Genomic DNA, 72,089 nt, shown 5'->3' with positions numbered 1-72,089 from the left:
CAGCTACACCTCTTACATCCCAGCACCAGTACAACTACTGCCACCTATCTCCCAAATAAAATACAGCTACACCTCTTAGATCCCAGCACCAGTACAACTACTGCCCCCTATCTCCCAGATGAAGTACAGCTACATCTCTTACACCCCAGTACCAGTACAACTACTGCCCCCTATCTCCCAGATGAAGTACAGCTACACCTCTTACATCCCAGCACCAGTACAACTACTGCCCCCTATCTCCCAGATGAAGTACAGTTACACCTCTTACATCCCAGCACCAGTATAACTACTGCCCCCTATCTCCCAGATGAAGTACAGCTACAACTCTTACATCCCAGCACCAGTATAACTACTGTCCCCTATCTCCCAGATGAAGTACAGCTACACCTCTTACATCCCAGCACCAGTACAAATACTGCCCCCTATCTCCCAGATGAAGTACAGCTATACCGCTCACATCCCAGCACCAGTACAACTACTGCCCCCTATCTCCCAGATGAAGTAGTTACACCACTTACATCCCAGCATCAGTACAACTACTGCCCCCTATCTCCCAGATGAAGTACAGCTACACCTCTTATATCCCAGCACCAGTACAACTACTGCCCCCTATCTCCCAGATGAAGTACAGCTACACCTCTTACATCCCAGCATCAGTACAACTACTGCCCCCTATCTTCTAGATGAAGTACAGCTACACCTCTTACATAACAGCACCAGTATAACTACTGCTCCTATCTCCCAGATGAAGTACAGCTACACCTCTTACATCCCAGCACCATTACAACTACTGCCCCCTATCTCCAGATGAAGTACAGCTACACCTCTTACATCCCAGCACCAGTGCCACTACTGCCCCCAATCTCCAGATGAAGGAAGTACAACTACACCTCTTACATCCCAGCACCAGTACAACTACTGCCCCCTATCTCCCAGATGAAGTACAGCTACATCTCTTACACCCCAGTACCAGTACAACTACTGCCCCCTATCTCCCAGATGAAGTACAGCTACACCTCTTACATTCCAGCACCAGTACAACTACTGCCCCCTATCTCCAAGATGAAGTACAGTTACACCTCTTACATCCCAGCACCAGTATAACTACTGCCCCCTATCTCCCAGATGAAGTACAGCTACACCTCTTACATCCCAGCACCAGTATAACTACTGTCCCCTATCTCCCAGATGAAGTACAGCTACACCTCTTACATCCCAGCACCAGTACAACTACTGCCCCCTATCTCCCAGATGAAGTACAGCTACACCGCTCACATCCCAGCACCAGTATAACTACTGCCCCCTATCTCCCAGATGAAGTAGTTACACCGCTTACATCCCAGCATCAGTACAACTACTGCCCCCTATCTCCCAGATGAAGTACAGCTACACCTCTTACATCCCAGCACCAGTACAACTACTGCCCCCTATCTCCCAGATGAAGTACAGATACACCTCTTACATCCCAGCATCAGTACAACTACTGCCCCCTATCTTCTAGATGAAGTACAGCTACACCTCTTACATCCCAGCACCAGTATAACTACTGCCCCTATCTCCCAGATGAAGTACAGCTACACTTCTTACATCCCAGCACCAGTACAACTACTGCCACCTATCTCCCAAATAAAATACAGCTACACCTCTTACATCCCAGCACCAGTACAACTACTGCCCCCTATCTCCCAGATGAAGTACAGCTACATCTCTTACACCCCAGTACCAGTACAACTACTGCCCCCTATCTCCCAGATGAAGTACAACTACACCTCTTACATCCCAGCACCAGTACCACTACTGCCCCCTATCTCCCAGATGAAGTACAGTTACACCTCTTACATCCCAGCACCAGTATAACTACTGCCCCCTATCTCCCAGATGAAGTACAGCTACACCTCTTACATCCCAGCACCAGTATAACTACTGTCCCCTATCTCCCAGATGAAGTACAGCTACACCTCTTACATCCCAGCACCAGTACAACTACTGCCCCCTATCTCCCAGATGAAGTACAGCTACACCGCTCACATCCCAGCACCAGTACAACTACTGCCCCTTATCTCCCAGATGAAGTAGTTACACCGCTTACATCCCAGCATCAGTACAACTACTGCCCCCTATCTTCCAGATGAAGTACAGCTACACCTCTTACATCCCAGCACCAGTACAACTACTGCCCCCTATCTCCCAGATGAAGTACAGCTACACCTCTTACATCCCAGCATCAGTACAACTACTGCCCCCTATCTTCTAGATGAAGTACAGCTACACCTCTTACATAACAGCACCAGTATAACTACTGCCCCTATCTCCCAGATGAAGTACAGCTACACCTCTTACATCCCAGCACCAGTACAAATACTGCCCCCTATCTCCCAGATGAAGTACAGCTATACCGCTCACATCCCAGCACCAGTACAACTACTGCCCCCTATCTCCCAGATGAAGTAGTTACACCACTTACATCCCAGCATCAGTACAACTACTGCCCCCTATCTCCCAGATGAAGTACAGCTACACCTCTTATATCCCAGCACCAGTACAACTACTGCCCCCTATCTCCCAGATGAAGTACAGCTACACCTCTTACATCCCAGCATCAGTACAACTACTGCCCCCTATCTTCTAGATGAAGTACAGCTACACCTCTTACATAACAGCACCAGTATAACTACTGCTCCTATCTCCCAGATGAAGTACAGCTACACCTCTTACATCCCAGCACCATTACAACTACTGCCCCCTATCTCCAGATGAAGTACAGCTACACCTCTTACATCCCAGCACCAGTGCCACTACTGCCCCCAATCTCCAGATGAAGGAAGTACAACTACACCTCTTACATCCCAGCACCAGTACAACTACTGCCCCCTATCTCCCAGATGAAGTACAGCTACATCTCTTACACCCCAGTACCAGTACAACTACTGCCCCCTATCTCCCAGATGAAGTACAGCTACACCTCTTACATCCCAGCACCAGTACAACTACTGCCCCCTATCTCCAAGATGAAGTACAGCTACACCTCTTACATCCCAGCACCAGTATAACTACTGCCCCCTATCTCCCAGATGAAGTACAGCTACACCTCTTACATCCCAGCACCAGTATAACTACTGTCCCCTATCTCCCAGATGAAGTACAGCTACACCTCTTACATCCCAGCACCAGTACAACTACTGCCCCCTATCTCCCAGATGAAGTACAGCTACACCGCTCACATCCCAGCACCAGTATAACTACTGCCCCCTATCTCCCAGATGAAGTAGTTACACCGCTTACATCCCAGCATCAGTACAACTACTGCCCCCTATCTCCCAGATGAAGTACAGCTACACCTCTTACATCCCAGCACCAGTACAACTACTGCCCCCTATCTCCCAGATGAAGTACAGATACACCTCTTACATCCCAGCATCAGTACAACTACTGCCCCCTATCTTCTAGATGAAGTACAGCTACACCTCTTACATCCCAGCACCAGTATAACTACTGCCCCTATCTCCCAGATGAAGTACAGCTACACTTCTTACATCCCAGCACCAGTACAACTACTGCCACCTATCTCCCAAATAAAATACAGCTACACCTCTTACATCCCAGCACCAGTACAACTACTGCCCCCTATCTCCCAGATGAAGTACAGCTACATCTCTTACACCCCAGTACCAGTACAACTACTGCCCCCTATCTCCCAGATGAAGTACAGCTACACCTCTTACATCCCAGCACCAGTACAACTACTGCCCCCTATCTCCCAGATGAAGTACAGTTACACCTCTTACATCCCAGCACCAGTATAACTACTGCCCCCTATCTCCCAGATGAAGTACAGCTACACCTCTTACATCCCAGCACCAGTATAACTACTGCCCCCTATCTCCCAGATGAAGTACAGCTACACCTCTTACATCCCAGCACCAGTACAACTACTGCCCCCTATCTCCCAGATGAAGTACAGCTACACCGCTCACATCCCAGCACCAGTACAACTACTGCCCCTTATCTCCCAGATGAAGTAGTTACACCGCTTACATCCCAGCATCAGTACAACTACTGCCCCCTATCTCCCAGATGAAGTACAGCTACACCTCTTACATCCCAGCACCAGTACAACTACTGCCCCCTATCTCCCAGATGAAGTACAGCTACACCTCTTACATCCCAGCATCAGTACAACTACTGCCCCCTATCTTCTAGATGAAGTACAGCTACACCTCTTACATAACAGCACCAGTATAACTACTGCCCCTATCTCCCAGATGAAGTACAGCTACACCTCTTACATCCCAGCACCATTACAACTACTGCCCCCTATCTCCCAGATGAAGTACAGCTACACCTCTTACATCCCAGCACCATTACAACTACTGCCCCCTATCTCCCAGATGAAGTAAGGCTACACCTCTTACGTCCCAGCACCAGTACAACTACTGCCCCCTATCTCCCAAATGAAGTACAGCTACATCGCTTACATCCCAGCACCAGTATAACTACTGCCCCCTATCTCCCAGATGAAGTACAGCTACACCTCTTACATCCCAGCACCAGTGCCACTATTGTCCCCTATCTCCAAGATGAAGTACAGCTACACCTCTTACATCCCAGCACCAGTACAACTACTGCCCCCTATCTCCCAGATGAAGTACAGTTACACCTCTTACATCCCAACACCAGTATAACTACTGCCCCCATCTCCCAGATGAAGTACAGCTACACCTCTTACATCCCAGCACCAGTACAACTACTGCCCCCTATCTCCCAGATGAAGTACAGTTACACCTCTTACATCCCAGCATCAGTGCCACTACTGCCCCCTATCTCCCAGATGAAGTACAGCTACACCTCTTACATCCCAGCACCAGTGCCACTACTGTCCCCTATCTCCAATATGAAGTACAGCTACACCTCTTACACCCCAGCATCAGTGCCACTACTGCCCCCTATCTCCCAGATGAAGTACAGCTACACCTCTTACATCCCAGCACTAGTGCCACTACTGCCCCCTATCTTCCAGATGAAGTACAACTACACCTCTTACATCCCAGCACCAGTGCCACTACTGCCCCCTATCTCCCAGATGAAGTACAGCTACACCTCTTACATCCCAGCACCAGTATAACTACTGCCCCCTATCTCCCAGATGAAGTACAGCTACACCTCTTACATCCCAGCACCAGTACAACTACTGCCCCCTATCTCCCAGATGAAGTACAGCTACACCTCTTACATCCCAGCACCAGTGCCACTACTGCCCCCTATCTCCCAGATGAAGTACAACTACACCTCTTACATCCCAGCACCAGTGCCACTACTGCCCCCTATCTCCCAGATGAAGTACAGCTACACCTCTTACATCCCAGCACCAGTATAACTACTGCCCCCTATCTCCCAGATGAAGTACAGCTACACCTCTTACATCCCAGCACCAGTACAACTACTGCCCCCTATCTCCCAGATGAAGTACAGTTACACCTCTTACATCCCAGCATCAGTACAACTACTGCCCCCTATCTCCCAGATGAAGTACAGCTACACCTCTTACATCCCAGCACCAGTACAACTATTGCCCCCTATCTCCCAGATGAAATACAGCTACACCTCTTACATAACAGCACCAGTATAACTACTGCCCCTATCTCCCAGATGAAGTACAACTACACCTCTTACATCCCAGCATCAGTACAACTACTGCCCCCTATCTCCCAGATGAAGTACAGCTACACCTGTTACATCCCAGCACCAGTACAACTATTGCCCCCTATCTCCCAGATGAAGTACAGCTACACCTCTTACATAACAGCACCAGTATAACTACTGCCCCCTATCTCCCAGATGAAGTACAACTACACCTCTTACATCCCAGCATCCGTACAACTACTGCCCTCTATCTCCCAGATGAAGTACAGCTACACCTCTTACATCCCAGCACCAGTGCCACTACTGTCCCCTATCTCCAAGATGAAGTACAGCTACACCTCTTACATCCCAGCACCAGTACAACTACTGCCCCCTATCTCCCAGATGAAGTACAGTTACAACTCTTACATCCCAGCACCAGTATAACTACTGCCCCCTATCTCCCAGATGAAGTACAGTTACAACTCTTACATCCCAGCACCAGTATAACTACTGTCCCCTATCTCCCAGATGAAGTACAGCTACACCTCTTACATCCCAGCACCAGTACAACTACTGCCCCCTATCTCCCAGATGAAGTACAGTTACACCTCTAACATAACAGCACCAGTGCAACTACTGCCCCACACATCCTCAACATCCCAGCAGTTCTATGGGGGTGAAGCTGTGAAGTGCTCCATATATTATGTGTCCTGTTTACTTCAACTTTTTTACCACCTTTGTTAGTCCCCAATTAGTTCTCTCCCAAATATTAAGTTCAAGAACCACCACTGCCAGCAGCTGGACAAGAGTTGCTCTATGCCAGTAAAACTAACCATTCCCTACATAAAAACCCTTCCCTACATTACAGTGGCAGTCACTCTATATTACAGATGCAGTGTAGCTACTGTACAAACACACACACATCCCACCAGCAGTGCAACAATTGTCAGTAATAGTATATGTTCTGCACCCTGTTTCATGGCTGCTTATGAGAGATATTGCTCCTGCTTTTCACTGATATGAGCACTAATTACTCCTGCTCTGTAGTGTCAATGCAGATGTTGCTCATAGTTCCCAATCAGTGTGTAACAGTGCATAACAATAATATATGTATCCTGCATATAAATCACAGTATAGCTATTGCCCCCTGCTGTCCAGTTGTGACACAGCTATTACCTCAAATTTTGTAACAGCACAGCTAATAGCCTGACTTCCTATTAATTCAAACTGACCCCCCCCCCCTCCGTTCCCCAGTCATAACAGAGATATCCCTTCTTTCTTCTCTTTATGTTCACTATCTACTCTCCACAGACTAGATACACTCAACATATCACAGACCATCAGTGCAATACTGGTAATATCTGTTCACCATCTTTGGTCTTCAGCATTTTATTTTATGTTAATGCCTTTTTCATTATATCCCTTCCCCTTAATCTCAGTTAAACTTCTGGTCCATTTTAAAGAAAACTGGCTCACATTGTCATAACTGCCAACCATTCTGCAGAGTGCAATGTTGATATATCCTCTTGTAACTTAATATATCCATTGCCCCCTACACAGTGTAAATTACTGTATTACCCTGGGGAGCACTCAAATCAGCAAGCACTACCCAGGTGCTGAACCAAATATGGGCCGGCTCCTAAGCTTAGATTCCTGATTTTCAAATGAAGATACAAAGAGAGCGAAGAAAAATTGATAATCGGAGTGAATTTGAAAGTTGCTTAAAATTACATGCTCTATCTGAATCATGAAAGAAAAAATGTGGGTTTAGTATCCCTTAAAGTCCATTGTCACAAGTATATTTTGGTCTCATTACTAGTATAGTATGGGTCCAGCATGTTATTGTTTTTGATATCCAGGGTACAATAGCTCTCTTCTAACATATACATTTGGGAAGCTTTTTTCCAGTATACTATAACACTTATGTTTCATCTATGTTATTCTATTATCACATGATTATTTGCATAAATTGTTAATCTATATATTAACAGGTATATTATTTTGAAGTTCATATAATTGCCCTTCATTTACCAGTATATATCCCCCCCCCCCCCAGTATATAATTGTCATTTTGTTAAATCTATTTTGCTCCATCCACATATTACTGCCCTTTAATACTGCCCTTTAATAACCATTTAAATGGATAGGAAGTTTTTATGAATTGTACATGGGTGCATTTCTATTTGAAATACAAACATTTTTGCAATATACTTCCATTAGCAAAAATGCTTTAAGTAAAGGTTATTACAAGTTTCGAGCAGCATATGCACATATCCTGTGAGGCCATATACAGAGTGTCTGCCGCACATTTTGTTAAATAAATCCTTTATTGGAACAGATTAATATACATACAATGTTTCGGACTCGAAATGTTGCATGTACTTTAATCTGTTCCGATAAAGGAGTTATTTAAAGAAAAGGTGCTGTGGACACTCTGTATATGATCTTATCAGTGTAGTTTCTTGCAGAAAACCACAATCTTCATTGGCACGTCTCCTACACTATTTCTGGGAGATACTCAGGGGTCAAGTGCTACAAAAATGTGTGGGAACTCACCAAGACTTCCACCACCCTCACAATTAATATTGTTTTATATATGAACGGTTGAATGGTTGCCTTTGGGCCAGAGAATCCTCCTCTGTAATAGAGTCTCACCCACTTACGGTGCAATAGTCCTATTTCTGCTAAGGGGAGCTAAATAACCCCAGAGCAAGCCACACAGCACCATGTGTTACACACATTGTGGGCTGATCACATAGCAGGACCGCTGACGGGTTTGCATTTAGTGTATTGTAAGAAATGTTACTGCCCATTACTAGAGAATCTCACTATCCCTCTAACCAGACTGTGCTCCAGCTCCTCCCACCAGCAGTGTTTTTGTTCTTTGTCCAGAGGGAACTTAGTTCCACCTGCAAAAATAGTGCAGGAACTCCATTCCGATGCGTTCCTGCTCGACTTGACCCCTGGAGATACTTTGTATATCCTGTGAGGGCCGTGAACCAGTATAGGTATACCGCGCTCATACTGCGGGTTAGGGACCGGAGCCCCGCTGTGAAGTGAAAACCGCATTAAATCGAAACAAGGCGGTTCTAGCTTTCTTTTCACTTGCCAATCTGTTTAAAAACTTGAAAACATGTTTGAATTAACATATATTAGGGGTGCAATAATGCTACGTTTAGTTTAACACTGGCACAGCACAGTATTTATTTAGTATTCAATAAATACTATACCTGTAAAATAGTGACAATTACTATAGTAAAATTTGCCAGACTATAACACTGAGACACAGAAAGCACTCTAATGCTGTAAACAGAGTGAACTGCACATAACAAAATAGTGCCAGTCACTTTTCTCGCAATCTCAAGAAGATTACAGCACTGTTTCAAAATCCTTGGAGGTTGAACTTCAGCTCCACAAAGCGCTGTATTAGCGAAGCGCTGTAAAATGAGGTCTACCTGTATTTAAACACCATGCTTGCTCACAGAGCTGGCTGTTGTGTGTATTGCTGCTGAAGACATAATTTGTGTTATACAAGCTACTGCTTGTAGGGGTGGTGTATGAATACTGGTACATGGGCACTCCCAGAATATGTGCGTATGCTGCTGGAAGACAGTAATAACTTTACTAGAAGCATTTTTGCTAATAAGTATATTACAAAAATGCGTATATTTCACAAAGAAATGCTCCCATGCAAGTTTTATTTTTGACTTTTCTATCCTTTTAAGCAAAATATTTTTGCTCTTTTCACAAGTTTATTATTATACCCTCCTTTGCAGTACATTATTGTCCCTACCCAAAAAAACAATGCCAATAGATGAATATTTACAACCCCATGATTCCAGGGCAAACAAACATTTATTTGCGTTGTCCTCTAAACTCAGAATATTATTTCGCTGGCACACTAGAATATTTACTGTACCTTCATTTTCGGTAAATTATTTTTTGGTATACCTGAATATTTTTACCTTTTAATTCACAGTATATTATTAACATAGCCAAATAAAATATGTGTAGCCCCCTTATCCCCAGCACATTATAGCCCTGGAACTAATGTCCCAATATCATTTATATAATAGTATAGCCCATCACACCAAGAGGCATTCTCTTTGAGTTTATATATATTACTATTCTGGCACATATAATATACATACATACAGGAGAAATGTAAGCAATTATTTAGTGAAGGTCACAGGGCATAAATAAATTGGAATATATTGGTGGTATATAATATACCACCAATAAATGTGAATTTATTTATGCTGTTTGACCTACAATAAATAATTGCTTACAATTCTCCTGTATGTATGTATATTATTCCTGTATATATGTTTATTATTTCCCCTTATTTCTATAATAGTATTTCACTCTGATTTTGAGTATATATTACTATAATTTGCTCACTGTATGATAATGTATTGTTATTCAGTATATTACTGAACTTGCCCTTCAGTATATTAAAGGGATACTGAACCCAAATTTTTTTCATGATTCAGATAAAGCATGCAATTGTAAGCAACTTTCTAATTTACTCATATTATAATTTTTTCTTTGTTGTCCTGGTATCTTTATTTGAATAAGCAGGAATGTAAGCTTAGGAGCCAGACCACTTTTGTTTCCACACCATGGGTAGCACTTGCTGATTGGTGGTTACATTTAGCCAACAATCAGCAAGCGCTACCCAGGTGCTTAACCAAAGATGGGCCGTCTCGTAAGCTTACATTCCTGCTTTTTCAAATAAAGATACCAAGAGAATGAAGAAAAATTGATAATAGGAGTAAATTAGAAAGTTGCTTAAAATCGGAATGCTCTATCTCAATTATGAAATAAAAAAATTGGGTTCAGTATCCCTTTAATTGTTTCGACTCTCAGCAAATTTCTCAGCCCTCAGGAAATGTTTGCCCTCTGTTCACAATTAAATAATTGTATCTTGTTTCAAGTGATATTACTGTCCCTAAACCCCACTATATTTTCACCCTCCAATTTAGTTAATTTTTGTCCTATGCTCATCAACAGTGCCCTCAAAAGCCACCACTGCACCACCCCAATTATTATCACACAGACCAATTAATAATCAAAACCCAACTGTAGTCCACATAATCATAACACTAATCCCCCACAGACAATACACATCGATGGCACAATCACTGTGCAACAACACTTAGAACCCCAATAATCAGCACACAGTAGCCCATAATGTTCAGGAGTCCCTGCTGTTAACACACAATGGCGTCTGCACATGCTGCAAACCTGTAATAAAAATAGCAATCCCAAAATGAGTGTCTGTAATAATTGCAATAAAGTACATTGGTAGCAAACCATTGTTACAATAATATCAGAATATTTGTGTACAAGGATCCCTGAACATTAGTATTGCCCCTGTTTAACATCAGTATATTATTTTCCATCTGTGGTGTATATTATTGCTTAAAAGGAATATGAAACCCAATTTTTTTCTTTCATGATTCAGATAGAACATGTGATTTTAAACAACTTTCTGATTTAATTCTTTTATCAATTTTTTGTTGTTCTCTTGGTATCTTTTGTTAAAAAGCAGGGATGTATGCTTATAAGTCGGCCCATTTCTGGAGCACTATATCGCAGTAGTTTTGCATGAATGTTATTCATTTGCAAGAGCACTTGATGGCAATCTATTTCCTGCCATGTAGCGCTCCAGATGCCTATCTAGGTATCTCTTCAACACACAATATCATAGGAAGTATAGAAGTAAATTGAAAACTTTTATAAAATGGTAAGCTCTGTCTAAATCACAAAATAAAGTTTTTGGGTTTCATTTCCCTTTAAGCCCCCTGGTCACCGATATTGACCATTACTCTCTAGTGAATAAACACCAACGCTCCTCAATATACACTTCCCACACTACTCGGGATGTAAAACTATTCCTCAAGTAGATTGCTATCCATGTCCCAAGTACACAATATCCTTTTGCATCTCCTCCCCTAGTGTATAATTACTTAACATGCACAAGAATACAATTGCCCTAACTCACCTGTATAATATGCACCTGACTTGACTGCCTAAAATATTGTTCATAGCCCCCAATGTACATTCACCTCACAACCCAGTGTATAATTCCTCAGAGTTCTTTATATAAATAATACCTACACATATTATACAATTTATAAATGCACTTAGCACCAAATATGTCATTGTGCCCAACCTGCAACATGCTATTGTTCCAGGAAGAAGTTACAATACATCTGATTGTGCAATATACCATTGTATATACTTGTCTATACTACTAGCTAATTAATTAATATTAAGCTTGGTTTCTAGTATAAAATTACTATGGAGCATATAAATATTCTGGATACTTTCAGCTACTCTACAATATAAAACTGCACTTACCCTCATACTTATATAAATATTCTGGGTACACATTTCTTTCAGCTACTCTACAGTATAAAATGGCACTCACCCCCATACTTATATAAATATTCTGGGTACTTATTGCTTTCAGCTACGCTACAGTATAAATTGCACTTACCTCCATAGCTATATACATATTCTGGTTACATATTGCTTTCAGTTACTCTACAGTATAAAATTGCACTCACCCCCATACTTATATAAATATGCAGGGTATTTATTGCTTTCAGCTACTTTACAGTATAAAATTGCACTTACCTCCATACTTATATAAATATTATGGGTACTTATTGCATTCAGATACTCTGCAGTATAAAATTGCACTTACCTCTATACTTATATAAATATTATGGGTACTTTCAGCAACTCTACAGTATACAATTGCACTTACCTCTATACTTATATAAATATTATGGGTACTTATTGCATTCAGCTACTCTACAGTATAAAACTGCACTTACCTCTATACTTATATAAATATTATGGGTACTTATTGCATTCAGCTACTCTACAGTATACAATTGCACTTACCTCTATACTTATATAAATATTATGGGTATTTATTGCATTCAGCTACTCTACAGTATAAAATTGCACTTACCTCTATACTTATATAAATATTATGGGTATTTATTGCATTCAGCTACTCTACAGTATAAAATTGCACTTACCTCTATACTTATATAAATATTATGGGTACTTTCAGCTACTCTACAGTATACAATTGCACTTACCTCTATACTTATATAAATATTATGGGTATTTATTGCATTCAGCTACTCTACAGTATAAAACTGCACTTACCTCTATACTTATATAAATATTATGGGTACTTATTGCATTCAGCTACTCTACAGTATAAAATTGCACTTACCTCTATACTTATATAAATATTATGGGTACTTATTGCATTCAGCTACTCTACAGTATACAATTGCACTTACCTCTATACTTATATAAATATTATGAGTACTTTCAGCTACTCTACAGTATACAATTGCACTTACCTCTATACTTATATAAATATTATGGGTACTTTCAGCTACTCTACAGTATATAATTGCACTCACCTCTATATTTATATAAATATTATGGGTACTTATTGCATTCAGCTCTCTACAGTATAAAATTGCACTTACCTCTATACTTAAATAAATATTATGGAACTTATTGCATTCAGCTACTCTACAGTATACAATTGCACTTACCTCTATACTTATATAAATATTATGGGTACTTTCAGCTACTCTACAGTATACAATTGCACTTACCTCTATACTTATATAAATATTATGGTACTTATTGCATTCAGCTACTCTACAGTATACAATTGCACTTACCTCTATACTTATATAAATATTATGGTACTTATTGCATTCAGCTACTCTACAGTATAAAATTGCACTTACCTCTATACTTATATAAATATTATGGGTACTTTCAGCTACTCTACAGTATAAAATTGCACTTACCTCTATACTTATATAAATATTATGGGTACGTATTGCATTCAGCTACTCTACAGTATAAAATTGCACTTACCTCTATATTTATATAAATATTATGGGTACGTATTGCATTCAGCTACTATACAGTATAAAATTGCACTTACCTTTATACTTATATAAATATTATGGGTACTTTCAGCTACTCTACAGTATAAAATTGCACTTACCTCTATACTTATATCAATATTATGGGTATTTATTGCATACAGCTACTCTACAGTATACAATTGCACTTACCTCTATACTTATATAAATATTATGGGTACTTTCAGCTACTCTACAGTATAAAATTGCACTTACCTCTATACTTATATAAATATTATGGGTACTTACTGCATTCAGCTACTCTACAGTATACAATTGCACTTACCTCTATACTTATATAAATATTATAGGTACTTTCAGCTACTCTACAGTATAAAATTGCACTTACCTCTATACTTATATAAATATTATGGGTACTTTCAGCTACTCTACAGTATAAAATTGCACTTACCTCTATACAGGTGGCCCTCGTTTTACAACGGTTCAATTTACACCGTTTCAGAATAACAACCTTTTTTTCCAGTCATGTGACTGCTATTGAAAAGCATTGAGAAGCAGTGCATTTATTAAAATAGCCAGTAGGTGGAGCTGTCTGCTTGTTTTGCAGCAAAGCCAAGCAAGCTGAAATTAATCAGTTTAACCAGACCTGAGCTATCAAGCAGATTTCAAAGGAACAAGATCTTCCTGTCTATAAATCAGTCCAGATTGGAATGCATAGAAAGAACTGTTTGCAGAAAAATGCAAGTGAAGTCTGTGTTGTGTGATTATTTTATTAGGTTTATAATGCTTTTTAGCAAATGTTTTTGTTCATTTAACTTAGTTTAATTATATATTCTGTGTTGTGTGATTATTTTATTAGGTTTATAATGCTGTTTAGCATTTAACGTCTTCATTTCAAAGCTTTAAAAATAATGAATTAGGTGTTACTTATGACAATTTTGAGAGGGGCCTGGAACCTAACTCCCTCACTTCCCATTGACTTACATTATAAACTGGGTTTCAATTTACAACAGTTTCGATTTACAACCATTCCTTCTGGAACCTAACCCTGGCGTAAACTGAGGGCTACCTGTACTTATATAAATATTATGGGTACTTTCAGCTACTCTACAGTATAAAATTGCACTTACCTCTATACTTATATAAATATTATGGGTACTTATTGCATTCAGCTACTCTACAGTATAAAACTGCACTTACCTCTATACTTATATAAATATTATGGGTACTTATTGCATTCAGCTACTCTACAGTATAAAATTGCACTTACCTCTATACTTATATAAATATTATGGGTACTTATTGCATTCAGCTACTCTACAGTATACAATTGCACTTACCTCTATACGTATATAAATATTATGGGTACTTATTGCATTCAGCTACTCTACAGTATACAATTGCACTTACCTCTATATTTATATAAATATTATGGGTACTTATTGCATTCAGCTACTCTACAGTATAAAATTGCACTTACCTCTATACTTATATAAATATTATGGGTACTTATTGCATTCAGCTACTCTACAGTATACAATTGCACATACCTCTATACATATATAAATATTATGGGTACTTATTGCATTCAGCTACTCTACAGTATACAATTGCACTTACCTCTATACTTATATAAATATTATGGGTACTTATTGCATTCAGCTACTCTACAGTATACAATTGCACATACCTCTATACTTATATAAATATTATGGGTACTTATTGCATTCAGCTACTCTACAGTATACAATTGTACTTACCTCTATACTTATATAAATATTATGGGTATTTATTGCATTCAGCTACTTTACAGTATAAAATTCCACCCCTATACTTATATAAATATTATGGGTACTTACTGCATTCAGCTACTCTACAGTATACAATTGCACTTACCTCTATACTTATATAAATATTATGGGTACTTTCAGCTACTCTACAGTATAAAATTGCACTTACCTCTATACTTATATAAATATTATGGGTACTTTCAGCTACTCTACAGTATAAAATTGCACTTACCTCTATACAGGTGGCCCTCGTTTTACAACGGTTCAATTTACACCGTTTCAGAATAACAACCTTTTTTTCCAGTCATGTGACTGCTATTGAAAAGCATTGAGAAGCAGTGCATTTATTAAAATAGCCAGTAGGTGGAGCTGTCTGCTTGTTTTGCAGCAAAGCCAAGCAAGCTGAAATTAATCAGTTTAACCAGACCTGAGCTATCAAGCAGATTTCAAAGGAACAAGATCTTCCTGTCTATAAATCAGTCCAGATTGGAATGCATAGAAAGAACTGTTTGCAGAAAAATGCAAGTGAAGTCTGTGTTGTGTGATTATTTTATTAGGTTTATAATGCTGTTTAGCAAATGTTTTTGTTCATTTAACTTAGTTTAATTATATATTCTGTGTTGTGTGATTATTTTATTAGGTTTATAATGCTGTTTAGCATTTAAAGTCTTCATTTCAAAGCTTTAAAAATAATGAATTAGGTGTTACTTATGACAATTTTGAGAGGGGCCTGGAACCTAACTCCCTCACTTCCCATTGACTTACATTATAAACTGGGTTTCAATTTACAACAGTTTCGATTTACAACCATTCCTTCTGGAACCTAACCCCGGCGTAAACTGAGGGCTACCTGTACTTATATAAATATTATGGGTACTTTCAGCTACTCTACAGTATAAAATTGCACTTACCTCTATACTTATATAAATATTATAGGTACTTATTGCATTCAGCTACTCTACAGTATAAAACTGCACTTACCTCTATACTTATATAAATATTATGGGTACTTATTGCATTCAGCTACTCTACAGTATACAATTGCACTTACCTCTATATTTATATAAATATTATGGGTACTTATTGCATTCAGCTACTCTACAGTATAAAACTGCACTTACCTCTATACTTATATAAATATTATGGGTACTTATTGCATTCAGCTACTCTACAGTATACAATTGCACTTACCTCTATATTTATATAAATATTATGGGTACTTATTGCATTCAGCTACTCTACAGTATAAAACTGCACTTACCTCTATACTTATATAAATATTATGGGTACTTATTGCATTCAGCTACTCTACAGTATACAATTGCACATACCTCTATACATATATAAATATTATGGGTACTTATTGCATTCAGCTACTCTACAGTATACAATTGTACTTACCTCTATACTTATATAAATATTATGGGTACTTATTGCATTCAGCTACTCTACAGTATACAATTGCACTTACCTCTATACTTATATAAATATTATGGGTACTTTCAGCTACTCTACAGTATACAATTGCACTTACCTCTATACTTATATAAATATTATGGTACTTATTGCATTCAGCTACTCTACAGTATACAATTGCACTTACCTCTATACTTATATAAATATTATGGTACTTATTGCATTCAGCTACTCTACAGTATAAAATTGCACTTACCTCTATACTTATATAAATATTATGGGTACTTTCAGCTACTCTACAGTATAAAATTGCACTTACCTCTATACTTATATAAATATTATGGGTACGTATTGCATTCAGCTACTCTACAGTATAAAATTGCACTTACCTCTATATTTATATAAATATTATGGGTACTTATTGCATTCAGCTACTATACAGTATAAAATTGCACTTACCTTTATACTTATATAAATATTATGGTACTTTCAGCTACTCTACAGTATAAAATTGCACTTACCTCTATACTTATATAAATATTATGGGTACTTATTGCATTCAGCTACTCTACAGTATACAATTGCACTTACCTCTATACTTATATAAATATTATGGGTACATTCAGCTACTCTACAGTATACAATTGCACTTACCTCTATACTTATATAAATATTATGGGTACATTCAGCTACTCTACAGTATACAATTGTACTTACCTCTATACTTATATAAATATTATGGGTACTTATTGCATTCAGCTACTCTACAGTATAAAATTGCACTTACCTCTATACTTATATAAATATTATGGGTACCTATTGCATTCAGCTACTCTACAGTATACAATTGTACTTACCTCTATACTTATATAAATATTATGGGTACTTATTGCATTCAGCTACTCTACAGTATAAAATTGCACTTACCTCTATACTTATATAAATATTATGGGTACTTATTGCATTCAGCTACTCTACAGTATAAAACTGCACTTACCTCTATACTTATATAAATATTATGGGTACTTATTGCATTCAGCTACTCTACAGTATAAAATTGCACTTACCTCTATACTTATATAAATATTATGGGTACTTATTGCATTCAGCTACTCTACAGTATACAATTGCACTTACCTCTATACTTATATAAATATTATGGGTACATTCAGCTACTCTACAGTATACAATTGCACTTACCTCTATACTTATATAAATATTATGGGTACTTACTGCATTCAGCTACTCTACAGTATAAAATTGCACTCACCCCCATACTTGACTACATATATAAGCACCAATCTAAACTTACTCCTTAGTATAAATGTGCCTATACCAGTGTAGAATGACTCCTCCCACTATAAAAGGCCCCTTCCCGGTTCTCAATAAATAAACTGCCTTGGAACCCAAGTACATAATTTCTCTAAAATCTATAACGATCTCTACTCTCCAGAAAGAAAATGAAGATCTTCCTGATCTCCTGTATAAAACTGCTGGTGGTGCCCCAAAGGGACAACTGCCTATACGCCACAGTATGTAAGTGCCACGGACAACTTCAGTATCCACTCCGTTCCCCCGTCCCGGCGTTTTGATGTGCACTGCAGCACTTAGTTTAGCAACACAGCAGCCCGATCCGCAGCTGCCACTCAAGATGCCCTGCCTTTATCATTGGCTATGGTGCTCACCGGTGGGCGTATCAAACCGGCTAGCTATTTAAAACCACATGGCTCTTGCAAGAGATAGACAGAGGATCTCAATGGGAGTCTGGGTGTTCAGCAGGGTGCTAAGTACCGGGCACAGTGGATTGAAATTTATGGATTTGAGCTGCTGATTGTTTTCTCCAGCATAACACCACTGGATCTTATACAATTTCTTAAATTATATTTTTATGCATCAATTTCAAATACCAGGTAAGCCACTTTCTTTTTTTTTTTTAGTTTTGGTATATACATTACAATTATTTATGCTTATTTGCATAATTAAAAAAATATATATAATCAGTAATCAACAACAGATTAATTCAGGGAAATGCACAATCTAAGCAAAGGGTTAATTTATCCAGGTTTGCTCTGTAGAGGCGCTGAAGGGGTTACTGTCTGCTTTTTTTGGTGATCTCAATTCATCTGGACATATTTTCTTCTGATATCTATATCATGCTTTAGCTAAAAATACATGATCATGCATGCAACAGTTGGACAGGCAGTCAGTGCTTTCTCTATCCAGCATCTGTTTGTGCTCATAAACTCTCTTACAGCAGCTGCTGTGATCCAAGATCTTGCAAGGAGGACACACTACAGTAGTTGGAAATTCTTAAAAGAAAAATAATTCTCAATCACCCACACCAGTTGTTTTTTTTAGACTGACATCTGTGCGCTCTCTCTTCCTTCTTTTCCTGAAAATGCTTTTTCGATTGGTCATTACTTTCCAAAATAAGTGGATTTTGTCCATGATTAAAGAAAAGGACACTGTGGTTTAAATGACTGTTCTTTGAGGAATGTTGCATGATTTTAAATTATGACAGCTGAAATAATGATATGGAAGTGACAGTTTTAAAGGGAACCATTTAGCACTCACTGTGGCTTCAATGCAACATAAAACAGGCATTTTTGCATTGTGCCTGAATTAAAATAACTCTCAATACAGCAGATGATGCTCTTCGTGTTTAACAGGAGGTGATGTAATATTGCCAGATCATTTCCACATAAGACGTTAGACCCTCTGCTCACTTCTGCTTTTGTATAAAACTGTTGTAACTCAATTCTTCTAACAGGGAACTCAGTCTGTTTTAATACATCTTTGTCCCATTCTGCTCTTTAATCCTAACTCAACAATATAAACTAGCCAATAAATTAACCTCAAATATGTAGTGCTGGCTGACTAAACACTTGATCCTGCAAATATCACTATTTCCTCTATAAATTACATCTAGGGTGGCTAAATATGGATTATTTGTGTACTTTTTATGTTTGTTTACTGTTTTTCTTTAAACTGGTGTGAATTTTGGGCAGTTGTTTGTGCACCAGATGTGGCAAGCGACACCAAACCGCTCCAGTGATTTTTCACCTGCCTTTTTCAAGGATAACTATATACCAATATAATCTTGTATTTAAAATAAATGTAAATACATATGTATACACTCATGTCTAGTATGGGTTTTATGAAAGATAGATCATTTTTGGTAATTAAATGTATGAATTCCATAAGCTATTTTATTTATTTCTGTTTAATAACATATTGTCATGATGCATATGCACCACAATACCAAATTATATATACACAGTGTTATAAAACAAGAATATGATTATATGCATGAACATAAATATGCAATCATATGGACATATTCCAGCTGTAAATGTAAAAATAGAAATATGTTTTTCTCTGGTTTATTTATAAATAGATCTATGCAGGTGTTTGTGTTTGGGAGTTGATGATATCACTTACACCACTTAGTATTAGTAATGTAGAGTTTTTCATTTGTTCAAGGTTCATTTTGGATTTCAAATTCTGAGATAATTTTATATGATCCGTACATGTAGATAGCGTCAACGCATAGCCTTATCCAAAGGGCTGGCAGTAAAAGCAGTAGATACTTTTGGATCTGGGTTATGTCAGTTACAAATATGTAAGCTTTTGCTGATCAAATAAGGTGCCCTGTTCTCTAACTTTCCTTGAGATGGCTGAGCCAATAAAACATTAGTTATTGGTATCATTTTAGAGAAGACAGCTGGCCTCTTCTGTTTACAGAGGCAGCAGAGGCTGTCTGTCTGAGGCAGAGTACAGTCACACTGAGGCCCCAGGCTAGCAACGTTGTGTCGTCATTTGGGGACTTTGCAATTCTCTGATCTGCACTACCCTACTAATAACAAGTCACAGTAGCCAAGGACCCAGTCTGAACAGGTTGTACATGTTTGGGCACATCAGACATAGGTTTAGATTCTGTTGCAGGCTTTAATGCACTGCATAATAATGAGATACAATGCTCTCTGGCAGCCAGTGGGTTAAGCTATGCAATAATAATTGCAATAAATTCTGTACTACGCATATCTATATATGTGTGTGTATAAAAGATATATGTTTATAATTCAGCTATAACTAACTGTTGTCAGGTGTATAGATTATGTATTTGTAGTTTCTGTTGACTGAGAAGCTTAGGCACACTTTCCTATTGACACACTTATTAATAGATTACTTGGACAAAGATATGGATGGTGTAAATATTTACATATTGCTCTCCGTGGGTATGACTTTAAAAAATCCCTTTTTGTACTAGCATGGAGATCGTCAGTAGCTGATCTGGTTTAGACACACACAATTCACTAAATGCACTTATAGTCCAAGTGGGTAGTGTCACAGCCTTTGGGCTAATAGTAGACTTGCAACAACTATTGCTATTTGGTGCAGTGGAACAAGTTTTTCTTAAAAAAAAATCATACCAAAAGAATTTATAAGCATGTTCCTGGGGCGATATACTATTACTCTTACCCTAATTAAATTAATCAAAGTGAATATATATATATATATATATATATATATATATGAGATTTATTTGCTTTGGATGCAGGTAATTCAGAATTCTAAGCTATGTTTTATAATTAAGACTCAAATTCCTTAATAAAGAGCCCACTTGTATGTTGGTAACCAACCATTTTTTTCAGTACCTTGTCCCTACTTCCATTAAACCAGCAACATCTGTTTTATCTCCCAGTGCTCATTACAAAGCTGCTGATGTATATAACAAATGATAACCCTAAGGAAAACTTACCTAGTCTTAGTTTTAATATATTGATTTTTTCCAGTGCCTTATGTTCCTCAGTTTTGTTTAAAACTTAATTATATATATATATATATATATTTGCATGGGGATCTATATCTGGGACTAATTAATTCTTCACCTATGGAAAACATTACAGGCGCAGTCCAGCCTCCTGCTATATTTAGATTGAGTACGTTATTAATAGGAGGCTCTGCAAATTGTGGAATTCAAACACATGCCTATTATTTTAGGAAGTCAGTGGTTACAATTCTCCATTCTCAGGCATTCATTCATTCTGAAATCCATTAATGGCCAACAGAAGAAAGATTTAAATCTGGTTTGTTTCCATCAGGCCTCGTAAATATATGCAAAAGGGCAGTGTTACGTTTGCTAGGAGCTTGAGTGACGCCAGAAATGCTTTGAGTGAGTCTGTAGACAAAGTTAAGCAACTGTGTATAAAATAAAAGGCACATGCTAGAGAAAAAGTTACTAGAACAGGTGAATAGCAGACTCAGGGGAAAAGCGAGGAAATGCTACTTTAAAGAAATGATAGTGAAATCAAGCTGGAATAATAGAGGGTTGCCCCTCATTGTCAAATGAGAAACATCATTGTATTTATATCTTGCAGGGCTGGTGAACATGTTTTAGAAATGTTGATATTCAATATATTCCATATACAAGAAGCATTAACATTAAGTTATGCTTAAGCAAGACAAATCACATTGCTCGTTTGTGAACATAGAGATCAAGTCTGGTAGTTGAACAATCTGTGTGTTGCAAAAAGCAAAACTATGGGGAGTAGTTAGTGTGACAACCTAAAATCTGTCACCATGCAACAAGCGTACTCCACATACAGAGCTTGGGGTGTCATGATGCCCCATTGAAAGTCAAAATTCCTTTATGGCTCAGGCAGGAAGAAAAAAAAAAACTAGGAAGTATAGAGATGAAAGTATTGGAGAGTTGGTTAGTGCTCACAGAGTTTTATGTTGCAGATGTGTGTAAGGTTCTAAAGCTAAGAGGTTAAGGCAAATTGGGGTATGCACAGTTCATATTTAACCCTTTTGAAAAACAGGGATTGAGAAATCCTAGGAGCATTTGAGAAACTGATCCTAAAATTTTACTCTTTACTTCATCTTGTATAAATTCCTTTCTTGACTATTAAAATTGTAAAGACCACTATTAACTATTCTGTTGGACTCTTAAGTTTCATATACATTTGTCTACCCCTGGTGTTAAATGAAATGAACTGCATTTTAGTGAGATCATTATATAACATCAAACAATAGTAATGAGTATTTACAGAATCACACTTGTATATTACAGGTACTGCATGCAATAAATCTATCTAACTCAATAGAGATGCTATTATCAGCAGGTTCTTCCACCTTCTAATACATCAGTTTTTGTCCTTATATGTAACAAGCACCATAACCATAAAAATGTAAGGAAACCGAAGACATTATATATTGAGGAACATATATGGTTATAGGAAAGTAGTGATCAATCATTTACTACTCCAAATAATAATATAGGTGATCTCCTACTGAACTTTACACAATGTTAGAAAACCGCCAACAGCCAAAAGTGTTCTATATTAATTTTATACTTAGAAATAGATGCCTGCTGGCAGCACGGTCTGTTGTATTGTATTCCAAGAAAGAAGGATCTGGAAACAGGTGTTAGGAAATAACTTTTTAGTGTTGTGTATCTATTTTTTTTTTATTTATTTTTTTTTTACTTTTTTAAGGTATGCATTCTTTTTTAACACTATAGTGAGGATTTTTTTTTCCTCTAGGATCAGTGTATTAAAATGGTAGGATTTTTAACCCCTTGGCGGTCAGAGCTACTAGATATTAGCATGCAATTTCATTGTAGCTTTGTCTTAACAAGGGTTTAAAAGCCTATTTAAAAGCCTTCTTTGGAAAAACTGGGTATAAAAGTGCAGAAAGGGTTAACAAAAAAGTGTTACTAGCACTAAATACAAGAACTGTATCTTTGATCGATTTGCTAACCTTTTGGCGCAAAGCATTGTTCTTCCCTTTGTGAGACAGATTCAGTACAAATGAGAGAGGAATAACACACATGACAATGTAAAAAAAAATAGAACTGAAAAACAAAAGGTTACGTTTGTAAATGGATATGGAAAGCCCATATTTCCTATCAAGCATTTGAGTGACATGAATGTTAAGCATGTTGTTGTGCTGTAACACAAGAGCGGGTGTTTGCATGCATGCTCCAAAATGCTTACAGAAGGGGGGGATTTTTTCCAATTCAATTAAAAGCAACTGACAAATACAGTGATACAAGTCTATGTGCTGAAACAATGAACTAAGGGCAGGAAGGTCTGGATAGCTACACTGTGCAGCAGAACAAACCAATTTTATTACCTTTTGTTAGGTTTAAACTACATTTGTTAAAATAAATCTCTTAAAGGGACATGAACCCATTTATTTTTTTCAGGAGTCAAATAAAATACAATTTTTCAATTTACTTCTTTGCTGAAGGAGCAGCAATGCACTGCTGGGAGCTAGCTGAACACATCTAGCCAGCCAATCTCAAGAGGCAAATGTGTGCACGCACCAATCACCAGCTGGCTCCCACTAGTGTAGGATATGTATATATTATTTTTCATCTAAGGATACCAATAGAACAAAGTACATTTGAAAATAGAAGTGAACTTTAAAGTGTCTTAAAATAGCATGCTCTATCTAAATTGTGCAAGTTTAATTTTGCCTTTCCTATCCCTTTAATAATAATAATAATAATAATTGTTTATTTAAAGGGACATGAAAACCAAAACATTTTCTTTCATAAATCAGAGCATGCAATTTTAAACAATTTCCAATGTTAGCTTTGTTTTTTTTTTGGTATCTTTTGTTGAAAACCAGGGACCTAAGCTCAGGAGTGTGCACGTATCTGGAGCACTATATAGCAGCAATTTTGCAAGAATTTTGCAAAAGCCCTACATGGCAGCACTATCTCCTGCCCTGCAGTGATCCAGACAGATACCTAGGTATTTCTTCAACAAAGAATACAATTGGAACAAAGCCAATTTGATAATAGAAGTACATTAGAATCTTTTATTAAATATTTATTTATAATATTATAAATTATTTTATTTTTTTGGAGTTTCATATTCCTTTAAGCAGTAAAATTTGTAAATGCACGACTATATGGAAAATTGTAGGCTCATCTAAAAGTCTCCCTAATGAAGAGGGTGCTTCTATAAAATGTGCTAGCTATATGTTTAATTAACTCTTTGGCTGGCAGAGACTGTTTCTTAAGTTTGCATTGCTGGACATTTAGCCATAAAAGGTGTTACATATACAACAACGTCAAAGTTGGATTCAAAGTGAAAAAAAAATCAGTATACGTTTATTATTTAGTTTTTTTTGTTGTTGTTGTTTTTTTTTTCCCACTGCCTTGAGAGAGGCTGGGATTATTCAGAAAACCTTGGCCCTGCAACATTGATTGATATAAAAAAAGCTACGTAATTTATATCTGCTCCTAATTGGCCATAGCAAGAAAGGTAAACAAACTGATGTTTTAAATGGTTTGTCTCTGGACCACAAAACTATTGAATTTACCTAATGATAGTTTTAAATGCTTTAAAAAAAAATGCAATGCAGTCCCTATGTATCTACTATACATACATAAAAAAATATTTTTATTTACCTTTAAGGTAAAAAAACATGACTCTAAATGGAATGTGACAATAAAATCACTAATATTAAAACTAAATGAGGGTAGACTGGCAGGTGTCTTTGCGTGAGAACACAACAGACAAATGACAATTAGACGAGTCAGGAAAGGGACTCTGCCAATCATGGGGTCAGCTTGTGGGTAATGATCAACCAATGAGTTAGGTTAAAAGCCTGTGTGACTCGGAGGAAGATTGCATGCTAAAGACTAATTCTTTCTGATATTAATACCCATGAAACTAATGAGTTTGAGTTTTTTTTTTTCTGGGCAGAAAAGATACAAGGAATCTAATGTCACTGAATATAGAGCGTAGAATAATTTAACATTTTATATACTGTGTGTGTGTAAATATATATATATATATATCCAACCTCTAAAAATATATTCAAATTCTAATCCTGCATGTTGCTAATTAAAGGGATATAAAACCCAAACCATTTATTTTGTGATTTAGACAGAGCATACAATTTAAAAAAGTTTCCAATTTATTTCTCTTATTCGCTTTGTTCCCATGATATTCTTTGTTGAAGAGATACTTACGTAGGTTTCTTGAGCACTACATGGCATGAAATAGTGCTGCCATCTACTGGTCTTGCAAATGGATAGCATTCTTACAAAATCTCTGCCATTTAGTGTTCCAGACAAGTGCACGCTCGTGAGCTTACGTCACTGCTTTTCAACAAAAGACACCAAGAGAACGAAGATAATTTGAAACATAGCAATAGATTTGAAAATTGTTTAAAATTGCATGCTCTATCTGAATCATAAAAGAAAAAATGTGTGTTTCGTATCTCTTTAACTGATGTGATTCTGAGTGAAGCATTTGTTGCCTTTAAGCTTATAGGGGTCAATTTATCAAGCTCCTATGGAGCTTGATGCCCCTTGTTGAAGGCATAACAGAAGTTATGAAGTTAGACCACTGCTCCATAACTTGTCTGCCTGCTCTGAGGCCGCGGACAGAAATCAATACGATCGGGTCGATTGACACACCCTGCTAGTGTCAGATTGGCTGCGAATCTACAGGGGGCGGCATTGCACCAGCAGTACACAAGAACTGCTTGTGCAATGAAGTCGACATTTATCGATGTGCGGCGGACATTATATGCTACTTCGTATTATGCTCGCTCGCACATTGATAAAGTTACCCCATAGAGTTTTCAGGTTTTCACTCTTTAAATTCACCTATTTAGTAGGCAAAGAGTTAAAAGCCAGGGAAGGGATTGAATCTCTTTTATATAGAGACATAGATGTAAGAGATTATGTGCCTCTGTATAAAGACAAATTGGATAACCATTTCTTTTACATTATTTGTTAATCCTTCGTAATTATTCTGCATCTTATTAATAGATTATGGCGTGCTGTTCTATTTTTATCCTTTTCATTTGTACATTCGCGTGGGAGTCCCTCCCTATGTCTTAGTTGCTGCAAAAGGCTTTAATGAGAAGCAAAATTTAATTTTTTCCAAATGCTAATTTCCCTGTACTGAAAAATACTGACGCATTCATGAATGTTAGAATCTATATGTACAAGTTAAAGGTATATAATAACAAAATAAATACATTTTAGCAAAGGTCAGTATTAAAAAAGAGCAGTTTATTTTTTATATTATCTCACTTTTAAATAGCAATTTAGAATTTAAAGATTTTTTTTAAGATCTTCCTTGTTTAAGGCTAATGTTATTTTGCATGAATTATAGATGAATTGAGGAAGAGATGTATAGAGAATTCTGTTTCCTTGTGTTTTGACGTCAAATCTCTGTTTTTTTGCAGAACATGAAATCTACATGACAATGAGAGTCGACTAAGACAGCTGCAAATGCAAGAAGACCATCCTTGGTAGAACCAAGGATCTAAAGAGAAAGAAATCCGTAACTTATTTTTCTCCCCGTGTGTGTCCCCTTTGAGCTTTCAAAACTGTTTCTCCAAAGAGTTTTGCAGAAACTAAGACTGTTTTCAAAAGCAGAAGCACCGCAGTCCACAACAGAAGTGATGGGCAGTGTGCGACCCAACCGTTACAGCGTTGTGTCTTCAGAAGAGGACGGGATGAAGCTGGCCACTTTGGCGGTTGCCAATGGGTATGGAAATGGAAAGAGCAAAATCCATACTAGGCAGCAATGCCGAAGCAGATTTGTGAAGAAAGATGGCCACTGCAATGTTCAGTTCATCAATGTGAGTGAGAAGGGACAGCGTTACCTATCTGATATCTTCACAACATGTGTGGATATTCGTTGGAGGTGGATGCTTGTCATCTTTTGCCTAGCTTTCATCCTCTCCTGGCTTTTCTTCGGCTGTGTATTTTGGCTAATTGCTCTACTTCATGAGGATTTGGGTGCCCCAGAGAATCACAAAGTTTGTGTCACCCAAGTAAGCAGCTTCACAGCAGCCTTCCTCTTTTCTATTGAGACTCAGACAACAATAGGCTATGGCTTCAGATGTGTCACAGATGAATGCCCCATCGCTGTGTTCATGGTAGTTTTCCAGTCGATTGTTGGATGCATCATTGATGCCTTTATCATTGGTGCTGTCATGGCAAAGATGGCCAAACCAAAAAAGAGAAATGAGACTCTTGTGTTTAGTGACAATGCTGTGATTGCTATGAGAGATGGAAAGTTGTGCTTGATGTGGCGTGTAGGCAATCTTCGGAAAAGCCACCTGGTAGAAGCTCATGTGAGGGCACAGCTCCTTAAGTCACGCATCACATCAGAAGGGGAGTACATCCCGTTGGATCAAATAGACATTAATGTTGGTTTTGACAGTGGAATAGACCGAATATTCCTAGTATCCCCAATTACCATTGTCCATGAAATTGATGAAGAGAGTCCCTTGTACGATTTAAGTAAACAAGACCTAGATAACTCTGATTTTGAAATTGTTGTAATATTGGAAGGCATGGTAGAAGCAACAGCAATGACAACCCAGTGTCGGAGCTCCTACTTAGCTAATGAAATCCTTTGGGGACACCGTTATGAACCTGTTCTTTTTGAAGAAAGAAATTATTATAAAGTGGACTATTCTCGTTTTCACAAAACATATGAAGTGCCCAACACACCCCTCTGCAGTGCAAGGGACTTAGCAGAGAAAAAATTCATTATTTCTAACACAAATACTTTTTGTTATGAAAATGAAGTATCTCTCACAAGCAAAGAGGAGGATGGAAGTGACAATGGGGTGCAGGACAGTATGAGCACAGACATGCACCCAGATATGGAACTTCATAACCAAGTTCCCCTTGAGCCTAGGCCTCTTAGACGAGAATCTGAAATATGACTCATAAACTGCTACCTTCAGTTCATCAAATCGGTCAGTCAGCTCTTCATGCTGAACAAAGGCCCAACACAGTTTTCAGAAGTCGGTACTATTGAAAAGGTGTATCAGAGGCAGGCAGATATGAGCAACCAGGGCTAACCTATATGAATGCAGGAAAGTAACTGACATAAAAGGGTAGTGTTGGGTATCTAAGTTGGAACACGTTGTTTGTGTTCCATGTCACTGGACATGCTACCATGATATATTGTGATAAGTTGCTATGTGCTCTGTGAGGATGTTTTGGGTATACAAGGCCACAGTAGGTCATTATAATCTCACAATATTTTGCCTTTCCATCTTAGTCCGGGTTTGCAAACTACAGTGGAAGAGCATGGCCTTCCAGCAGTTGCTCATATGAATATGTGTGGCATGGTTAAAATGATAGACAGCTGGGATATGGAAAGATAGCACTAAAAGTTTCAAAGTGTATCTTAAAGGCACATAATGTGTTGTAAGATAATTATGTATATTGTTATTTTTATGACAAAACTTGAACTTGCAGGCAAGCTTGTTGAATTTTCAACTTCTCTGTAATATTGCTTTATACTGGGAACAAGCCTGTTTTTAATGGCATAACAATAGGCAAATATCTGCCTTAAATTGTAAGCTGCTGCTAACCACATACACCCACTCATTTCTGCTTAGGTGTACTCTCAGTATTGTACCAGTGTTTTGTTTTTTGTTTTTTTCTGTGTTAACCATCAAATGCCAAACTTGTTCTGTGGTGTGTATGTGCGTGTTAATTTTAGTATACATAAATGTGTATAGAATATATAGTATATATGTATATCTATATATTCCACTTGTCCTAGACAAGCACAACACTAGTAATATATATATATATATATATATATATATATATATATATATATATATATATATATATACGTAAAGGGCTGGAAATTTCTACAAGACCTATAGTCCCAGACTAATCAAGTAAAGTAGTCTATCCAATCTTCAAATATACAGACCATTAGATGTGGCATTGCTTGGGCTTTTTGAAATGTCACTATTTCGGAAGTCCATACTGAGCCATCCCTCCTGGTTTATACTGTAATTTTGTAGGAGTTGATAGAGTATATATAAATAACTGGGGATTCTAGCCAATTATTCATTACATTTTATATATTTTTTTAATTATTTAACTAACTACCTAGGTCAATAACCAAAGAAGATGCATTTAGCTAAGCTGAACAAAATGCTTTTAAAATTTTCTTCATTAGCAAACAATACTTTGTATTAATTATTCCCTGTTGGGTGTTTATATATGGACATCTCTTTGTATGCAAAGAAGAGGGTGGGGATTATTCATATATTTATCTCTCTTTTTTGGGAGACTGCAAAAAATCCGAAAATGTTATACATATACTCTTTCCTTCTAAGTATGTTTTAAAAAAAAAATGTGAGGACAAGTGTTTCAATGTTCTAGAATTGTGTTTATGGTACATGGGAGTTGAATTAATAATTTTTTTTATCCCTACATGTACTATAACAAGCAAAGCCTTATAGATAAATATTCTGATTAATAACTAGTTAAATTGCTATCCTATCAAATTTAAAGATCAGTTCTCAAAATAGACTTATTTTGAGATAACTCAGACGTGTACTAAATGTGTTTTCGGGTGTTTGGAAGAAATATAGCTGCTATGTAGCATGTGAATGTTTGCAAAACTAAGGAGAGTTTATTTCCGGAGTAAGGAGAGACAAGAAGGGTGGATTGATCTTGTATCAAAAAATACAAAAAAATGTTGGAAAAAAAGAAAATCTCATTTGGAACTGATGGAATACATTGGAAAAAATGATTATTTGGAGCAGATGATACTGTAAAAGAGTTTTTAATAACTGTAAACATGGAAAAGTGAAATATTTGATTCATTCCTGTAGTTGGCCAGGACATCTTTGGTATGAAGGCCCATATGTGATCCAGATTGACATTTTTCTTTGTGCCAGCTGAAAAAAAAATTACAAAACCCCTTTTAGCACTTTTGCTATTATCTTAAAGGGACATTAAAATGGAACATGTTAATCTCTATAAAATGTTTAATTATGCATAGAATATTTGCCTGACTTTCCTGTAATTTAACTAAAAGAAAATGTTCTACTGATTTTTGAGAGGCTTAACCTTCTGAAGAATTCAGAATTCCTGCAACATGTCGTAAAGGATTTGCTTGAGCAGTGCAGGAACTCAATGGTATATGTTGCTAACTTTGCCAAAACAAAAGAGTTAAGATAAGCATACATTTCTAGTGTATATCCATAAACGCCAAAACATTGGCGTTACAGTACTTAATATCTGACATATACCATGTATATGTATAAAAATGACTTTAACGCCAAGCACAATTAATTTACAACAAGCACAAGTAGATGGGTTAATTCTGTGCATTTGTCTTCAAAAATAATTGTATGAATCATATATGTATTACGGACATCATCCTTTTTGTTTTATAATATAAAAAAAGAGTATGCAGATGTTCTGAACTCTTTTACAGTATCTAGTATTTATATGCCATTAAAAATAATCTTGTTCTAAATATATTGGGGTTTTTTTTCAAACGGAAATCTGTGAAGGTCACATGGCCCTTTAACAAAAGTCCTGCAATGAAAAGGTGGTTATTTTTCTTTTTAAGCATTTTCATTATGATACTTGTTATTCGTAGGGTATTTAAACCAGAACCAATTGGTGTTACGAAAATTTAATGTTATAAAGGTCAACTGAGAAAAAGAAATAGATTCACACAGGGGAACTTCATCCAAATCCTCTTACACAGTTGAGGTTGAACATAAGATGCTGTTTACTTGCTGCTATTATATGTTTTAAAGGGAAGGCAATGAACCAAAGAGTATTTAGTAAAATGTAACCCAATTTTAGATGGGGATGAGATAGTTCTACATAGCTAGGACACATACATGTCAATGTTCATCCCTTGACAAGTACCTCCAGCTAATTGATATAACTCTACCTTCCAGATAACCTAAAGCTTGCTAGCGAAAAATATTATCTCCCCATGCTTTCCTACTCATTTGTTTCTTTTCATTTTAACTGTACTGATTTGCAGCATCACGGTACATAACATATATCCTTTGACAATTAAATTCCCCTGGGCTGGAACTAGGGTTTCCATGGTGATAATCTACTCTATGCTCCATGCCTGCATAGAGAGATTGTGTGTGTGTGTGTGTGTATATATATATATATATATATATAAATATACACACAGTATATATATATATATATATATATATATATATATATATATATATATATATATATATATATATATATATATATATATATATATATATATATATATATATATATATATATATATTATTTGAAATAACAGCAAGACACTACCAAGGCATTGGGGGAGAAATACATAATTTACAAAGCTTTAACTAACTGGAAGAATAGAAAATATATATATTTTTTATCTATACTGTAACCTATTCCTCTCATCATGTTCATCTTTTTAAATAAATAAAAAATAGACATACTTCTAAATACCTATATTTTTAGTTTATTTTTCATAGACAAAGGGAATTACTTTTTCTGATGCACTCCCATTTTGTAAAAAAAAAATATTTGAAGACATGGAGGTCTTAACAGTAAAGATAAACTTGCAGATCCTGCAAATTGACTGCTATGCACTTTTTACCCAACTTTTTCCCTTTTATTATATCCCCTGTGATGATCAGGCTGCAAAGTTTTACACCACAAATGGGGTATTATTTACCCCAGTACATTTGTAATTTTTAAAAAATATATTTTTTTTATGAAATCTAACAATTTTTTTTCTGTATTTAAGCCAAATGTAAATAACATACACAATAAAAATGTAAACACGACAAACGCCAAAAGAGATCTGGAAATAGAATATATGAAATTTTTATGAAATTTACAAACCTCACAACTTCCCAATGGTATGTGTTATATGTTATTTATTTTAGCACGTTCATCATCAGTTGATAGTGTTTTAAATTGCTACCTTTTTAAATTTCTTACAAACTTAAGTTAACAGATTTTTTTAGGCGTTTTTGCGTACCGCAAAAACCCTTTGTCTTCACCGTGCAAATTTGCACTAACGCAGATTATAATTTCATTTATTGGGGGAGCACTGGTTCAAATACTCTTCTAGAAAAAAAAAAAACATAATAAAAGAAAGATTAAAAAAAAATACTTTGTCCTGGAATTTACATTAAAAAAGTAAAGATGACATTTTTGTTAAAATAAAGCGTACTATATCCCTATGTTATTTCTGTAGTATTTTAAGTAAAGCAAATATGTACTTTACATCTGTTGCTTGGGATAATATCACTGTTCGGTGCATCTTTCTGAGCATTATAAGGTTTACCTAAGGAAGGCCAAGACGTTTAGTTAAAATAAATAAATTCAAAATATATATATATATATATTGCAGCAGCATTTTTTTTTCTGTACCACTGAGTTGTGAGAAATCATTCTATAAATATGGAGGTGGCTGCTATGTTTGCTATATGGTATATGTCCTTCCTGAAATACTTGAAACAGGACATTTTGGGCAATGTCTTAACTAGAACACTGCATGTGAAAACGCAAACGTTTTGTGTTACAAATATTTTCTATATAGTTTGTCTTTCTGTTAAAGTGTTGCTTCGTAACCCTAGTACTGATGGGGTTAAGCACGTATTTGGGAGATTCTGTAAATACGTTCTATCTTTATTAAAACAAACTCTAGGATCACACGATGCCTTCATATCAATTCTCTTGCAATTCAAAATGTGCTCTGCTTTCTTTTTTTAACCATTTAACTGCTCAAGATCACATGAACCCTGCTTAGAACCTAAAATGCCTCTTTTTGATGCCTACGTCTCCCTCAAGCAGACTAGGGATAACATTTAAATACCCCCTACTCATAAATATCTACAGAATGCTAAGTGTGTAAATTATTATATTTATTAAATATATCTATCGGATTGGTGATAAGATTTCCATTGACAAAAACATAGGAATTGTTTTTAATATATTTAATTTTTGCCATTTTGGGTAAAGACAAAGGGTTTGAACAAGCAAATTTTCTTCTATATATTGTAAGGTCTGGTTTAATAATGAGTAAGTATGTACTGTAACGTCTTTAAACTCTGGCTGTAGAAGAACACAGCCTGGGCACCTCTTTAGCCAATTAACTATATGACTTTGGCGTACTGTTCCTGTGGACAGCATTTGACAATCATGTGTATATAATTATTTTAATTCTGGTTGTAGCCTTTTTTTTGTATTGTATCAAAGTCTTCCTAAAATGTACTGCACAGAACCTGGATTGTACAGATTTTTTATTAATATTATGTCTTATTTTATTATTTCTAAAATAAAACAGAAAATATTTCAAAGTTGGCTTTCGTTTTGTTTTTTTCCTTTGATATCGTATCTGAACTGTGAAAAGATAAAGGAGAATTAAATTTGATCAGAAACCCAAAGGGATATGTATTGGGCCACACTGGCCAAAGGAAATGATTCTTCATTTATACAGAATGTTCTAGAGCACATACATAACATTTGTTGTACCCCAGCACATATGGCCATACAGTTCCACAGGGGATAAGACCAGATTGCTACCTGCTGTAGGTTTTAGACAAAGGGCTCTATTTAACAAGCACCGTACGGAGCTTGATGGCCCCTGTTTCTGGCGAGTCTTCAGACTCGCCAGAAACAGCAGTTATGAAGCAGCGGTCACAAAGACCGCTGCTCCATAATCTGTCCGTCTGCTCTGAGCAGGCAGACACACATCGCCACAATACAACCCGATCGAGTACGATTGACCCCCCCCACTGGTGGCCGATTGGCCGCGAGTCTGCAGGGGGCGGCGTTGCACCAGCAGCTCTTGTGAGCTGCTAGTGCAATGATGAATACGGCGAGCATATTGCTCGCCGTATTCAGCAAGGTCTGGCGGACCTGATTCGCAGTGTCGGATCAGGTCCGCCAGACCTTGATAACTTTGGGCCGTTGTGTGATACCAAATCTACATTTATATATTAGTTCAAAATATTTTAATTAAAGGGACAGCAAAGTCAAAATTAAACTTTATGATTCATATAGAGTATACAATTTGATATAACTTTCCAATTTACTTTCATTTTCTAATTTGCATTGTTTTCAGGAGCAGCAATGCACTGCTGGGATCTAGCTGCTGATTGGTTGTTGCAGATAAATGCCTCTTGTTATTGGCTCATCCGAAGCTAGCTCCCAGTAGTTCATTTGTGCTCCTTTAACAAATGATACCAAGAGAATGAAGCAAATTTGATAACAGACAAAAATTGGAAAGTTGTATGCTCTTTCTGAAACATGAAAGAAAAATGTTTGGTCTCCTATTCCTTTAATTTTTCATAACACAGTCTTTACTATGAATCAGTTCTTTTAATCCAGAATCGTTTCCTGCAAATAATTATTTTTTTTCCATCTATAAAATAACGTTTAAACTTTTTATTGTTGCAATTTAAAGGGGCATTTTATTAAAAATGTATTTGCCCATACAGGGCCAAATTACGAGAGTTTACGCGAGCGCAATGTTTGAGCTCCACTCAGTAATACCGACTCAGGCAAATGTACAAGTTGAGCGCAATGCGAACCTGACTTCACATTGATAATGCAGGATCGCTTCCATAGGCTCCAATGGGAGTCTCATTCTCATGCCGGGGTAAGTCGCGCAGCAATGGGCAGAAAAATGTAAATATGTATACGAATATGTACATATATATTTATGTGTATATACACATATTAACACATACATATTTATGTATATAAGCATATACATATATATTTCTAGGAATAACACAGTCCCCATAGACACCCCACAACCGCTCAGTTTAAGCCTACATGAATGCTTGCAGTAAGTTAAAAAAAAAAAAATGCTACAATATTTTTATTTAAAAAAAACTGCACTAGACTTAAATTTGGGGGCACATTTTGAAAATTAACCAGAGATCTGATCTTTGGTTAATTTTCGGAGTGCTAATTGCTACCGCAAGCTTGCGAATTTGCCTGTTAATGTGCGTGCAATAAATTAGTGCTCCATTTGTAATCTAGCCCACAATGTTTAAAGGGACTTTAAACAGCTGGGTACAACTACAGTAGAATGGTTACTACTGACCATGCTATTGCTTTTCTGTACCTGCAGATGTCTTTTAAGCTGTTCTCTTTTTTTTTTTTTTAAAGGGACAGTCTACTTGAAAATTGTTATTGTTTAAAAAGATAGATAATACCTTTATTACCCATTCCCTAGTTTTGCATAACCAACACAGTTATATTAATACACTTTTTACCTCTGTGATTGCCTTGTATCTAAGCCTCTGCAGACTGCCCCCTTATTTCAGGTATTTTGACAGACTTGCATTTTAGCCAATCACTGCTGACTCATAAATCCACAATGGCCTCTATTTATCAAGGTCTGGCGGACCTGATCCGACAGTGCGGATCAGGTCAGCCAGACCTCGCTGAATATGGCGAGCAATACGCTCGCCGTATTCAGCATTGCACCAGCAGCTCACAAGAGCCCCCCTGCAGACTCGCGTACTCGATCGGTTTGATTTCCGGCGATGTCTGTCCACCTGCTCAGAGCAGGCGGACAGGGTTATGGAGCAGCTGTCTTTGTGACCGCTGCTTTATAACTGCTGTTTCTGGCGAGCCTGCAGGCTCGCCAGAAACACGGGCATCAAGCTCCATTTGGAGCTTGATAGATAGGCCCCAATGTATCTATATGACACACATGAACCAGCACTGTCTAACTATGAAAAACTATTAAAATGCACTTAGATAAGAGGCGGCTTTCAAAGGCTTAGAAATCAGTATATGAACCTACCTAGGTTTAGCTTTTAACAAAGAATATTAAGAGAACAAAGCGAATTTGATAATAAACGTAAATTAGAAAGTTGTTTAAAATTGCATGCCCTATCTGAATCATGAAAGTTTAATTATGACTAGACTGTCCCTTTAACCTATTACAGAATCCAGCGGGTAAACTTGCACTTCAGTTTAGCTCACATAATTGAGAGTGGAGGTGTTGCACATATTTGCAGTTTTTTTGCAAAGTTTAAACATATCACAAATATAAGCTCCAAAATAGCAGCGCCCAGTGCGGAAATGTTGAGTTTCACTAACTGATGCTTGTAAAGAGATAAAATAAGAGAAAGACCGATGACAGCTGCAGGTAGAACTCAGAAATTTCATGTCCCTTTAATTATGATTAATTAAAAAAAATCTTTGTTGTTTGATTTCATTATTTATTTTACCTGTTTTTTCTATACTTTAAAAATATTAGTTTTCTTCTGAACAGATTATATCCTTCTGGATTTATGACACTGCGACATGCTACACAGTGATTGCTTGATCAGTTTAGGAGCTCATATATATCTTCCCCAATATGGCCACAAAAAAAGAGACAAGTAAAAATAACAGTTTTAATACAAACCTCCATGTAAACAAGTGGAACAATTTTCAGCTAAACGCAACAAAATAAATAAACCCTATTAAGAGAATAGGGAAAAGTATGCTCTTTCTACACATAAAGTATATATTTTTCCACTTAAAATTTAACTTTTACTAGTTATAGTTAAAAAGGGCAGCAGAAATAGAAGTTGTATATAGCGTGCCAGAAAAATAGTTAAAAACACAACTCTGTAACTGTGACATGTATAAAGTACTTCAATGTTGCTGATTTTAGGTTGTCTATCACAGAGTTCTTCAAACTTTTTTTCCTCAAGACCCAGTGCCATAACACCACATACCTTTGCGACCCTATTTTTATGCTTTGTCTGAGATAATATATAGCAAGATAACTACAATTTCTCTTGCAAGGTGTATCCAGTCCACGGCTTCATCCTTTACTTCTGGGATATTCTCATTCCCTACAGGAAGTGGCAAAGAGAGCACACAGCAGAGCTGTCCATATAGCTCCCCCTCTAGCTCCGCCCCCCAGTCATTCTCTTTGCCGGCTCTGAAAGCAGGGCCACTATGCGGAAGGGTAAAGTGAATGTGGTGTTAAATTTGTAATTTTATATCTTCAATCAAGAGATTGTTATTTTTAAATGGTACCGGTTCGTACTATTTACTCTATAGCAGAAATGTGATGAAGAATTCTGCTGAGAGGAAAATGATTTTAGCATGTTGTAACTAAAATCCATTGCTGTTCCCACACAGGACTGAGGAGTACCAGAAAACTTCAGTTGGGGGGAACAGTTTGCAGGCTTAACTGCAATAAGGTATGTTCAGTCATCTTTTTCTAGACAAGACTCAGTTAATGCTAGAAGACTGACAAGAATCCCCATGTGGGGAAGGTAAGCCATGTTCTGAGACTCAGTATAGAAGGAAGGCTTACTTAACAGGGCTCAATAGGCTGGTGGACACTGTTATAGGGCAATCGATTATTTAATTGGAAAAAATACTCGTTAGAGACATTTTGTATGCACTTTGGTGTGTTATTATGGGGTTTTATTCCACATGGCATATGTTTAGTCACCTATTTGGGATTTTGAAGGCCCCACAACTCCGGAGTGGAGGGGGCCTAAATTTTGCGCCTCAGTTGCGCAGTTAATATTGCAGACAGTTCATGCAGCTTCACGTGGAGGGTCCAAAGACTACTTGAGGACTTCAAAGAAGCTTGGTTTCCACAAAACTAATCCCCAGGGGCAGGTAGGGCCACAGCAGTAAGCTGTGGCAAGGTGCTGTAGTTTATTAACCTGTTGTCAGATTTAGGTTGCTCCGGTTTGGGCATTAAGGGGTTAATTGGGCTGAAAATTGTTGTGCAATCTTTTCAAAGCCTTATGCTCATGCGGTAAAAATTTCAGAGAGATTGGATCATTTTTCACGGTTTGGTAAAATTGTGTGCACAGTAACTTTTTTTTCAAATGGTAAATTTTATTTGAATAAAGTGTTTCCAAGCCTGCTTGTGAATAATACTAGTCTGTTAAACATGTCTGACACTAAAGAGAGGCCTTGCTCTATGTGTTTAGAAGCCATGGTGGAACCCCCTGTAAAATTGTGTTCCAAGTGCACTAATGTTTCTATACACTTTAAAGATCATATTGTGTCACTTAAAAATGTAACCCTAGATGATTCTTTAACAAATAAAGAAGCAACCGTGATATACAAATCACTGGGCTTCTATAGGAGGCGCTACAGAAATAATGAATAAATATATTAATACAAAAACACTATATAATATAAATCCCTAAATGGGCAAGTGATATAAAAATATGATGATAATAAAAAGATAATACAAAATAAAGTAATAATATAAAATAAAAATATAAAATAAAAAACTGGACAAGCCAGATATAGAAAGTCCAACAGGTGTCCTCAGACGTCCCAGAACTTAATAGGGCGCTCTCTGTCGTCACCCGAGAGGATGATGCACTTCTATGATGATAAGACAAAGACAAAAACAGAGGCGCCACATGTGTAGGTCAATAAAGATAAATAAATCCAGATAGCAGCAGAATAAGGGTACTCACAAAGGTAGCGGCAATCTCAGGCTTGTATGCTCTATATGTGTATAGGTGCCCTTTAAATAGGGCTCAGTAACCTCCTGAACCTAAGGTTACATATATAGAGCATACAAGCCTGAGGAAACCGGGTTCTCCCGAGAAACGCTTAGCTACTATACTCTAGTTTAGGAGATTGATATTCACACACCCAGCTGTAAATTGTTATACCTTTGGTATTTTTATTCTGTAAATAAAATACTGATTTTAACTTTTACATTAGTCTGGTGTTGGTGTGATTGTCTCCATATCAGTAACCTTAGGGCAGTCTAGCCCCTCTCTCCATTCCACCTGCAGTTCCAGTCGAAGGGAAGTATTGCCATTGGGTATTGTTCAGAGGCCCTGCAGCCAGAGAATTCCAACACTGAACGCATCCGGTGGGGATCTTCCACACAGCCAGCTGGTTTGCTGTAGAATACCAGCCTGCACCTGTTGGCACAATAAAATGCCGCTACCTTTGTGAGTACCCATATTCTGCTGCTATCTGGATTTATTTATCTTTATTGACCTACACATGTGGTGCCTCTGTTTTTGTCTTTGTCTTATCATCCTAGATGATTCTTTGATGGAAGGTAACGAGGATAGTCCGCCTTCCTCTCCCCATGTGTCGCCACCAGTTATGCCTGCGCAAGCGATGCCTAGTACCTCTAGTGCATTGGCCCCTATTACATTACAACAATTAGCGACAGTCATGGATAATTCCCTTGCGACATTTCTATCCAAACTGCCTGTTTTTCCTACAAAGCGTGATAGCTCTTTTTTAAGAACAGATTATGAGCAGTCAGAAGCTTTGGGAGGTTTATCTGATGTACCCTCACAACACTCTGAAGTGGCGGTGAGGGATTTGATGTCTGAAGGAGAAATTTCTGACTCAGGAAAGGTTTCTCAGCGGGCAGAATCAGATTCATTAGCATTTAAATTTAAACTGGAACACCTCTGCGTCTTGCTTAGGGAGGTATTAGCCACTCTGTATGATTGTGATCCTATGGTGGTCCCAGAAAAATTGTGTAAAATGGACAAGTACCTAGAGGTCCCTGTATACACTGATGCGTTTCCGATCCCTAAAAGGGTTGCGGATATTGTTACTAGGGAATGGGATAGACCAGGTGTCCCTTTTGTTCCCCCCTTATTTTTAAGAAAATGTTCCCCATTACTGACCCCAGGCGGGACTCGTGGCAGACGGTCCCTAAGGTAGAGGGGGCTGTTTCTACACTTGCTAAGAGCACAACCATACCAATTGAAGAAAGTTGTGCTTTTAAAGATCCTATGGATAAAAAGTTAGGTTTACTTAAGAAAATATTTGTTTAACAAGGTTTCCTTCTCCAACCTATTGCCTGCATTATTCCTGTAACTACTGCAGAGGCTTTCTGGTTTGAGGCGCTGGAGGAGTCGCTCCAGACGGAGACCTCATATGATGAAATTATGGATAGACTTAAGGCTCCAAAGCTGGCTAATTCTTTTATCACAGATGCCGCTTTGCAATTAGCTAAGTTAGCGGCAAAAAAAATCAGGTTTCGCCATTATGGCGCGCAGAGCGCTTTAGCTCAAGTCATGGTCGGCCGATGTGTCGTCAAAATCCAAATTATTAAATATCCCTTTCAAAGGAAAGACCCTTTTCGGGCCAGAATTGAAAGAGATTATTTTAGAAATCACCGGGGGAAAGGGCCATGCTCTCCCTCAGGACAAGCCCTTTAGGGCTAAAAACAAGGCTAATTTTCGTTCCTTTCGTAACTTCAGGAGCGGTCCCGCTTCAGCCTCTACAGCTGCAAAGCAAGAGGGTAACGCTTCACAGCCCAAGGCAACCTGGAAGCCTTACCAGAGCTGGAACAAGGGTAAACAGGCCAAAAAGCCTGCAGCTGCTACCAAGACAGCATGAAGGGGTAGCCCCCGATCCGGGAACGGATCTGGTAGGGGGCAGACTCTCTCTCTTCGCTCAGGCTTGGGCAAGAGATGTTCATGATCCCTGGGCAGTAGAGATTGTTACCCAGGGATATCTTCTAGAATTCAAGGACTCCCCTCCAAGGGGAAGGTTTCACATTTCTCGTCTGTCTTCAGACCAGACAAAGAAAGAGGCGTTCTTACGCTGTGTAGAAGATCTACTCATGATGGGAGTGATATGTTCAGTTCCAATTGCAGAACAAGGAACGGGCTTTTACTCAAACCTGTTTGTGGTTCCCAAAAAAGAGGGAACTTTCAGACCAATCCTGGATCTAAAAATTCTAAACAAATTCCTCAGAGTCCCATCATTCAGGATGAAGACCATTCGAACGATCTTACCAATGATCCAGGAAGGTCAATATATGACTACCGTGGATTTAAAGGATGCGTACCTACATATCCCTATCCACAAAGATCATCACCAGTTTCTCAGGTTCGCTTTTCTGGACAAGCTTTAGCAGTTTGTGGCCCTTCCCTTCGGTTTGGCCACTGCTCCCAGAATTTTCACAAAGGTGCTAGGTTCCCTTCTGGTGGTGCTAAGACCGCAGGGCATAGCAGTAGCGCCTTATCTAGACAACATCCTAATTCAGGCGTCGTCATTTCCCAGAGCCAAGGCTCACACAGAGATTGTATTGGCCTTTCTAAGGTCTCACGGGTGGAAGGTGAACATCGAAAAGAGTTCTCTGTCCCCGCTCACAAGGGTTCCCTTCCTGGGAACACTAATAGATTCGGTAGAAATGAAAATATTTCTGACGGAGGTCAGAAAGTTAAAGCTTTTAGCTACTTGCCAAGTACTTCATTCCACTCCTCAGCCATCTATAGTTCAGTGCATGGAGGCAATCGGATTAATGGTAGCGGAAATGGACATAGTCCCTTTTGCTCGAATACATCTCAGACCGCTGCAACTGTGCATGCTCAAACAGTGGAATGGGGATTACGTAGACTTGTCTCCTCAGATACAATTGGACCAGAGGACCAGAGACTCTCTTCTCTGGTGGTTGTCTCAGGATCATCTGTCTCAGGGAACATGTTTCCGCAGACCAGAATGGATCATTATAATGACCGATGCCAGTCTGTTAGGCTGGGGTGCAGTCTAGGACTCCCTGAAAGCTCAGGGCCTATGGTCTCGGGAAGAATCTCTTCTCCCGATAAACATTTTGGAACTGAGAGCAATATTCAATGCGCTTCAGACATGGCCTCAACTAGCTGCGGCCAAATTCATCAGATTTCAGTCGGACAACATCACGACTGTAGCTTACATCAATCATCAGGGGGGAACAAAGAGTTCCTTAGCGATGAAGGAAGTCTCCAAAATAATCAGGTGGACAACTGGGAAGCGGATTTTCTAAGTCGTCAGACTTTTCACCCGGGAGAGTGGGAACTCCACCCGGAAGTTTTTGCTCAGCTGACTCAGCTATGGGGCACTCCAGAATTGGATTTGATGGCGTCCCGTCAGAACACCAAACTTCCTATCTACGGATCCAGGTCCAGGGACCCCAAGGCGGTATTGATAGATGCTCTAGCAGCGCCTTGGTCCTTCAATCTGGCATATGTCTTTCCACCGTTTCCTCTTCTCCCTCGTCTGGTCGCCAGAATCAAGCAGGAGAAGGCTTCAGTGATTCTGATAGCGCCTGCGTGGCCACGCAGGACTTGGTATGCAGACCTAGTGGACATGTTATCTGTTCCACCATGGACACTTCCATTGAGGCAGGATCTTCTAATATAGGGTCCATTCAAGCATCCAAATCTAGTTTCTCTGCGTCTGACTGCTTGGAGATTGAACGCTTAATTCTATCAAAGCGTGGTTTCTCTGAGTCAGTTATAGATACTCTGATTCAGGCTAGAAAGCCTGTCACTAGGATAATCTACCATAAGATATGGCGAAAATATATTTGTTGGTGTGAATCCAAGGGTTACTCATGGAGTAAGATTAGGATTCCCAGAATATTGTCTTTTCTCCAAGAGGGATTGGAGAAAGGATTGTCAGCTAGTTCCTTAAAGGGACAGATATCTGCTCTGTCTATTCTCTTACACAAGCGTCTGGCAGAGGTACCAGACGTTCAAGCGTTTGCTCAGGCTCTAGTCAGAATCAAGCCTGTTTATAAACCTGTGGCTCCGCCATGGAGTCTTAATCTAGTTCTTTCAGTTATTCAAGGGGTTCCGTTTGAACCTTTACATTCCATAGATATTAAGTTATTATCTTGGAAAGTTTTGTTTTTGGTAGCTATATCTTCTGCTCGAAGAGTTCAGAATTGTCTGCTTTACAGTGTGATTCACCTTACCTGGTGTTTCACGCAGATAAGGTTGTTTTGCGTACCAAACCTGGTTTTCTTCCTAAGGTTGTTTCTAACAAGAATATTAACCAGGAAATAATAGTTCCTTCTCTGTGTCCGAACCCATCTTCTAAGAAGGAACGCCTGCTACACAATCTTGATGTGGTTCGTGCTTTAAAATTCTATTTACAAGCAACTAAAGACTTCAGACAAACATCATCCTTGTTTGTCATTTATTCTGGTAAGAGGAGAGGTCAGAAAGCGACTGCTACCTCTCTTTCCTTCTGGCTGAAAAGCATCATCAGGTTGGCTTACGAGACTGCTGGCCAGCAGCCTCCTGAACGAATTACTGCTCATTCTACCAGAGCTGTGGCTTCCACATGGGCTTTCAAGAATGAGGCTTCTGTTGAACAGATTTGTAAGGCAGCAACTTGGTCTTCACTGCATACTTTTGCCAAATTTTACAAATTCGATACTTTTGCTTCTTCGGAGGCGATTTTTGCAAGCAGTGGTGCCTTCCGTTTAAGGTACCTGTCTTGTTCCCTCCCTTCATCCATGTCCTAAAGCTTTGGTATTGGTATCCCACAAGTAAAGGATGAAGCCGTGGACTGGATACACCTTGCAAGAGAAAACAGAATTTATGCTTACCTGATAAATTACTTTCTCTTGTGGTGTATCCAGTCCACGGCCTGCCCTGGCAATTAAGTCAGGTAAATAATTTTTTTTGTTTAAACTACAGTCACCACTGCACCCTATGGTTTCTCCTTTTTCTCCTAACCTTCGGTTGAATGACTGAGGGGCGGAGCTAGAGGGGGAGCTATATGGACAGCTCTGCTGTGTGCTCTCTTTGCCACTTCCTGTAGGGAATGAGAATATCCCACAAGTAAAGGATGAAGCCGTGGACTGGATACACCGCAAGAGAATGTAATTTATCAGGTAAGCATAAATTCTGTTTTTTGGCAAAGTGACTAACATGGTGTGTACTTTATTCCTGATTGTAGTCAAACTTGAAAGTGTTGTAAAAGGTTAAATACACCCCCATACAGCACATACCACACACTCTCATACAACAAACACACACACCACACACTCACTCATAACACACACACACTGTGCACTTATACAGCACACACACACTTCTACAGCACACATACCCCACACACTCTCATACAACACACACACCTGCACCCCAAATACCACACACATTCAAACAGCACACATACCGCACACTCTGATACAACAAACACACACACACACTGTGCACTTATACAGCACACACACACTTCTACAGCACACATACACCACACACTCTCATACAACATACACACGCCAGACACACACCACACACTCGCAAACAAAACACACACACACCACACACCCCAAATAACACACACATTCAAACAGCACACATACCACACACTCTCATACAACAAACGCACACACCACACATACCACACACACACCACACTCCAAATAGCACACACATTCAAATGGCACACATACCACACACACACACACACTCTCTCTCTCGCTCTCATATAACACACACGCACCACACACCCCATATAACACACAAACACACATACCACACACACTCTCAAATAACACATACACATACCACCCCCCCAAATAACACATACTTTCACATAGCACACATACCCCCCTTACACACACACTCATATAACACACCCACACACCAAACACCCCATTAAACACACATATTCAAATAGCACACATACCACACACACACAATTTCAAATAACACACACACCCCAAATAACACACACATTAAAATAGCACACATACCACACACAAACACACTCTCATAGAACCCCCCCAAATAACACACACATTAAAATAGCACACATACCACACACACACCAAATAACACACACATTAAAATAGCACACATACCACACACACATTAAAATAGCACACATACCACACACACACACAATAACACACACATTAAAATAGCAAACATACCAAATAACACGCACATTAAAATAGCACGCATACCACACACACACACACAATAACACACACATTAAAATAACACACATACCACACACACACTTATATAAAACGCACACCCACACTTATATAAACACACACCAGACACAAGTCGCGACCCAGTAAACATGGTGTTGCGACCCAGTAATTGGTCCCGACTCATAGTTTGAAGAATCCTTGTCTATCACATATGAGGAGGAGGGGAAAAATCAACGATATTAGGTAAATGTAAGAGCCTCTATTTAGGAACTGTGTCCTGTATTGCCCTATATTAGGGTAGATAAGCCACTTTTTTAAACTAAATATGCTATATATCCCTTCCCCATCCTTCCCATGATATGTCCCAAATGTTACAACAACAAATAAAAATATAAATTAGTAGATAGTCTGAAATTAACAGAGTGCAGTTAAAATAAACACGAAGCCCCTGACACGGGCGCGTTTCACTTATACGCTTTAGTTCATTAAACATTTTATGTGTTTAATGGCCCTTTAAATGGACATTAAATATTTTGAGATGGTAATATAAAATGATAAATTGTATATATAAAAAAAAGAGTCTGCAGTATACTTTCATTATATTTTATCCACTTTTCCTGTAATTCCATTCTGAAATTGTGATTTTTTTTAGTTCCTGTTAGAAATGGAAGTGCAGAACACTCTTATATACCTCACAGCCATTGGTTGCACACTCTAGTGACCTATTTATAACTGTCCCTAATTGTCCACAGCAGAGAAGGTAACCTAAGTTACAACATGGCAGCTCCCATTGCTTTATAGACACTAAATTTTACACTTATTTTGTCAATATTTAAATAGCTAATAAAACTAAAAAATACATCTACATGTTATTCTAAGACTAATCTTTTCTCTGAATGCATCATTCTATCTAGCATTTATTTAGAGTTTAATGAACCTTTAAGCTTTAAAAGCTCATATAATGGGAATATAGATCACCTTGTCATGACTTTTTAGCCAGCATCTAATACAATCCTTGTAAAATGCCAAAGGTATAATGTAAAGATCTGACCTTTTTGCTGGGACAAACACAATTTCTTAGCTGTTTCATGGCAGCAGATAACAAGTGTGTAATTGTGAATATAATACCAGCCAGCAATTTATCCGGTGTCCACTTATAATGCGCTTACCACTCAAGCCGATATTAAGCTGAATTTAAAGCCACATAGTTAATTGAGTGAATTCCACAGAGAGTTGACTTCATCATTAAAGAAACAGAATGTTCTGTTTTCACTAATTAAAGTGTAAAATTTATTACCATCAAAAGCATTTTTTTTCTTTTTTATTGACATTACTACAGATATATTGTTCAACATTTATCATGTACGGTGATTATACAGAAATATAAAAAGATTTTTAACCCCAACACTAAATTAAATAGAATAGTCCTGGCATTATTGCATCTTGAAATGCCTTTACTAACCTTTGCCATGCATGCTTGAAAAGAATGAATTAACTATATAGAGTGGATATAAAAAAAAGTCTACACACCCCTGTTAAAATGTCAGGTTTCTGTGATGTAAAAAAAAAATGAGACAAAGATAAATCATTTTAGAACTTTTTCCACCTTTAATGTGACCTATAAACTGTACAACTTGATTGAAAAACAAACTGAAACTTCTAGGTGGAGAGAAGTAAAAATAAAAAAATAAAATAATATGGTTGCATAACTGGGGATGTAACTGTGTTTAGAATTGAGCAATCACATTCAAAATCATCTTAAATAAGAGTCATCACACAACTGCCATCATTTAAAATGCCTCTCATTAACCCCAAATAAAGTTCTGCTGTTCTAGTAGGTCTTTCCTGACATTTTCTTAGTCGCAACCTACAGCAAAAGCCATGGTTCACAGAGAGCTTCCAAAGCATCAGAGGGATCTCATTGTTAAAAGGTATCAGTCAGGAGAACGGTACAATAGAATTTCCAAGGCATTAGATATTCCATGGAACACAGTGAAGACAGTCATCATCAAGTGGAGAAAATATGGCGCAACAGGGACATTACCAAGAACTGGACGTCCCTCCGAAATTGATGAAAAGACGAGAAGAAAACTGGTCTGGGAGGCTGCCAAGAGGCCTACAGCAATATTAAAGGAGCTGCAGGAATATCTGGCAAGTACATGCTGTGTGGTACATGTGACAACAATCGCCCGTATTCTTCATATGTTTGGGCTATGGGGTAGAGTGGCAAGACGGAAGCCTTTGCTTACTAAAAAAAACATCCAAGCCCAGCTAAATTTTGCAAAAACACATCTTAAGTCTCCCAAAAGCATGTTGCAAAAGGTGTTCTGGTTTAAATTTTTTGGCCATAATTCCAAAAGATAAGTTTGGCGCAAAAACAACACTGCATATAGCCAAAAGAACACCATACCCACAGTGAAGCATTTTGGTAGCAGTATCATGCTTTGGGTCTGTTTCTGCAGCTGGAACTGGGGCCTTAGTCAAGGTAGAGGGAATTATGAACAGTTCCAAATACCAGACAATATTGGCACAAAACCTTCAGGCTTCTGCTAGAAAGCTGAACATGAAGAGGAACTTCATCTTTCAGCATGACAACGACCCAAAGCATACATCCAAATCAACAAAGGAATTGCTTCACCAGAAGAAGATTAAAGTTTTGGGATGGCCCAGCCAGAGCCCAGACCTGAATCCAATCGAAAATCTGTGGGGTTATCTTAAGTGGGCAATCTGACAGATTTGGAGTGTTTTTGCAAAGAAGAGTGGGCAAATCTTGCCAAGTCAAGATGTGCCATGCTGAAAAACTCATACTGAGTGCTGTAATAAAATCAAAGGGTGCTTCAACAAAGTAGTAGTTTAAGGGTGTGCACACTTATGCAACCATATTATTTTAGTTTTTTATTTCTACTTCCCTCTACCTAAAAGATTTTAGTTTGTTTTGAAATTGAGTTGTACAGTTAATAGGTCACATTAAAGGTGGAAAAGTTTTGAAATTATTTATCTTGGTCTCATTTTTTTAAATCACAGAAACATGACATTTTAACAGGGGTGTGTAGACTTTTTATATACACTGTATGTGTATGCTCACTTTGCACTATATAGGTCTGTGTTTCACAGGCTGGGCCTACTGACTACTTAGATCCATATTCTGTTTACCTGCCCAGGATATACCTCCCTGATTTGCTCTGGGGGGTTCTGTGTGCAGCAAGGGTGTAGTTGATCAGAAAACCATCCCATGCTACATTAAATAACATTTCTGCATGCAGTTACACTGGCGCCCTGTGCTTACTTTGACCGGTCAGAGTTTTAATATGAATGTTATGTCTTGTATATTTACCTAGGATTGTATTGTTGCACATGCAGGTTCTTTTTGAGATGTGATTTTCCTGCAGTCTTTTAAAAGGAGACAGTGGATATATTCTTGAACTATTTTGATACTAATAAATTAAATTTTGTTAATATATTTTCTTGAGCTGTCTGACCATTTGTCTAAAAGAGTGCTGCTTTCCCTGTTTTTTGATTGAAATGGTAATATGTACATAATTTCCCCATCTTTTTTTTACAAAATTGTATATAAAGTTTTTAAGGGTCTGTACCAATAGCCTAACAGGCACACTATAGGGTATATGCGAATATATAGCATATACCTTTTTGTATACAGCTCTGACACTAGCAATTGCTTCCCACTATGCTATCTTTCTTGATAAATTAAATAATTATTACATTGATTTTGTGCGTATTGAACACAAAAAATATACCAAATTACTCAAAGTTGCAAATATTGTCAGGAAGACAAGGACTCTGCAACTATAGGAAGAGAGAACATTAAACACAAAGGACCAGATTACAAGTGAAGCACTAAATATCGCTTTCGTGAAAAGTGATATTTGCGCTCCACTGAGTGCTACCAGCGCACGCTAATGTGCGCTGGTATTACAAGTTGACAGCAATAGCTGGAAAGTATTGCCCTCACGAGAGCACACTTCTATAGGCCCCAATGAGAGCCTTGTTATGATACCGTTAGTGACGGCACAGAACCTAATCGCAGCGAATGGGTTAAGTAGCGCAGCAATGGCAGCAATATTAAATATATATGATTATATACATATATATTTATGTGTTAATATATGTATATACACATATTATCACATAAACATATAAATGTCTATAAGCATATACATTTACTGTAGGGTGACCAGATATCCCCGATTTTAGGGGACAGTCCCCAGATTAAGGAGACTGTCCACGGACAAATTATGTCCCCCGGAAAGACGGTCGAAGCCCCGTGCATGTTAGAGGTGCTCGTGGGAAGTTGATAGATTTATCTGTTTTAGATATTGATTAGTTGCGTAGAGCTACAGCAGCGGTTCCTTTGCAAGCGCTCAAAGGTGCAAGGTAACTTCTCACTGGTTGTTAGTATTTAGTTAATAGCGGAAGCATGTTATATATGTGCCTGCGCAATGGAATAGAGAGGCTGAGCCCTTGTTAGGTAGGTCTAGTATGTTAAATTGGAATGTTTAGAAGTACGTAATCTTTCTAAGATTTTGATTGGTCATCTTCTGGTGATTGATTTTACTAGTGGCCTATCCTGAAGCAATATTACTAAAGCAGGTATAAGAGATTTGTATCTTTGGCTTTGAGTAATGCATATGTGTTAAAAACTGAAAGAGTATTGCATTGCTTGTAGGGGTATGTTATAGTATACGTTTGACATTTTTACTCCTGTTTTTTGGGGGAAAAGGGATTCTAGTTCTCTATCAAAGAATAAGATTATCAAGAAATAACTTTTTTTTATGCAGGTGTTTGACTTGGTCTTATACAGGCCTGGAATCCTTGACCTTGATTAATGGATCACACTGCTTGGAATGGTGGTAGAAGATAGGACAGCAATGTGGCAAAGCCCCCGGCTTTCTAAATTTTACTAGGTCTTTTTTTTTTGAGGGGAACAAAGAAGGGATTAAACACATAAGCAGGATTTGGCCTGGCCGGTTCGTTTTGCAAGTGATGATTGTAGGGGCAAAATATAATTTACTGTAAGGGGTTTAAAAAAAAATGTCCCTGGATTTCATTTTAAAAATCTGGTCACCTTAATTTACTGGGATCACATAGTTCCCATAGACCGCAAATTTGATCTCTGGTTAATTTTATAAGCGCTAATTGCTACCACAAACTCAACCAGCCACTTGTAATGGCTGGTTATTTATCGCATGCCCACAAATGGGCAAATCCCTAAATACATTTCATGCACCTCCATCTAATTGTAAGGGCTGCCATGCTGTAACCTAGATTACACTGTAGGTATCTAAAGGAGAGTTGCTGCACATTTTCAGCATTGAAATGCAGTGAAAGGCCAATTTCAACATGGCTGCACCCATGACTGTAGCGAGGCAGGGAATATCCTCAGTAATATGCTAATAAAATGTTCTTGGTGTTTAAAGGGACATTAAAAACTAAATACATTGTATAGGCATAATATTAATGTTATTCCCCGCCCCCTGCTAGTCATGGTTGCTGCCATGTTGACATTAACATTTTATTGAATTCCAGTGCTAATGTGCTTGCACATAGGTATTTTGTCATTGGCTCCACAGAAGTGCTCAGCTAGGTCCCAGCTTTTCTAAAGGATCCACCCCATAAATACAAATCAGTAGAATTAACGGTAAGAATTCATTAAAGGGATGTTGTACCCTAAAATATTTATTTTTACAGTAAAAGCTCCACCCCTTTAATGTGTTTCCAATGATTGGTATCTGATGACGGCTTAGGCCGAAACGCGTCATGCCAGACAGTCTGTACTTGCAAGTATACATTTTATCCTTCTTTTTGCTGCTTATTCAAAATAAATGCATTGAAAAAAATACATTTTTCCTGTGCTCTGTTTTTCAATTGTTACTATTCAATGATTAATTTTACCTGCTGGTGTTTATTACAATTAGCCCCTTTACCTTTATTTTTTTGCATTTGAAATAGATGATTTTGCTTGTTGAAAATTTCAGTACAGCAGTATTGGCTATAGAAAGCTATGCAAACAAGAGCAGTAAAGTATTAGGTAGAAAAGAAAGAACCCAACCTATCTGAGGTTTATCAATAATACTAATTTGCAGTATAGGTTGGTTATTTCATGGGGACTGATTTATCAAAGTCTGGCGGACATGATACGCTGTAGTGTATCATGTCCACCAGACAACGCTGAATGCCGCCAGCATAAGCTGTCGGCATTTAACATTGCACCAGCAGTTCTAGTGAACTGCTTGTGCAATGCTGCCCCCTGCAGATTCGTGCCCAATCGGCCACTAGCAGGTGTCAATCAACCCGGTCATATAGGATCAGGCGCATTGATGTCTTAAGACCGCTGATTCATAACTGTAGTTTCCAGTGAGCCTGAAGGCTCAAATGAAAACAGGGGCCATTCGACCATTGATAAATCGGCCCCTTGGAGTGTTTACAGCTTTTCATATAAATTGAAACATCTTTCCCAGTACCCAGTAGTGCTTGATTGTCTTATTGTAGCACCCCGGGGTAAACACTTGTACAGCTTTGTCCATCTCAGCCGATGCATCATCTCATTGAATGAATATTTCCATTACACAATATAGTGTAATTCTAATGGTAAGGTTAACATTCTATTTTCAAACCATATGAATTTAAAAAAACTGAATTAACATTTTCTATTGTACTAATTGAATGGTAGAAATGCTTCATATCCCCCGTGTCATTTTAATAGCATATTACTTCTATGAACGAGATACAATTGAGTACAAATTCTATGTTTTCTTATGTTCTCTGAAGTGGATATTTAGCAACTGTTATATATATATATTTGTAAGTTGTTCTTTATAATAAAAATATTTTTATTCAGGAGAAAATCTTATTCAATAATATAATTGGGCTTGTCTAGTGAAAATTATTCCTGATTGGCTGCTAGATATTGGTCATTTTCAATTGAAGGACCTTGAACAGGACATTTTCGCACCGTTGTCACTAAAAACAGCAATACATTTAGAAATTTTAAATTTACTGATGACAATGAAGAAGATGATTACCTTTAAAAATCCTATCCTAGCATGGCAAACATTTTGTACAGCACTACAGGTAGATTTTAACTATTCCAAATTTTTACCTATTACGGGTAACCCAATGTTTTCAGAAGGAATGAGTTGTAAGGTGTTCATTCAGAACTTGGAAATCAAAAGGTCTAGAATACTTTGTTCAATGCATTGACTTAGACAGTCATAATATCTGCTCATTTGGCGACATTAAATCTCAATTTAATGTGGATAGTACGGATTTGTTTGGTTATCCGCAGGTTAGACACTTCTTAAATACAAGAATAGGCATATCTTTTTCTAAAAATTGGGATGGACTGTTTGCTGGGATCTCCTTGTTACGGGCCGGTATGTACTCCATTTTATACTGGTATAAGTTATTATTGCAAAGAGAGGGGGAAATCAACATTGATTCTCTGGTACAAAGATGGGCGATAGATATCCCAGGGATTAATAATAATTCTATAAATCAAAGTATTGAGAGAACTTGGGTTTCCACAACTCTACTTTCCTGGAGAGAATCACAATTAAAGCTAATTATTCACACTTATGTAACACCTTATATGTTAAGTATTTGGAATAAAAATCAAAGCTTTTATTGTCATAGATGTAATTTTCCCAGAGCAAACTTACACCTAGATTACGAATTTTGCGATAGAGGCTGTGCTGTACTAACGAGCAGTTTTCCCTCACCGCTCACTTACAAGCAGCGCTGGTATTACGAGTTTTCAGAAACCCGTCGTTAAAAGACAAGAAGTGAGCGTTGAACAAAATTTTGCTCATTACCGCACTCTAATACCAGCGCTGCTTAAGTCAGCGGTGAGCTGGTGTAATGTGCTCGTGCACAATTTCCCCATAGGAATCAACGGGGAGAGACGGCTGAAAAAAAGTCTAACACCTGCCAAAAAGTAGCGTAAAACTCCTTAACGCAGCCCCATTGATTCCTATGGGGAAATAAAAGTTATGTCTACACCTAACACCCTAACATGAACCCCAAGTCTAAACACCCCTAATCTTACACTTATTAACCCCTAATCTGCTGCCCCCGACATCGCCGACGCCTGCATTATATTATTAACCCCTAATCTGTCACTCCAGACACCGCCGCCACCTACATTATATGTATTAACTCCTAATCTGATGCCCCCAACATCGCCGACAACTACATACTATTTATTAACCCCAATCTGCCTTCCCCAATTTTGCTGACACCTCCATTATATTTATTAACCCCTAATCTGCCTTCCGCAATGTCGCCGACACCTACATTATATTTATTAACCCCTAATCTTCCGCCCCAACGTCGCCGCCACTATATTAAAGTTATTAACCCCTAAACCTAAGTCTAACCCTAAACCTAACACCCACTAACTTAAATATAATTTAAATAAATCTAAATAAATATTCCTATCATTCACTAAATTATTCCTATTTAAAACTAAATACTTACCTATAAAATAAACCCTAAGCTAGCTACAATATAACTAATAGTTACATTGTAGCTATCAGACGTCTAGATTTAGAGTTCTGCGTTAGCCGTCAAAACCAGCGTTAGGGGGTCCTAACGCTGGTTTTGGTCTACCGCTGGTATTTAGAGTCTTGTAGGTAAGGGTCTAATGCTCACTTTCCAGCTGCGACTTTTCCATACCGCAGATCCCCTTACGTCAATTGCGTATCCTATCTTTTTTTTTTTTTTTTTTGAATTTTAATAATTTTATTAATCATTATGAATTAAACAAACAGTGTTAGGAGACACAGCTCCCATACAATACAATTCTATTGCGTCATAAATTCCCATTGTTACACATCCAATAAGATTAACAATAATCCAAACTATATCATTGTTTCCAGATTCAGACTGCTTTAGCTATTTCAACCATAATAAAAAAAAAGAAAAAAAGAAAAGGAAAAAAGAAGGAAAAAGAAAGAGAAGACCATTATCTTTTGGTTACATTAATACTAATAGAAAGGTATCCTCCTCTCCTAGTTCTAAACTTATTGCAATATTCGATACATACAATCATCTACTCAAACTGATTATACTAATCCCTGAAGGGGCCAAAGAAGTAAAAAGGGAAAGACAAATAATAAAAAAAAAAAAAAGAGGGGGGAGGGAATTAACTAATGAAAAATGAAAAGAAAAAAAGGGAAGGAAAGAAAAAAAGAAAGAACCCTTCTTCCATGCAGAGGGGCCCTAATATTGTATGAACTACTACATTTACCTAAATGCCTAGACTCTTCGACCTCTTTAATATATGTCGTTTAACTCTTTTAGAGTATAGTTTAACTTGGAAAAATTTCTGAGGCGACCACTACTCTTGCTAAATATATCAGGAAAATACGTCTATTGATTGATTCTCCTCTACTGCTTCCTGGTTTTGAACGTATACCGAATCCCTATTATAGCTTATATGCATTGAATTATCACGAACCTATACTGAAAAGCTGATAGACATCAAGATCAAGTGGGAGGGAGAAGGGGGTAGAAGGAGCGTATCCTATCTTTTCAATGGGATCTTTCTAACGCTGGTATTTAGAGTCTTGGCTGAAGTGAGCGTTAGAAATCTAACGACAAGACTCCAGCCGCAGAAAAAATCCAGGAGTTAAGAGCTTTCTGGGCTAACGCCGGTTCATAAAGTTCTTAACTACTGTGCTCTAAAGTACACTAACACCCATAAACTACCTATGCACCCCTAAACCGAGGCCCCCCACATCGCGGCCACTCTATTAAATTTTTTTAACCCCTAATCTGCCGACCGCACACCGCCGCAACCTACATTATCCCTATGTACCCCTAATCTGCTGCCCCTAACATCGCCGACCCCTACATTATATTTATTACCCCTAATTGTAAGAGCCAATAGAATGCCAGCTCAATCTGATTGGCTGATTTGATCAGCCAATCGGATTGAACTTGAATCTGATTGGCTGATTCAATCAGCCAATCAGATTTTTCCTACCTTAATTCCGATAGGCTGATAGAATCCTATCATCCAATAGGAATTCGAGGGACGCCATCTTGGATGATGTCATTTAAAGGAACCTTAATTTGGACTTAGGACGTCGTTAGAAGAGGATGGATCCGCGACGGCTGCTTCAAGATGGTCCCGCTCCGCGCTGGATAGAAGATAGAAGATGCCCCTTGGATGAAGATGTTTGCTGGTCCGGATCTCCTCTTCTTGCCAGATAGGATGAAGAGCTGTTAAATATTTATTTTAGTATAGGGTAGGGCATTTTTTTATTTTGGGGGGCTTTGTTATTTTTTAGGAGGCTTAGAGTAGGTGTAATTAGTTTAAATTTCTTGTAATCTTTTTTTTATTTTTTGTAGTTTAGTGTTTGTTTTTTTTTGTAATTTAGTTTAGTTGATTTAATTGTAGATAATTGTAGGTAGTTTATTTAATTAATTTATTGATAGTGTAGTGTTAGGTTTAATTGTAACTTAATTTAGGATTTATTTTACTGGTAATTTTGTAATTATTTTAACTAGGTAGCTATTAAATAGTTATTAACTATTTAATAGCTATTGTACCTAGTTGAAATAAATACAAAGTTGCCTGTAAAATAAATATTAATCCTAAAATAGCTACAATATAATTATTATTTATATTGTAGCTATATTAGAGTTTATTTTACAGGTAAGTATTTAGCTTTAAATAGGATTAATTTATTTAATAAGAATTATTTTATTTCGTTAGAATAAAATTATATTTAACTTAGGGGGGTGTTAGGGTTAAACTTAGCTTTAGGGGTTAATACGTTTATTAGAGTAGCGGTGAGGTCCGGTCGCCAGATTAGGGGTTAATAATTGTAGGTAGGTAGCAGCGACGTTGGGGGCGGCAGATTAGGGGTTAATAAATATAATATAGTGGTTGGCGGTGTTAGGGGCAGCAGATTAGGGGTACATTGGGATAACGTAGGTTGCGGCGGTGTACGGAGCAGCAGATTAGGGGTTAAAAATAATATGCAGGGGTCAGCGATAGTGGGGGCGGCAGATTAGGGGTTAATAAGTGTAAGGCTAGGGGTGTTTAGACTTGGGGTACATGTTAGGGTGTTAGGTGCAGACTTAGGAAGTGTTTCCCCATAGGAAACAATGGGCTGCATTAGGAGCTGAACTCTGCTTTTTTGCAGGTGTTAGGTTTTTTTCCAGCTCAAACTGCCCCATTGTTTCCTATGGGGGAATCGTGCACGAGCACGTTTTTGAAGCTGGCCGCGTCCGTAAGCAACGCTGGTATTGAGAGTTGAAGTGGCGGTAAATATGCCTGTACGCTCCCTTTTTGGAGCCTAACGCAGCCCTTCAGAGAACTCTAAATACCAGCGTTGTTTAAAAGGTGCGGGGGGAAAAAACCACGCGTAGCTAACGCACCCCTTTGGCCGCAAAACTCTAAATCTAGGCGTTAGGGTTTATTTTTATTTTACAGGCAAGTTTGTATTTATTTTACCTAGGTAGAATAGTTACTAAATATTTATTAACTATTTAATAACTACCTAGCTAAAATAAATACAAAAGTACCTGTAAAATAAAACCTAACCTAAGTTACAATAACACCTAACACTACACTATAATTAAAGGACCAGTCAATACAGTAGATTTGCATAATCAACAAATGCATGATAAGAAGACAATGCAATAGCACTTAGTCTGAACTTCAAATGAGTAGTAGATTTTTGTTAAATACATGTTAAAGTTATGTCTATTTCCACTCCCCCTGTATCATGTGACAGCCATCAGCCAATCACAAATGCATATACGTATATGCAGTGAATTCTTGCACATGCTCAGTAGGAGTCGGTTACTCAAAAAGTGTAAGTATAAAAAGACTGTGCACATTTTGTTAATTGAAGTTGTTTAAAATTGCATGCTTTATCTGAATCTTGAAATTTAATTTTGACTTGAGTGTCCCTTTAAATAAATTTACTAAATTAAATATAATTAAATAAATTACATACAATTAGCTAAATTAAATTAAATTAGCTAAAGTACAAAAAAACAACAACACTAAATTACAGAAAATAATAAACAAATGACAGATATTTAAACTAATTACACCTAATCTAATAGCCCTATTAAAATAAAAAAAGCCCCCCCAAAATAAAACAAAAAAACCCTAGCCTAAACTAAACTACCAATAGCCCTTAAAAGGGCCTTTTGTGGGGCATTGCCCCAAAATAATCATCTCTTTTACCTGTAAAAAAAAATACAAACATCCCCCCCAACTGTAAAACTCACCACCCACACAACCAACCCCCCAAATAAAATACTATCTAATACAACCTAAGCTCCCCATTGCCCTGAAAAGGGCTTTTGGATGGGCATTGGTCCTCCAGACAGGCAGAAGTCTTCATCCAGACGGCATCTTCTATCGTCATCCATCCGGCGCGGAGCGGGTCCATCTTCAAGACATCCGACACGGAGCATCCTCTGCTGCCGACAGACTAACGACGATTGAAGGTACCTTTAAGTGGCGTCATCCAAGATGGCGTCCCTTAGATTCCAATTGGCTGATAGAATTCTATCAGCCAATGGGAATTAAGGTAGAAAAAATCCTATTGGCTGATGCAATCAGCCAATAGGATTGAAGTTCAATACTATTGGCTGATCCAATCAGCCAATAGGATTGAGCTGGCATTCTATTGGCTGTTCCAATCAGCCAATAGAATGGGAACTCAATCCTATTGGCTGATTGGATGTCTTGAAGATGGACCCGCTCCGCGCCGGATGGATAAAGATAGAAGATGCCGTCTGGATGAAGACTTCTGCCTGTCTGGAGGACCACTTCGCCCGGCTTGGATGAAGACTTCTCCCGGCATCGTTGAGGACTTCAGCCCGGCTTGGATAAAGACGTCTCCCGGTAAGTCGATCTTCAGGGGGTTAGTGTTAGGTTTTTTTAAGGGTGTATAGGGTGGGTTTTATTTTTAGCTTTGGTCGGCAAAAGAGCTAACTGCTCTTTTAAGGGCAATGCCCATCCAAATGCCCTTTTCAGGGCAATGGGGAGCTTAGGTTTTTTTAGATAGTATTTTATTTGGGGGGGTTAGTTGTGTGGGTGGTGGGTTTTACTGTTGGGGGTTGTTTGTATTTTTTTTTACAGGTAAAAGAGCTGATTACTTTGGGGCAATGCCCAGCAAAAGGCTCTTTTAAGGGCTATTGGTAGTTTAGTTTAGGCTAGGTTTTTTTTTTATTTTGGGGGGCTTTTTTATTTTAATAGGGCTATTAGATTAGGAGTAATTAGTTTAAATATCTGTAATTTGTTTATTATTTTCAGTAATTTAGTGTTTTTTGTTGTACTTTAGCTAATTTAATTTAGCTAATTGTATGTAATTTATTTAATTGTATTTAATTTAGTTAATTTATTTAATTATAGTGTAGTGTTAGGTGTTATTGTAACTTAGGTTAGGTTTCATTTTACAGGTACTTTTGTATTTATTTTAGCTAGGTAGTTATTAAATAGTTAATAACTATTTAATAACTATTCTACCTAGTTAAAATAAATACAAACTTGCCTGTAAAATAAAAATAAAGCCTAAGCTAGCTACAATGTAACTATGAGTTATATTGTAGCTAGCTTAGGGTTTATTTTATAGGTAAGAATTTAGTTTTAAATAGGAATAATTTAGTTAATGATAGGAATATTTATTTAGATTTATTTAAATTATATTTAAATTAGGGGGTGTTAGGTTTAGGATTAGATTTATGTTTAGGGGTTAATAACTTTAATATAGTGGAGGCAACGTTAGTGGCGGCAGATTAGGGGTTAATAATATAATGTAGGTGTCGGCAACATTGGGGAAGTCAGATTAGGGGTTAATAGATATAATGTAGGTGTCGACGATGTTGGGGGCAGCAGATTAAGGGTTCATAAATAAAAAAAAACACGCGTAGCTAACGCACCCCTTTGGCCGCAAAACTCTAAATCTAGGCGTTAGGGTTTATTTTTATTTTACAGGCAAGTTTGTATTTATTTTACCTAGGTAGAATAGTTACTAAATATTTATTAACTATTTAATAACTACCTAGCTAAAATAAATACAAAAGTACCTGTAAAATAAAACCTAACCTAAGTTACAATAACACCTAACACTACACTATAATTAAAGGACCAGTCAATACAGTAGATTTGCATAATCAACAAATGCATGATAAGAAGACAATGCAATAGCACTTAGTCTGAACTTCAAATGAGTAGTAGATTTTTGTTAAATACATGTTAAAGTTATGTCTATTTCCACTCCCCCTGTATCATGTGACAGCCATCAGCCAATCACAAATGCATATACGTATATGCAGTGAATTCTTGCACATGCTCAGTAGGAGTCGGTTACTCAAAAAGTGTAAGTATAAAAAGACTGTGCACATTTTGTTAATTGAAGTAAATTGGAAAGTTGTTTAAAATTGCATGCTTTATCTGAATCTTGAAATTTAATTTTGACTTGAGTGTCCCTTTAAATAAATTTACTAAATTAAATATAATTAAATAAATTACATACAATTAGCTAAATTAAATTAAATTAAATTAGCTAAAGTACAAAAAAACAACAACACTAAATTACAGAAAATAATAAACAAATGACAGATATTTAAACTAATTACACCTAATCTAATAGCCCTATTAAAATAAAAAAAGCCCCCCCAAAATAAAACAAAAAAACCCTAGCCTAAACTAAACTACCAATAGCCCTTAAAAGGGCCTTTTGTGGGGCATTGCCCCAAAATAATCATCTCTTTTACCTGTAAAAAAAAATACAAACATCCCCCCAACTGTAAAACTCACCACCCACACAACCAACCCCCCAAATAAAATACTATCTAATACAACCTAAGCTCCCCATTGCCCTGAAAAGGGCTTTTGGATGGGCATTGGTCCTCCAGACAGGCAGAAGTCTTCATCCAGACGGCATCTTCTATCGTCATCCATCCGGCGCGGAGCGGGTCCATCTTCAAGACATCCGACACGGAGCATCCTCTGCTGCCGACAGACTAACGACGATTGAAGGTACCTTTAAGTGGCGTCATCCAAGATGGCGTCCCTTAGATTCCAATTGGCTGATAGAATTCTATCAGCCAATGGGAATTAAGGTAGAAAAAATCCTATTGGCTGATGCAATCAGCCAATAGGATTGAAGTTCAATACTATTGGCTGATACAATCAGCCAATAGGATTGAGCTGGCATTCTATTGGCTGTTCCAATCAGCCAATAGAATGGGAACTCAATCCTATTGGCTGATTGGATGTCTTGAAGATGGACCCGCTCCGCGCCGGATGGATAAAGATAGAAGATGCCGTCTGGATGAAGACTTCTGCCTGTCTGGAGGACCACTTCGCCCGGCTTGGATGAAGACTTCTCCCGGCATCGTTGAGGACTTCAGCCCGGCTTGGATAAAGACGTCTCCCGGTAAGTCGATCTTCAGGGGGTTAGTGTTAGGTTTTTTTAAGGGTGTATAGGGTGGGTTTTATTTTTAGCTTTGGTCGGCAAAAGAGCTAACTGCTCTTTTAAGGGCAATGCCCATCCAAATGCCCTTTTCAGGGCAATGGGGAGCTTAGGTTTTTTTAGATAGTATTTTATTTGGGGGGGTTAGTTGTGTGGGTGGTGGGTTTTACTGTTGGGGGTTGTTTGTATTTTTTTTTACAGGTAAAAGAGCTGATTACTTTGGGGCAATGCCCAGCAAAAGGCTCTTTTAAGGGCTATTGGTAGTTTAGTTTAGGCTAGGTTTTTTTTTTATTTTGGGGGGCTTTTTTATTTTAATAGGGCTATTAGATTAGGAGTAATTAGTTTAAATATCTGTAATTTGTTTATTATTTTCAGTAATTTAGTGTTTTTTGTTGTACTTTAGCTAATTTAATTTAGCTAATTGTATGTAATTTATTTAATTGTATTTAATTTAGTTAATTTATTTAATTATAGTGTAGTGTTAGGTGTTATTGTAACTTAGGTTAGGTTTCATTTTACAGGTACTTTTGTATTTATTTTAGCTAGGTAGTTATTAAATAGTTAATAACTATTTAATAACTATTCTACCTAGTTAAAATAAATACAAACTTGCCTGTAAAATAAAAATAAAGCCTAAGCTAGCTACAATGTAACTATGAGTTATATTGTAGCTAGCTTAGGGTTTATTTTATAGGTAAGAATTTAGTTTTAAATAGGAATAATTTAGTTAATGATAGGAATATTTATTTAGATTTATTTAAATTATATTTAAATTAGGGGGTGTTAGGTTTAGGATTAGATTTATGTTTAGGGGTTAATAACTTTAATATAGTGGAGGCAACGTTAGTGGCGGCAGATTAGGGGTTAATAATATAATGTAGGTGTCGGCAACATTGGGGAAGTCAGATTAGGGGTTAATAGATATAATGTAGGTGTCGACGATGTTGGGGGCAGCAGATTAAGGGTTCATAAATATAAGGTAGTTGGCGGCGGTGTCCGGAGCGGCAGATTAGGGGTACAATTTTTATTATAGTGTTTGCGATGCGGGAGTGCCTCGGTTTAGGGGTTAATAGGTAGTTTATGGGTGTTAGTGTACTTTTTAGCACTTTAGATATGAGTTTTATGCTACAGCGTTGTAGTGTAGAAATCTACTGACTTTTAAATGCGTTAGGGATCTTGACAGGGTAGGGTGTACTGCTCACTTTTTGGCCTCCCAGGACAGACTTGTAATATCAGCACTATGGAAGTCCCATAGAAAAAAGACTTTACAAAGTTTACATAAGTCGTTTTGCGGTAAGGCCAAACAAGTGTGCGGTACACCTAAACTCGTAATATCAGCGGGCGTAAAAAGCAGCGTTAGGACCTCTTAACACTGCTTTTTTTACCCTAACGCACAACACGTAATCTAGCCATTAGTTCATTGTATATGTAGCTGCCCTAAGGTATTGAGCTTTTGGGCTAAAATCTCTTTCTGGCTTTCAAAAATAACTAGACAACAGATGTCCCTAAAAAAAAGAGGACATAATTTTGTTATATGAAAATGTACAACCATCATCAAACCCAAACCTTAACTTTATAAATTTTATGATTTTATGCCCTAGGAATATTATTTTTTCCTCATAGAAATCCAAAAAATTCCAAATTTCTCGCAATTTATAAATAATATGCACATGAAACTGGTAATAGAACAATATGACATGTTAATCAACTCAGAGCATGAGATACAGAGTTTTTTTTTAAAAATGGGGTAATTTTATTCAAAGCTTATTAGTTAATGTCCAGGAATAGTATATCCATCCCTTTCGGAATATGATTTATATCCAAGAAGCCTATCTTAGAGGAGAATTCCCTGCTTAGATGGTCTAAATCCAAAGAAAGGAGGAAAGGAGGGGAGGGGGAGATTGCTTGGGAGAGTGTGATGTGTGTTTTTTTTCTCTCTCCTTTGTTTATTTTTTATTTGACTCTCGATTTTAGGTTAGTAGTGGAAAAATTTTAACGGTGAAAGACTAAATTGTTTAGATCTGAAGAATATATTACAACTTGTCTGGACGCATTTTGTTTTAACCATTGTTGTTGTTGATCTGCGTGAAGATTACACCGTAATTGCTGCTCTGATATTTATAACAAAAGTACTATGATGTGTTTCTTTTTGTATTTTCACGAATTTAGACAAATTCTGTGATTTATTCATGTTCCAAGGTTATAATGGAAAATAAAATTATGAAAAAAAAAATTGTTAAAGTCACACTATAGTCAAAATTCAGTATTTCTTTTTAATTACATTTTCCCAATTTAATTCCATTATCAAAATGTGTACAGTCTTTTATGTGAACACTTTTTGAGGCACCAGTTCCTACTGAGTTCACTGTGTATACATACATGAGTCTCTGATAAGCTGATGGCTGTCACATGATACTAGGAGTTAGGAAATAGAGGACATTTTGAAATTTGTTACAAAAAAAATATTTCTTCTTTGTAATTCAGATTAAGTGCTATTGCATTGTCTTGTAATTATTAATGTGTTGGTTATGCAATTCTACTGTATTGGCTCTTTAATTTAATTTTAGAGCTGTAAGGATGCCATGCAGTTGTCAGGTCAGGTAATAACTGTAGGTTACCATGTGTATAAATGTCTTATGGCCTGATGATCTAAAGTTCTCCACTCAGGTGGGATGATATACATTAAATTGATCCTCCAGCACTGTGAGATCCCTAGTGAAATTCGTAAAAGGCAGATTTTGCTTTACTTCTCCAAGGGGCGATCCCTGCATTTTGTAAGAGAAGGAGAGACAAGCCCAGTGCATTATAGCACTGCATGAAATGAGAGTTCTGCTTCATTTACACTTTGTGCTTTGTATTTTATATTACTTTATGCTTCAAATTACGTTTTATTACATTTACACTTTGCACTTTCTTTTTTGTATTTTATTTTGTATACATCAGTGGATTTAGAATTGTGGTTTTACACATTCTGTTTATGCTTTGATAGTTTCTGTGTAACTTTAACAAATTAGGATTATACTTGTATATTTATGTGTATATTTTACAAATTGCATTGCCCTTTGTATTTCTTCTATTTAAAATTAAACTGAAAAATTGACAGCTTCGGTTTCCAAGAGAGCTTCATTATTTACTTTTGGCCATTTAAGCTAAAATTCTCTATTTTGGAGCAAAATTATAGTACAGACATCTGGGGCTGATATAAAGGCTCAGTTTGCATCAATTACAAATTAAACTGAAATGTTTTCACTACAATTTAACCTGCTTTAGACTAAAGTTTAGTATATTACTTTTCTGTTAATTAAATTATTGTTTTGTGAATTTTGAGCAAACTTCACCTGCATAAAGCTGGCGGGAAAAATCAGTGAGACTAGATTGTTTGAAATGCTTACAGCATTTCACAAGACTTGTGAGAGAGCTTTAAACATACCCTGTGAACTACCCTTTTCAGCCAAGGAAACTCCCCTGTACTTCCCACTTTCTGAAGCTGTGTTTTATTTAAAAATAGAGAAAATATCAAGTACAATGTAAGTTGTAAAAGATACACATAAATATACAAAGTATGAGCCTAATTTGTTAAACAGACACAAACTTTCAAGACATAATCAGAATTTATAAAATCACTGCTGGATCAAAATCTAAATTTAATAAAATATAAAATAGAAAGTGCAAAGCTTGAATGTAATAATACTGAAAGGATCCAATCTGTAAAGTAATATAAAATACAAAGCACAAAGTATAACTGTAACAAACTCTCATATCATGCAGTGCTTTATTGCTCCTTTACATACAGAAATGAGAGAGAGCTCTCACTGCTGGAGAGTTCCAACCATTTTCTTTGATCATTCAGGGGCCAATTATATAAAATTTTACAGTCTAGTCATGTTTTTCCACGCTAACACTCACAGGGTCAGCCCTCATGGAATTCTATAAAAAAAATAGACCGTCCCTGCAAATAGTTAGCTGTCTCCTATAGAAATAATGAGAGCTCTCTGTTATGTAAATGGTTGCAATGGAGGACGGCGTATGATTAAACTTTAATATTACAAATAATGCAAATCAAATTACGCTTTTTTGAATGCACTATATGTTAAATTTGCTGTTATTTTCATATGCATAGGTTTTTCTTTCAGATTAATTAGTTTTTTTTTTATTAGTTTGATAAAAGCTTGCCACAATTTGAGTTGCAAGAAAAGAAAGCAATAACTTTAGAGTGGAAATATTTACAGAATTACGTTTTGAGACAATTTCAAACACACCCAATGGAACTCCATGTTCAGCCTATTTTACGAAACAAAATAAAATAATTACGCTTTGTATTTTGTTCTTATAAGCACAAATTTCTAATTTTTTTTGCACATCCAGTGTACTTAATTTTACTATTTACTCTGTGCATATTTAATACGATTTGTTTTTTGTGTACTTTACATTCAAATTTTTCACTTTTCATAAAATACGATTCTTGGTGAACAATTTTGTTTTATGATTTTTGATGCACCTTAACAATACAGTATTTTAGCGTGAATGGTTACATTTTTAATTTTGTATGATTTTTACACCTTACTAGAAGTATTAACAGCGCAACTTGGTAGAGTAGTGGATATGGGATATTGACGTTAAAAAAGAGGGATATTAGAATAGATTAAAATAGTTAAAATACTAAATTAATATTGCAGCAAATATACATCAATGAAATATTAAATAAAAAATGCACAAGTTAATATAAGTTCATATATAAAAATATCAATACTTAAAAAAGCAATAAAAAATAATAAAAAGCAGATGATCTCTCTGAATAGATATTACCCACTACAGGGAAGTGTCCTTAGGAGTGTTCACATAGAGTAATGTTTGTTACGGTGGTTTATAATGCCAGCTCCTAATCACTGACTTTAGAAAATGAGGTGCAGCTACTTCCAGAGGCTTGTTTCCAAACGCTCTCTTTATTTGTAGATCCTATGGTGAAAAGAAGAGACAGCGCAACCCCACATCAAGGTAGTAGTTTCACAGATTTATTAAACACACAAAAGTAATGCACTAACAAACAATTTAAAAGGTATCGCATTGATCCCGTCATAGGGAAAATAAGAAGTAGGTCCCAGTTCACTCAGGAATCCTTCCGGTCACAGCTTTGTTGCTGCCGCTTCAATATTACTTCCACATAGTCTTAGTATATCGGAGCCGTCCTTAGCTCCACCCCAACGCGTTTCGTCTGCGCTCTCCAGACTTTCATCATTTCCTCTTGAGAAAGTCTGGAGAGCGCAGACGAAACGCGTTGGGGGTGGAGCTAAGGACGGCTCCGATATACTAAGACTGTGTGGAAGTAATATTGAAGCGGCAGCAACAAAGCTGTGACCGGAAGGATTCCTGAGTGAACTGGGACCTGCTTCTTATTTTCCCTATGAAGGGATCAATGCGAAACCTTTTAAATTGTTTGTAAGTGCATTACTTTTGTGTGTTGAATAAATCTGTGAAACTACTACCTTGATGTGGGGTTGCGCTGTCTCTTCTTTTCGCCATTGTATGATTTTTAAATTACGATTGTCATTGTGAACTTTTATGATGTATACATCTCCTCCCCATATGAAAATGCAGTATACGTAGGGTTGCCAGGTGTCCTCCACAAAAATACCGGATGGGGGGGGGGTTTGGTGGAGGGAAAATTTAGTGAAAAAATATATAAATATAGCATCCAAAAAGTGGGAAAAGAAATAGCGCTCCAAGCCCAGATGTAAAAGTTCAAAATTTTATTCCAAAATTATTAAAAACATACAAGGTAAAAAGCGGTCAGCACAAAAATGTTCAAAAAAGAGGTGTGTGAACAGGTGCAAACAGCAAACGTTTTGTGCACTTGCGCACTTGGTCACTGCTAGTTTGTGCACCTGTTCAGGTCTCCATTTATAGCTAATGATCTTAAAGAGACATAGCAATTTAAACAACCTGTAGCTTGTATATGTGTAAGGGAACCTATGACAAGAAACCTTTTTTGTGTATTAAATATTATAGTGCATAATTAATGGCAAATTATGGTTAGACATATATTCTAAGATATTAATACATAATGTTGTCTGTACCTATAAGAGAGTATTATTCATAGAGAAATAATAATGAGTTTAATGATAAGTATACTATATATATAAGGATACCTTGTAAGTTTAAATACTCTATATATGTATTCTTTAGAAGAATATAGTGTGACTAGGACAGAAAAATACTAGAATTACTTACTATTTAGCAAACAATTCTAGGTCCCTTCTCATATTTAGACCCAAAGGATAAGTAGTTTGAAGATTAAACATCCAGAGAATTTCCCTTTTATTAAGTCATTTCCCTGTCTCCTCCCCTTCTCCAAAGGGGAACAAAATCTATCCCCTTGACAGTAAGAGCTGATGTGCAAGAGCTATGTAATGTTTTGAAGTGTCTAGATACTGGCGTGTCTGAATGTTCATCTTCTATTGAGCGTAAGTGCTCCAGAAATCTCTCTTTCAAGGGTCTGTTAGTTTTCCCTGTATACTGTTTGTAACAGATTTTGCATGTGAGGAGATAGACCACATGTGTGGTTGCACAGTTAATATAGTGATATATTTTATAATTCTTATTAATAACTGTGGATGTGAATTCCTCTCCCTCATTTACAAAATCGCATGTAGTACATATCGGGCGCCTGCATTTATAAAAACCTTTCCTCTGTTGTAACTAACATGTTGTTTTTTTTGCTTTTAAATCTGAAGGAGAAAGGAAGTTAGACCAGAATAAAGAATAGGTATTGAATCTTTAATGATATTACATACTTTATTATATTCTAGGCTATATGTGGTGATGCATTTGATTTTTTGATTATTTAATACTCCTTTTTGTTTGTTTTTGTATTTAAGCAAATCTTGTCTTGGGGTTTGATCTACACTTTGTTTTGCTTCATTCAAAATGTTCTCAGTGTAACCTCTATCCAGGAATCTTTTTGTTGCTTCTTGTGATTTTATTTGATATTCAGCATCAGTTGTACAATTTCTCTTTATTCTGGTATATTCACCTTTGGGAATACCCTTAACCACATGTCTTGGATGACATGAATTGTATTTGAGAATTGTATTCCCAGCTGTCAATTTTCTGTATATGGTAGTCTCAATAATGTGATTGTCTGTACTTGTTAGTGTTATATCAAGAAAATGAATCTGTTTGTTACTCTGTTCACTGGTAAATATTAAATCACAATTATTATTGTTAAGATATTTACAAAAATCTGCCGCTTCATCCTCATCTCCCTCAAACACAAATAGCAGATCATCAATATATCTGTGGAATTGGATGATCTTGTCTCTGTAAGGATTTCTATCTCCAAAGACGTGGGACAGCTCCCACCAACCCATAAAAAGGTTGGCATAGGAAGGGGCAAATTTTGCCCCCGTAGCTGTCCCATGTCTCTAGAGATAGAAGCTGTTTTGAAACAGGAAAAAATTGTGACTCAAAAGATATTCTATAGCCCTCAGTATAAAAATCTTAGTAGGAGATGTAAAGTCAGTGTGTTGTTCCAAAAAAAATTAAATTGCTGTACTTCCCTTCACATGTTGTATAGTAGTATACAATGACGAAACATCTGCTGAGATAAATCTATATGAAGGTGTCCATTGCAAGTTTTGGATTCTATTCAAAAGGGCCGTAGTGTCTTGTATGTAACTCGATAATTCCCTGACCAAAGGTTATAAAAAGGAATCTATAGGCTCTGACATGGGCTCATTCAAAGAATCTATGCCCGCTATGATTGGTCTACCCTGAGGAAATTGTAAACTTTTGTGTGTTTTTGGAAAATAATGGAATACAGGAATGACTTGTAATTGTGGAATAATCCTTTCTTGAATAGATTTGTTAATGATGTTGTTATGTCTTACATAAAGGACCAAATTAGTCAGTTCTTTCCTGTATTTCATTGTAGGATTATCCCTCAGTTTAGTATAAACTGCTGTATCACTAAGTTGTCTCAGAGACTCAGCAACGTAGTCCTCCTTATTAAGGACGACCACGTTGCCGCCCTTGTCTGATTGCCTGATTACTAAATTGTCATTAGAAGCCAATATTTTTAATGTTTCCCTTTCTCTGTAGGTGAAATTAGATTGAAACTTATTATTTTTTTGTGAAGTTTGTAATTCTCTTAATTTTTCTTCAATTGTTTTTTGAAAGATATCCAATACTTTGGGAGTCGTGTGTATTGGATAAAAGTGACTCTTGTTACTCACAGTTAGTGCATTTTGTACACAACTCACCCTTTAGACACGAATACATGAGAGCTCTTACTCCATTTGAGAACTATTGCCACAGGGAAGGTACGGCAAGACACTCACTGTCCTTGGCCAGGAAAATTATACAAAGCGACCAGTTATCACAGCTCCCCTCATACACACTACACTGGCATACTGAGCTAGAGACAGATATACAAATAGATGAGTGGAAAGCAATTTTCGCACACACAAAGAAATCTTCATCTTCCCCCCAAGCACTGGAACTTAATTTTAAGGTTTTGTCACGCTGGTATCTCACCCCGGTAAGATTACAATCTATATATCCCGACTCATCAGGGAAGTGTTGGCGGGGATGTGAGATAAGAGGCACTTACCTCCACATGTGGTGGAACTGTCCCAAGGTCCAACCCTTATGGAGAGCTGTTGAGGGAGTCCTTCGACTGATGCTAGGGGGAGAACTATTCTTGACACCTAGAGTGGCCCTATTAAATGACTTGCCAAAACTAGCATGCAAACTTAGAATAGCTCTGCTTCAAATAGGCCTGACAGGAGCCAAATCACTAATTGCCTTACACTGGAAAACTCCACACTCACCAACATTATTACAATGGACGGACAAAGTAACAGACTTACTAATCCTGGAAGAGTATGGCTATACCAAAAGGGGAAGGTTACAAATGTTAGCTGACATTAGATTTCTATGGGAAGACAGAGTGAAAGGCCACATCCCTGTCCACGCAAACACCAATTCTGGCCCTACCAGATGAACCCCCTTTATCTTATCCTATCATCATAATCCCATTTCCTTCTCCCACCTTTTGCGGAGCCTGGATCAGTGGCGTCACTAGGGGGGGGCGGGGGGGGCGGGCCGCACCCGGGTGACACCCTCCAGGGGGTGACACCAAAAAAAAAAAAAAAATTTTTTTTTTTTTTTTTTTAAATTTTATTGAAATTCAAAGAAATACAATGTTGAGATGCATAGATTATTTTATTAGAGGCTGGCATTTGTGAACATTAGTGGGACTGGGGAAGTTGTAGACACACAATTTTTTTGCCCCTTGAGCCAGTGCTGCAATTTCAACAAATAGTTTTCCTGGCTGCTTTTGCTTGTTTGTACTTTGCTCCTCCCCTGCCCAATTTCACTATGAATGTTGTGGGTGTGCCATGGGGCTTGCAAAGTTGCGCTGCTAGCCTAAACCTGCCTGCCTATCTGTGCTCACTGCTCAGTGACATGCGGCCCAGGGCTGTGCACTGACAGACTTGGAACAGAGTCAGAGAGCAGAATTTTCATAGTTTGTGCGCCTAAACCTTTTCTTCAGTGATTTATTTTAGAGTGCTCTGTTTATCTTTCATTTGATGTTCTGCTGAGCCAGGGAGCAGCTCTAGGCATGAGCTTTATAATTAATGCAGTGCAGTTTACATATTTTGTATGTGTGTGTCTGAGTTTTTGTGTGTCTCAGTGTTTTTGTGTGTGTGTTTTTGTGTGTGTGTCTGAGTTTGTTTCCGAGTGTTTGTGTGTGCATCTGAGTATGTTTTAAGTGTGTCTGAGTGTTTGTATGTGTGTTTGCCTGTGTTTTTGTGTGTGTCTGCTTTCTGGGGGGGGGGGTGACACCATGACTTACCGCACCGGGTGACACCAACCCTAGTGACGCCACTGGCCTGGATAAATTAAATTGAGAGAGCCGGTCAATGACGGGTTCCTCGGAGGGAGGGACTGGTAGAGAGATAGAGACTTTCCTGACCATCGAGCATGTTTCCCTATTAAGAAGAAACACTTTTAACTTTTAGCATTTGTTATAAGCGGCTGACAGGTTTTTTCTTGTTATTTTTTTTTTCCTTTTATTTTTCTTTAATTTCAAAACTGCATGTATTTTTGCCTTTGAGATGCTTTACAGAGTTGTTATGGTTTGTTTACCACGACTAAACGACACCTACCCAGATAAACTAAGACCCACAACAAGTTACAGACACTGAGGCATGAGTAGCCTCCTAGTTGGGATCAAATAAGAACTTTTGTCTCGGTGCTGTTTCAACATTAGTAATCTAAAGTTAAAGTTATAACCTGTAAAGAAGCATTGTACAAGATTTATGTAAAGCATTGATACTGTTTAATAAAATTCTTTAAAAAAAAAAATAGTGACTCTTGTTCTTTATGTGGCTGAGAGATATATCTGATTCCTGTATTAGGCCTTGTGTATTCTTTTGCCCTTCCTGTTGTAACTGTTCTAGATCTATTAAGCTACACAGATCAGAAAATTCACATAAACTCTTTGGTTCAGAATTATCGGATACAACAGAACTGATTACATTTTGCTCCTGATCCTCATTGGATCCAAAATAGTGTTTGCGCAATGTTAACTTGCGTACAAACCTATTAATGTCAAGTATTGTTTAAAAAATATTGAAATGATTATGAGGAACAAAATTTAAACCTTTAGAGAGTACTTGTATTTCAATATCATTAAGACTTTTATGAGACAAATTAATAACATCATTATTTAAGCATATTTCTTCTGGACATTGTGAGAACGTGTTGGATATGTCCTGTATGTCATGCCTTTCTTGGGATCTACTTCCCCTCTCTTGGTTAAGTTGGTTCTTCCTTCTCCTTTTCCCCCTTCTGCCTCGATGGGTTATTTTCTTGTAGTTTGTACAGTCAGGCGTGTATCGTTTTTTGAGACTGTATTATTCACTCCTTTTTCTATTGGTTGACTTTCAATTTCCAGTGATAATGCATATGAATCTTCTCCTGTTTCTCCTTCTGAAGAATCATATTCATACTCTGTATCTGAACATGTGACCATTTTCCCTTTCTTATTGGAAATGGTATGTTTGTTCTTGTTAAATCTTCTATTAAATCTGGATTTGGTTTGGTCATCTTGACTCCAACGGTATACTTGTTTTTGATCATAGTCCCATTTGTCCCTTAACATCTTCCTTGATTTAAATTGCCATAATTCCTGTTTAAAGGTGATCATATTTCTTTCAAATTGTTGGTCATAATTTTTTAAATTTTCATTTTGTTGATGACACCTCAGTTTGCTCAGTTCTATCATGATGTCTTTTCTTTGTTCTCTTTTGTATTGAACTAATAAATCCATGAGTGCAAAGGAACAGGTGTCTAATATTGTGTTCCATTTAT

The 72,089-nt window shown here is 37.3% G+C and overlaps 1 protein-coding gene and 1 long non-coding RNA gene across 2 annotated transcripts in view; one reads left to right on the top strand and one right to left on the bottom strand.

The window, feature by feature from the left end:
• LOC128653718 (uncharacterized) overlaps window positions 1-10,194 on the bottom strand; it is a 21,618-nt gene extending 11,424 nt beyond the window's left edge. Inside the window, exons 1-2 of the long non-coding RNA XR_008401386.1 lie at window positions 1,080-10,194; window positions 1-261 (exon numbers count right to left, since the gene is read on the bottom strand). The exon at window positions 1-261 is cut by the window's left edge and continues 11,424 nt beyond it. This is a non-coding gene — a long non-coding RNA (uncharacterized LOC128653718). The remainder of the gene's footprint in view (window positions 262-1,079) is intronic.
• An 8,328-nt stretch (window positions 10,195-18,522) lies between these two features.
• KCNJ2 (potassium inwardly rectifying channel subfamily J member 2) lies at window positions 18,523-31,064 on the top strand. The gene is made up of 2 exons (XM_053707166.1): window positions 18,523-18,678; window positions 26,993-31,064. The coding sequence occupies exon 2, from the start codon at window positions 27,212-27,214 to the stop codon at window positions 28,487-28,489; it is 1,278 nt and encodes a 425-aa protein (XP_053563141.1). The 5' UTR covers window positions 18,523-18,678; window positions 26,993-27,211; the 3' UTR covers window positions 28,490-31,064.
• The last annotated feature ends 41,025 nt before the right edge of the window (window positions 31,065-72,089 follow it).

The sequence above is a fragment of the Bombina bombina genome, chromosome 1 (assembly GCF_027579735.1).
Source record: "Bombina bombina isolate aBomBom1 chromosome 1, aBomBom1.pri, whole genome shotgun sequence".
Lineage (NCBI taxonomy): Eukaryota > Metazoa > Chordata > Amphibia > Anura > Bombinatoridae > Bombina > Bombina bombina.
This window is presented reverse-complemented; position numbering and strand designations above follow the sequence as displayed.

Excerpts from the sequence above, each read along its gene's own strand:
- KCNJ2 (XM_053707166.1), top strand. The coding sequence starts at position 27,212 with ATGGGCAGTGTGCGACCCAACCGTTACAGCGTTGTGTCTTCAGAAGAG.